The 72,089-nt window shown below is 32.7% G+C and overlaps 5 protein-coding genes across 8 annotated transcripts in view; 2 read left to right on the plus strand and 3 right to left on the minus strand.

The window, feature by feature from the left end:
• Positions 1-2,471, plus strand: part of LOC129801097 (titin-like) — a 74,784-nt gene extending 72,313 nt beyond the window's left edge. The window contains exon 38 of the mRNA XM_055845858.1: positions 2,117-2,471. Within this exon, the coding sequence (XP_055701833.1) occupies positions 2,117-2,334 (218 nt within the window). The 3' untranslated portion in view covers positions 2,335-2,471. The remainder of the gene's footprint in view (positions 1-2,116) is intronic.
• On the minus strand, positions 2,359-7,944 carry LOC129802591 (probable cytochrome P450 4aa1). The gene is made up of 5 exons (XM_055848531.1): positions 7,725-7,944; positions 6,158-6,329; positions 5,601-5,978; positions 5,468-5,531; positions 2,359-3,656 (listed from the first exon to the last, which is right to left on the minus strand). The coding sequence occupies exons 1-5, from the start codon at positions 7,740-7,742 to the stop codon at positions 2,798-2,800; spliced, it is 1,491 nt and encodes a 496-aa protein (XP_055704506.1). The 5' UTR covers positions 7,743-7,944; the 3' UTR covers positions 2,359-2,797.
• A 3,751-nt stretch (positions 7,945-11,695) lies between these two features.
• On the minus strand, positions 11,696-21,003 carry LOC129802590 (probable cytochrome P450 4aa1). 2 transcript variants are annotated; one of them, XM_055848530.1, is made up of 5 exons: positions 20,771-21,003; positions 16,673-16,844; positions 16,114-16,491; positions 15,981-16,044; positions 11,696-12,957 (listed from the first exon to the last, which is right to left on the minus strand). In XM_055848530.1, the coding sequence occupies exons 1-5, from the start codon at positions 20,786-20,788 to the stop codon at positions 12,099-12,101; spliced, it is 1,491 nt and encodes a 496-aa protein (XP_055704505.1). In that variant the 5' UTR covers positions 20,789-21,003; the 3' UTR covers positions 11,696-12,098. The 2 variants fall into 2 exon arrangements, with proteins under 2 accessions (XP_055704505.1, XP_055704504.1); XM_055848529.1 differs by having other exon boundaries at positions 16,673-16,840; positions 20,771-20,992.
• Positions 21,004-30,913: 9,910 nt separating this feature from the next.
• LOC129802592 (putative fatty acyl-CoA reductase CG5065) lies at positions 30,914-59,730 on the minus strand. 3 transcript variants are annotated; one of them, XM_055848535.1, is made up of 7 exons: positions 59,251-59,730; positions 51,130-51,361; positions 48,776-49,280; positions 35,935-36,133; positions 35,617-35,856; positions 31,347-31,604; positions 30,914-31,284 (listed from the first exon to the last, which is right to left on the minus strand). In XM_055848535.1, exons 2-7 carry the CDS (start codon positions 51,340-51,342, stop codon positions 31,149-31,151), a joined length of 1,551 nt encoding a protein of 516 aa, XP_055704510.1. In that variant the 5' UTR covers positions 51,343-51,361; positions 59,251-59,730; the 3' UTR covers positions 30,914-31,148. The 3 variants fall into 3 exon arrangements, with proteins under 3 accessions (XP_055704510.1, XP_055704509.1, XP_055704508.1); XM_055848534.1 differs by having other exon boundaries at positions 51,130-51,347; positions 59,251-59,716; XM_055848533.1 differs by lacking the exon at positions 59,251-59,730 and having other exon boundaries at positions 51,130-51,605.
• Positions 59,731-66,967: 7,237 nt separating this feature from the next.
• LOC129802593 (protein CDV3 homolog) overlaps positions 66,968-72,089 on the plus strand; it is a 6,859-nt gene continuing 1,737 nt past the window's right edge. Inside the window, exons 1-2 of the mRNA XM_055848536.1 lie at positions 66,968-67,254; positions 67,324-67,599. Coding sequence (XP_055704511.1) covers positions 67,081-67,254; positions 67,324-67,599 — 450 coding nt within the window. The 5' untranslated portion in view covers positions 66,968-67,080. The remainder of the gene's footprint in view (positions 67,255-67,323; positions 67,600-72,089) is intronic.

A 72,089-nucleotide genomic window follows, 5' to 3' on the forward strand; every position in this document is an offset into this window, starting at 1 on the left:
TAGCCAGTGTCCTGTGTAAATTCCTATAATAACCCTCAAGTTCCCCCTGTTAAGATTTAACAAGAGTTCAGATCTATTTAAATCTAATCCATCTATTACGGATTTCGCGAAACTACAGCCTTTTACGTTATTCCAAAGTGCTGTATGCTCTATTCCTGTAATATATTGGAAGTAATCTTTCCGTAATTCTTTCTCAACTCCCAAGACTGGTTCAGGGCCTATAAAGTCCTGATATACACCAATCTTCGCGAGTTTATCTGCTATTTCATTTCCTATAATATCGTTATGGCCAGGACACCACAGAAGAATAATATTATTATTCTCTGCTAATCTACAAAGATTAGTCCTGATCTCTTTAACAATTTTAGATGTTATAATACCCTGATATGGCGAAGAAAGTGCCTTTTTGCTATCAGAGATAAAATAAATATTTTTTCCTGTGGGATTTTCGTTCATTAACATATTCGTTGCAATCAGAATAGCTCCTACTTCTGCCAAGAAAACTGTTGCGAACCTTCCCATAGAAAAATAAAATTCATCACCTGTATCTAATCGAAATAAACCTCCTCCAGCTCTCTCCCCTTGCACTGACCCGTCTGTGAAGATTTTAATGTCATCTTCACCTGTTACTGACGACAGTGCAACCTAGTCATTTTTCTTAGTTCCTAAAATCCATCCCCATCAAGACTTTAATTTTTCCCTTATTTTTGTTTATTAAATATTTTTCCTACGATATTTCGTTAAAAATTAATGCAAAACTTTAGAAAATGGAACTTAATTTATTAATCATAGTTAAAAATGAAATTATTAAAAGATATTAACCTAAATTTGGTCAAAAATAAATACCCTAGCGCTCAATTTATTGAGTGGAATTATATTTATTTCCACCCTAAAAAACAAAATTTTATTATATTTCTAAAAATACTTAGAATAAAAAATCAAACTGTCGATTTTTTATGTTCGCATGAAAGAACGTTATGGTCTACGTATGAATTTTTTTCGAGACTTCTTTTTTTGTTAAGTTTCTTTAAGGATTAATGGGTGGAATTATACTTATTTTCACCACTGTAGTTTTTAGTCACACTCAAAAAAAAGGTCAGATTCATTAGAGGAATACGGGAATAATATGAAATGCTTGAATCTTGAAATCATTTCCCCACCTGTTAAAGAAAAAGTTTTAAAACCAAATAAGAAAGCAATCTAAGGATGAGATAATTTAATGTAGGTAAAAGCGTGCTACCTTCGGATGATTTATGTTTCGCACAAATCTTTTTTTTTTTTCAATGTGTTATAAATGAATTTGGCCCAAAATAATATTATATTTTAATAGCTAGTCCAATGCCTCAAATTTTCAGAAAAGAGCTTTGGGTGAAATCCATAAGGAACATAGCGAAGAAATTGAATTGTCCTAAGCTTGAGTCGTTCGAATGCAGCGCGCTTTCCCCTATTGACGAGAAGTGAATTTGATAATCTATTTTCGTTATTTATTAAATTAAATTAAATTAATGAAATTAAATTAATAAGTCAAGTGAACTCTAACCTCGATTATCCTCTCCTAATTTTGAACAATTTCCGGCAACACTTTTAATGATATTTTGTTGGTTCACGAGGAAAACTTTCTTTGGATTCGCGATATATTTCTTTAGTAATTGCCACATTATTCTTTTTAAAAGCCACAATTTGCTATATACAAATAATTTAGAAAGTTTATATGTTTAAATATTTGAAATATTATGTATAACTGTGTGGAATCTAGGTCTGTATACTTAAACAATGTTAATAGAAATGGTATCGGAAATACAGTGTTAAATTTTGACTCAGAAATGAGGAATATTATAAAAGAACTGTAAATGGTGTAACATATTTAGTGAATGGAATATTTTACGCTCGATTTCAATTGAAAATTGATCTACCTCTAAAAAACTTGGCAAAACTTCATGAAAGGTTTAAGTTTAAAGCTATCTTTTTGCAAAATAAAGGATGCACAAAACTTGTAAAATTGTGAAAAATATTTTATTTTTATTTCTTGTTGAAACTTTCAATTACCGCTTCAGATGTTTATAAAGCTCAATCTTTTGCCATTGAGATGAAATAAAAGCTTGAATTTTCCGTGCAGATCTCACAAATCGACTTGCAACAAACACTCCAAGTCCTAGCCGAAAGACGGGTGGGCTAAGTGCCCGCGTGAAGGAAGTAACGGAGCGCCTTTCAGCGCCCAAAAGGACCCCCGAGCAGTCATTTAGACCAAATACGACAAACTCAGTGAGAACGACTAAGAAACTCACCCTCTCGCACGAGAGCTTCAAGAAAGCTTCAGCCTTCTGGAAGTCCTAGTCACACGAATAAGATATTGCAATGTCCTTTTTTCTATGTCCTGTATTTTATTCACCATTTTTTTAAGTGTTACAGTTTCGTTCTTTTGTCTGACAAAAAAATCTAAAAGAGTAAAATATATGATGATTTTTTCTCTACTGAGTGATTCTTTTTTAGGAAGGAAAACCCTTCAACATTCAATGGCACTATAAAATTCCATTCAATCTATCAGTTCCTTAGAGAATCCCCGTCCAAAATTCTGTGCATTTCTTGATTCTTGCTTCTTATCCCTCAGCATATAATTTTTAAATTTAAAATGTAGAGCTTTTGTCGAAACTACACAATAAGTTATAACTGCAAATAAGTTACAGTTCACAAATTATTCATAGTTTGCAAATAAAAACAAACATTTAAAAAAAAATGTGTGAAAATGTTCTTATTGGACTTTTAAGGGGAAGAAATGGAGGTCTCATTTGAAACAGAGTCAGATCTTATCTCGCCTCTCCATTCGGATCCACAGTCCACCAGTAGCTCTGAGAGTTACTCGGAAGGAGGGTTTGATGTCCTGCTTTCCAGCCACAGGATGCAGTGTAAAGTGCCTCAGGATCTTTGAGATGATGGTTTTCATTTCGAGGATGGCAAATTTATGTCCTATACAGTTCCGTGGACCCGCACTGAAGGGCAAGAAAGCGTAGGGATTTCGTTTTTCAACCTCTTCAGGCAGGAATCGATCTGGATCGAATTTCTCGGGATCCGGATAGATGTAGGGAAGCCGATGAATGGCATAGGGAACAATGAAGATGTGACTTCCAGCAATGAGATTGTGCTCTCCAACGCGTACGTCCTCACCAAGTCTCCTGGCCAGAAGCGGTACACTGGGATATAACCTAAGAGTCTCTTTGATACACTGCTCAAGATACCGCATCTCCCTCAAATCTTTCATGGTTGGAGCACGAGTATCCCCATCGAAGATGGTATCAATCTCCTCAATGCATTTCTTCTGGCATTCAGGATTCTGAGCCAGCATGAAGAAAGTGAAAGCGACAGCAGCTCCAACTGAATCCTGACCAGCCAACATGAATGTACAAGCCTCATTGATGATGTCTTCTTCCGTGAATTCTGGTACTTGGTCGGATATATCGATAAGGTAGTCCAGCAAGCACTTCCTTTCACCAAGATTGCCAGTTCGCTTAGCTTCCCTTCGGATCTGGATCATTTTGCGTGTGAAGTTATCCAATTGTTTCTTCTGGTTCAGTTCGGATGCTGCCGTATCTGTCATTTTGTACACCCAATTGAGCAGAAGCCATGGACGGATCACGCGGTATGGCATCACGACTTTTCCTCTGAAATTCAACGAAAATTTTCATCAATTTCAAAATCAATCAAATTTTAATTCAATACAAGTTTATTCCATTATTTTGAATATTTCGAATTTTTCGATACATGATAATTGCCCAAAAATGCCTTATTTAAAGTACTTTGGATTCATTTGAAACTTTTAACCATAATGTTATTAAAGTCACACTCTTGTAGACAAGAAACACCAATGTTAATTTCGTAACTCTTTGTCAACCAATAATCAATATTAAACTAAAAATGTACGGGCACTCCAAGACAAATAGTTGAAAAAAGAATTGTGCGATTTGTTTCTAAGCGCTTTTGATAGAAGAAAAATTTGCATTACAAAAGATATACCAATAACATAAAAAGCTTCAGAATGATTCTTCAACATTTTTGGCTAATTTAGCAGTAACCAACTAAATAAATACCTATGTGTTTTTTCCCGTCCTCTCTTCTTCTTTGGTCAAATTGTATAAATTTCCCATAGAAGCCTTCTTTGCACAAAACAATCCTTAATCAAATAAAGTTCGAGAAAAGAAGTGACTCTTAAAACAATAAATGTCGGAATAATTTTTGTAAAGATAAGAACATCGAAATGAACATCGTATGTACAAACAACTTCATGACAATTAGCACTTCAATTTTCATAATACATATCTTTGCAAAAAATATAATTATTGACCTTTTTTAACATATTTCTGTTTTCTCTGATCAGAACATGCAAATTCATATGTCTTCACCTTGATCTTGAATTTGAAATCTCGAGTTAACTGGAGAATTTGTGACCTTTGCAAGTATTGTACATTGATTTAATTGTTTTACTCGAAATAAATCGAAAAGAAAACATCCGGTAGAGGAAATCACTGGTAAGTGACAATATTCTACGCTTGAAGACTACCCAAAGTCTCTCTAATAGCCAATTTACAATGTTATGCCTTTTTATTCAAGTATAGACTTAACTTAAAAATCTATGAAATTGCCTAAGAGCACTTACCTTCACAGTAAATTGGACTTGATTAGCAACACACAAGTTGTACCATTTGATCTTCTCCCACAAAAAGTTCATTAAGTCAATAGAATCATTGAACTCCTTAAGAAATCTTTCACTTTATATTCCCAGGAGATGCAATAGATGCAAAAGTTCAAGACTAATGCATAATTTACTTTATAAATAATTGACAATTATCGTCAATTAATAGCTCAAACAAATGCTAAATATATTCAGATTCTGTTACATACAGATTTTTAGACACTTTATTATTATTATTTTATTTATATATACATTATTTATAGGTGCCCATAATGACGTGTTCTTTAACATAGAATTCTTAGTATTTATTAGAACTTTTAAAAAGACTTTGATACTTTCATTTCCTGACATGTCGAATATTCTTTAGAAGATGCTAATTAAACAAACAAAAAGTTTTCTTTAAAATATTGTTTTCATAAGAACAATGTTAAGTTCCAATTCAATATCAATGAAGAATATATATATTTTCATTTTTAAATTTTGTTGCCTTTTTTAATAATCAAGTTTTGTACTGATTAAATTCAAAATCTAAGTTATGGTGTAATGATCAGTAATAATTGTCAAATCCGTATGGAAAGATGAAAAAAATTAAGTTTCTCAAATAAAAATTTGAGAATTAAAAATTGAGAACAGTTTACAGCGCCATTAGCGGAATATTTTTTCTCGCTTGTGGCGCTAATGATTTAGAGGAGAAAAATATAGTACAAAATCATTCAGAAATTGAAAAAAATTCTTATCTATTCATCTTAAAATCTTTTCAAAATATGTTATTTTAATACTCACTGTCTAAAAGGGGATTTTTCCATCTCTTTGTCTTCTCGGAACACTGGAACACCAAGTACCGCCTCTACAAAACAACATATAAGTAATAGTGTGAACTATTTGTATTAGCAGACTACCAGAAATGTTAGCTCACCGTTGAGAATATCCAGAACGCAGTTGTTCACAAAATCTGTAATGTTTATCTCACCCTCGGCAGCTTTAAATTTATCCAGTAAACACTGGGAGCTATCGTTGAAGGTTCCAATGAATTTCTCGAGGATGTTGAGATGAAAGCTGGGCTGAATGAGCTTTCTGTGGACACTCCATTTATCTCCGCTACTCGTAATCAGACCATTCCCGAGGAAGTTATGCATGAGCTTGTAGAAAAAACCTTTGTCAGTATGTTTCCGAGAGGAAAGAATTATTTGCAAATCGTGCGGATCCAGTACTACGAAAGCTGGAAATATGCACCCCCAAAGACGGATAAGTGTGCCATATAGGGAGAATGCCTTAGCTGCATCATTGACCATAACTAGAAAAGTGAGAAGAGTCATGCAAAGATACCAAATTAAACATAACACGTTAATTGTAATAATTTCTGCATTGACTATTGACACTACCCTTGTGACGAACTCTAATGAGTGATTGCATAATTTATGTGATTGTCAACAGTGCTTCTCGGAAACATAAATTTCATCATGTGACACTCACCATTCTTGTCGCCGACCATCAAGATGTTGCCGATAAAGGGTACCGCCGGGGGTCCAGGGAGCTTTAGGGCAACAAGCAAAAGCTTCAGGTAGCCAGACAGAGCATAGATGAGGCTGCCGGCAACGATGAGGGACAAGTAGCTGAGTAACTCCAGATTGTAGGCACGATCTAACTGCAGAAGAACAATTAGAAAAAAACAAAAGACTTCAACGTCAAAACAACGAACCCAAACTCATGCTCAAATACTTTGGAGGTGTGAAAGAATGGAGTGAAACTGAAGGTGACCATTGTACGATAATGCCGTGATTTGAATAGATACAAATTCAATACAATAAGATGGCGGTGGACGTAAACCTTATTTGTAATTTGAATTTTAATATCATTCAATCATTTTCAATTGAAAATTATTGAACTTAAAAATTGATTTTCTGAAAAGTTAGCATTTACCACACTCACTTACATAAGCGGCGCTTTAGTATCCCATCACACGTTTCGAGCTTTTAATTGATTTATTTTAAAGAGCTGCCTAATAACTTTTGTCAAAATCACCCTAATAAATTAAGTGTCACGGGTTGTGTTAGAATTTAAAACTTTTAAACTGAAAATTTATTCAATGTCTTTCAAAAACATCGGGCTTTCCACAAAAAATACACTTCACAATAATTTAGCTTTGCTTAGTAGAACAGCTTATCCCTTGGCTTAAGAAGTAATTGGTCACTCTAAGCCTAAGCATGAAAATCTAAAAAATAACAATGTATCTCTTATTAAATCTCAATCACAAATCCAAGATGTTCTTTTCACTCAATTGAAACTTTCGGACAACTTTCGTTAAGTGAACAATTTAATTATTTCCTTCCTGACAATTCACTCTTGGGGGTTTTAATGAAAACGGCAAAAGTTGATAATTCTACATAGAACTTCCAATGAAATAATTGCAAGAAAATAAAGGCAAAATCCGTTCTATTTCGATTCATTTATTTGCGGCAAATTATGAGTGAGGCCAAGGTCCCAGATGAACTATATAGTGCCAATATGTCGACGACACTAAACAAAAGTTTTAATGATATTTTTTTAACACATCTTCGCAGATATTTAATTTTATCAATTTTCCTAGTATACCCCAAAACTTTAATTACTTAATTAATTAATTAAAATATATTTGACACTTATCTTGAGTCACAAGCACAATTGTTCAGGGTAAAGCTTTTTGCGTGCAATTTTCACTAAGATCTCAGAAAGAAAACGTCCACCAAGCTTGAACTATCGAATCGAACTGGCAAGAAGCTCAATTGATTTGCATCAATTTCTATTCAATACGAATTTTCTACCACAAATACTGACTGTAGATGATCAAATTTAGTTGATATTACGATAGCAAATAATATTGCTTAATACATTTTAACAGTGACACTGTCAAGCTCCTTTTGGTTGTGGGTGGTGCAACAGCATTATCTACACTTTGTTCACATTTGAATAGAAATCCAATCGCGCGAGATTAATCAATTTCACTAGAAGAACATTCTTTCACACAATTGATGTCTTCGGAAAATCAGGAACATCTTCTTACCGTTTTATGAACCACCATTGTGATTATTTTTTGAATATTCCTCTTAAAGAAAGCTTTTGCACTCAGGGAAAATCCTTAATCCCTTTCTTCCTTGGTTCAGGCAGAGCCACAATTACTAAAAACACCATTCAAAAATTCAATTGGAAAAATCACTGCAATTTTTTAACACTTTTCCATCGACGTTTCTCTTTGGTGGTTCAGTTAATGAGCAAATGGAAACACAAAAACCAAAGTTCTTCCTTTTATATTATTTCACCTGAGGCAGTAGTAACAACAGGTGGGGCAAGAATTATCATTATGTTTAATATGACAGATCAACAGAATCTTTATGTATTTATTCTAAGATGGTCCATTGATAATCCCCAGCAAATTGACATTCTCACTTTAGAGAAGTTTATGTCCATATTGAAAAGTTATTCCTACACGGGCGTAGGGAATTTGCTTCAATATGTACATAAATTTATTTATTCATTTAGTCACTTGATGAAATTATCCTCCTTCACTGGTAAATTTTTCAACATACCCCATGTACATTATCAACGGGAAAATAATGTTTTTCTTAGCATATTCATACTTCTAACAAAAAAGCGCAACTCTCGACTATTTGCTCGGAGATAATAGAATTCATAAAGAACTTCAAGAAAAAAATACATTTTAATATGTAAATAATTTTACAATTTTCGGAAATTCATCTGACGGTAATTATCTTTTTTCCATAGATTTCTTTGTTTTTAATCTTCGAAAATCTTATGGACTTGGAATTAGATTGCAAGACCTAAAGAAATTAAACTGAATTAACAGGGGATATTGAAGCAATATTGCACACAGGATAATTTTAAACACTGAAATGTCTTTAATTATATTTATGTTAAATTTCAGAGGACGAAACTGACGAAAAGTATACGAATTTATAGATAGTTTAGGGATCCTTGTCGAGTAATATAAATAGTGTTATAAATAAATAGTCGACTTAAGTCTAAGTGTACACATAAAATTCAGTGTTTAAAACTACCCCGTGTTTACTACTGCCCCAGTTTCCCATAAGTTTCAGTTGTTTCGCTCCTAAAATATTTCAGACCACATTTCCTTCAAAAGACATTGCCGATGATAATTATTTTTTTAGAGAAAATACTTTAAAATATATCACATGGATATAGTATTATGCAAGTCTTCCTTGTCTACCATTGAAAGCTAATTTCTGAAATAATTTTTGAAATACTCCTAAATGTGTGCAAATATTTTACGCGATAAATTTGAAATGTACCTAATAGGGTAAGTGTGCCAAATTTCGGCATAGTTGCAAATAAGCACTAAAGATTTAAGTTTGAAATGCAATATTTTTAATTCATATTGATATTTTTTGTTACTTCCTTTTCGGGAGGGTTGTGTGGAACCTTGAAAACTAGTTCATCATCTTTGTTTTCTCTAAATCACTTTCTAAAATATTGAAAAATTAATAAAAATGTGGACATTGGTTTGGGTAGTATTCCGGCCACTTTCAGTGTAATACCGGCCACCTTGTTTGTAACCAACTTTTGTGAAGCAACGGAAAAAAAATTTCAAAACGTGTTATGGAACGAGTTTGATATTTAGTTTAATACGTTTATATGACCCATAAGCCCTGAGATCTTCCGTGTAATTTGTCCTGAAGGCCTGAAAAGTAGCATCTCAAATTTACGCGCAGATTACCGAAGCAATTTGCCGTTTCTGAACTCTTCCAAGGTCTCTTCCACATCATCTTTTTCATAGAAGGGATTGTCTTTTTCTCTGGACATTGTAGAACTCAGAAATTGAAAAAAAAAACATAAAATGAATAAGAAATTTAGGAAAGCAAAAGATGTTGCCGGAATAGGCAACATTACCTCACCGGAGAGACGCTTACAAAGTATCTCGACGCTTACAAACACTCTTACAAAGTAGGTCGAAATTACACTCAAAGTTGCCGAAATTAGAAGCTGACCGAAATTTGGCACACTTACCCTAGAGACCGTTGGATATGAAAAAAATATCCTGAGAAATTTATTAATATTTTGTGTATATCACGGCGCCCTTGTAACTTATTCGAGAGAAATCTCCAGAGCTTATGCAAATTTTCTGTCTATATAAAGCCATTTCGACCAGAAAATGTGCATAAATTCCAGAATCCCATGTAGCGGCATTTAAATGTTGAAGTTTACTTAAATATTAGTAATAATGATCAAAAGGTCAATTTAACCTTTCTCGGTAGGTTTATTGTTACATCACTTATACCCTTATACTGTGATTCCATGAAATACAAATGATGTAGAAAGTCTTAGCACTTTGTGAGAGCTTTCATTTGCGCGCTCACCCGGAAAATTCGATCAAGTAGAATCGGAGATATTACAGTTTGAATTTCATGAACTTTGACCCTTCATATCTCCGGTTCTATTGTAACCACAGCGAACACGCACCATGTTCTGTAAACTTCATAACCTAGACTACAACACTCTAAAGTTTGATTAAAAGTCACAATGGCGTTTTTGAGAAAGACGAACTTGAATTTGATGAGATAAAGTTTTGAACAATCATCTGAATGTATTCATCGAGATGAACCTTCTGACAAAAATTTAGGTAAATATGTTAACTAGAACCTGAGATATAGGCAGATCAATTCTTCAACTTTGACAATATAGTTTGGATCGTGGTTGTACGAGCGATTTAAGTTTCCTTTTGTTTGACAAATGTGAAGTGCAGCTATAACATACTAAAATTTCAGCTCGATCCATGCTACAAGGCCGGAGCTAATTAATTTAGAAAATTTTAAGATGTTGTATATAGAAGTAAATATGGCATTTTACGAGAGCTTCCTAAAACACTCTCATTTTTTTTTAAATTATGACAATTACAACCGGAGTTAGTGTTAGTTTAAGAAAAAAAAATTGACCCCTTCTGAGCATGAGTCATGCTTATCGAGGGCCTTAAACTTCTGTTTTTGGGGCTGATGAACTATTGAGAAAACAAAAAAATAGGATGTAATCCAAAAGGGCAGTAGGGGGGATGGAGGGTTAATGCACGAACTTGCAAATTGCACCCTATACATAACCTTTGCTGGAAACCAGAAGTCAATATCCCTTTTAGTTTAGGAGATATTAAGGTCTAAAAAGCGGCCGGAAGAGTGGACAAGCGGACGGGACAATTTTTAACCACCCACATATTCGTAATCAGGAAGTCTCCAAACATAATTTGCCAAAGTTTGGAGTCGTTCGGAGGACATGAAATTTTGTGATAATTCTGTGAAATTTTTGTTAAAAATCTCAAAAAAAAAATCCCTTCATTGACTGTATGCTTAATGACCGTGAATACGCACGTAGGCCACTTACATGGAAGAATGAGTATGTACACATGGGTATGTTGTGTATAATTGTGCGAGATTAAAATTTGTACAATTAAACAGTAGTGTGATTACAAATGGGATCGGAAATTACAATTTTAGGTTTTGACTCAGAAACAAGGGAAAATTATAAAAGAAATGTAAAAGGTGTAGACTCTTTAGTAAACGAAGTATTTTAGGCTCGATATTGAAAATTGATTTACTTCTATTAAAAGCTTGGCAACATTTTATAAAAATTTAAGAAGTTTAAAGGTAATAAATTGATTTAACGATTTTTATTTCTTGTTGAAACTTTCAATGATCGCTTCAGAATTTTATAAAGCTCAATCTTTTGCCATTGCGATGAAATAAAAGCTTAAATTTTCTGCGTGCAGATCTCACAAATCGACTTGCAACAAACACTCCAAGTCCTGGCCGGAAGACGGGTGGGCTAAGTGCCCGCGTGAAGGAAGTAACGGAGCGCCTTTCAGCGCCCAAAAGGACCCCCGAGCAGTCATTTAGACCAAATACGACAAACTCAGTGAGAACGACTAAGAAACTCACCCTCTCGCACGAGAGCTTCAAGAAAGCTTCAGCCTTCTGGAAGTCCTAGACACATGAATAAGATATCGCAATGTCCTTTTTCTATGTCCTGTATTTTATTCACCATTTTTTTAAGTGTTACTGTTTCGTTCTTTTGTCTGACAAAAAAATCTAAAAGAGTGAAATATAAGACGATTTTTTCTCTACTGAGTGATTCCTTTTCTTCAACATCCAATGGCACTATGTAATTCCTTTCAATCTACCAGTTCCTCAGAGAATCCCCGACCAAAATTCTGTGCTTTTTATCCCTCAGCATATAATTTTTAAATTTAAAATGTAGAAATTTTATCGAAACTACACAATAAGTTATAACAGCAAATAAATTACACTTCACAGTATAATTAATAATTTACAAAAAAAAAATATTTAAAAAAAATTATGTAAAAATGTCCTTATTTGACTTTTAAGGGGAAGAAATGGAGGTTTCATTTGAAATAGAGTCAGATCTTGTCTCGCCTCTCCATTCGGATCCACAGTCCACCAGTAGCTCTGAGAGTTACTCGGAAGGAGGGTTTGATGTCCTGCTTTCCAGCCACAGGATGCAGTGTAAAGTGCCTCAGGATCTTTGAGATGACGGTTTTCATTTCGAGGATGGCAAATTTATGTCCTATACAGTTCCGTGGACCAGCACTGAAGGGCAGGAAAGCATAGGGATTTCGCTTTTCAACCTCTTCAGGCAGGAATCGATCTGGATCGAATTTTTCGGGATCCGGATAGATGTAGGGAAGCCGATGAATGGCATAGGGAACAATGAAGATGTGACTTCCAGCAATGAGATTGTGCTCTCCAACGCGTACGTCCTCACCAAGTCTCCTGGCCAGAAGCGGTACACTGGGATATAACCTAAGAGTCTCTTTGATACACTGCTCAAGATACCGCATCTCCCTCAAATCTTTCATGGTTGGAGCACGAGTATCCCCATCGAAGATGGTATCAATCTCCTCAATGCATTTCTTCTGGCATTCAGGATTCTGAGCCAACATGAAGAAAGTGAAAGCGACAGCAGCTCCAACTGAATCCTGACCAGCCAACATGAATGTACAAGCCTCATTGATGATGTCTTCTTCCGTGAATTCTGGTACTTGGTCGGATATATCGATAAGGTAGTCCAGCAAGCATTTCCTCTCACCAAGATTGCCAGTTCGCTTAGCTTCCCTTCGGATCTGGATCATTTTGCGTGTGAAGTTATCCAATTGTTTCTTCTGGTTCAGTTCGGATGCTGCCGTATCTGTCATTTTGTACACCCAATTGAGCAGAAGCCATGGACGGATCACGCGGTATGGCATCACGACTTTTCCTCTGAAATTCAACGAAAATTGTCATCAATTTCAAAATCAATCAAATTTTAATTCAATCCAAGTTTAATCCATTATTTTGAATATTTCGAATTTTTCGATGCATGATAATTGCCCAAAAATGCCTTATTTAAAGTACTTTGGATTCATTTGAAACTTTTAACCATAAAGTTATTAAAGTCACACTCTTGTAGACAAGAAACACCAATGTTAATTTCGTAACTCTTTGTCAACCAATAATCAATATTAAACTAAAAATGTACGGGCACTCCAAGACAAATAGTTGAAAAAAAGAATTGTGCGATTTGTTTCTAAGCGCTTTTGATAGGAAAAAAATTAAATTTGCATTACAAAAAAATACCAATAACATTAGAGGCTCCAGGATGAATCTTCAACATCTTTGGCTAATTTAGCAATAACAATTTAAGTAAATACCTTTGTGTTTTCGCTTGTCCTCTCTTCTTGTTTAGTCAAATTGTATAAATTTCCCATAGAAGCCTTCTTTGCACAAAACAATCCTTAATCAAATAAAATTCGAGAAAAGAAGTGACTCTTAAAACAACAAATGTCGGAATATTTTTTGTAAAGATATGAACATCGTATGTACAAACAACAACAGTGGAATAGAGGTAACATAATACATAATGCCAATTAACACTTCAATTTGCACAATACATTTTTTTTGCAAAAAAAATAATTATTGACCTTTTTTAACATATTTCTGTTTTCTCCCATCAGAACATGCAAATTCATACGTCTTCACCTTGATCTTGAATTTGAAATCTCGAGTTAACTGGAGAATTTGTGACCTCTGCAAGTATTGTACATTGATTTAATTGTTTTACTCGAAATAACTCGAAAAGAAAACATCCGGTAGAGGAAATCACTGTTAAGTGACAATATTCTACGCTTGAAGACTACCCAAAGTCTCTCTAATAGCCAATTTACAATATTGTGCCTTTTCATGCAAATATTGACTTAAGAATCTATCAAATTGCCTAAGAGGTCTCACCTTCACAGTAAATTGGACTTGATTAGCAACACACAAGTTGTACCATTTGATCTTCTCCCACAAAAAGTTCATTAAGTCAATAGAATCATTGAACTCCTTAAGAAATCTTTCACTTTATATTCCCAGGAGATGCGATAGTATTAAGTTCAAGACTAATGCATAATTCACTTTAATTAATTGACAATTATCATCAATTAATAGCTTAAGTAAGTGTTAAATACATGCAGATTCAGTTACAAACAGATTTTTAGAGACTCTAATTCAATATATTATTTAGGTGCCCATATGACGTGTTCTTTAAAATAGAATTCTTAGTATTTATTAGAACTTTTAAAAAGGCTTTAATATTTTCACTTCCTGAAATGTCGAATATTCTTTAGAAGACGCAAATTAAACAAAGAAACATTTGTCCTTAAAATATTATTATGATAAGAAAAATGTTAAAGTCCAATTCAATTTGAAATGTATGAAAAATATGAATTTTGATTTTCAAATTTTGTTGCCTTTTTTTAATAACTAATTTTTTACTGATTAAATTCAAAATCTAATTTATAGTGCAAAGATATCAGCAGTTACTGTTGAATTCGTAGGGAAAAACGAAAAATAAAATTTTCTTCAGTTAGCCAAGTTTCTCAAATAAACATTTGAGAATTAAAAATTGAGAACAGTTTACAGCGCCATTAGCGGAATTTTTATTTCGCTAGTGGTACTAATGATTCAGTAGAGAAAAAAATATTATCCAATCAATTGTGTTAGCCGATTCCAACCAATTTATCTGTTTTAATTTCGTAATGAAAATATTTTAACACAAAAATTAAATAATTGAGCACTTGAGAAAATTACTTATCTTTTCATCTCAAAAGTGCCTTACATTTTAAAATATTTTCGTGTTAAAATAATATCGTTTTAAAATATTTTCACTTCAAAATGAAAACAAACAAACTTCCCGGAATCCACTAGCACGGCAAACATTTCCTTTAATAGAAACAATATTTAATCAAAATCAACAGATCAACTAGCGGGAAAAAACTTCCACTAGTTGCGCTGTGAACTCAGTGAACCTTGTGCACTGTTCTCAGTTGTCAATTGCTCAGTTTTTAGTCGTTATCAACAATAGGGGAAACCCTATCAACAAACCTTATCAACAAAGAGAAATTCCCAGCAAGATTGAAGACGAAATATAAGATCCAAAATTGTGCCAAATTAATACAAAAATTTGTAAAATACAGTGTAAGAAAAGTGCCCCCATTCCCTTTTATGCCCTGGTGTAATCCTGATCAAAACCCTGAACGAGTCTCAGAGAAAGATTACAAGACTTGACCACTGATGAAGGCTTGGAGACCGAGCCGAAAGCTCTGATGATAGTTGATGTGTTTCCCTGAGTGATTATCTCTTCCCGACGACTTCCGGTTTTCCCTATTGTTGATTGCAATTAACGTCGGCTTATATCCACAATTTTTAGTCGTTAATTACAGCTAGATTATAGAAGACTTATAAAATTTTCAGAATTTATACTTTACGTTATTAAATAAATAATGAACTTAATTTGAAAACTGAACTTAATTAAAAATAAAAACTTTAAACTAAAATTCTTAAATTGTTACTGTGTCCCCAATGCATACAAAACTAAATATTAGCTTCGCTTATCGTAAAAGAAAATGAATATCGAATCTATAGATTTTCTTTTCGCAAATCATAAAATGTGTTGATTCAACAAATTATTTGTCTCAGTATGGGTATCAATTTACAATCCGACTTAAATGTGGAGACTCTATCTCTCAAAAAGCTTCCGCAGACAGAATGTAGCCAACATAAAGTTCCAACAGAAAGAGCTACCGATATTTCACCAGAAGCCAATGCTGATAAAACCGATTTGAGAAAACGAACCACCGAAATATTTGTGACAAATTTGTGTTAATAAAATAAATAAGCAATAAACGACGATCGCCGTCTTTTTCAAACAAATCATGATCTATTTCATTACGAGAGTCAAAATATGTTATTTTAATACTCACTGTCTAAAAGGGGATTTTTCCATCTCTTTGTCTTCTCGGAACACTGGAACACCAAGTACCGCCTCTACAAAACAACATATAAGTAATAGTGTGAACTATTTGTATTAGCAGACTACCAGAAATGTTAGCTCACCGTTGAGAATATCCAGAACGCAGTTGTTCACAAAATCTGTAATGTTTATCTCACCCTCGGCAGCTTTGAATTTATCCAGTAAACACTGAGAGCTGTCGTTGAAGGTTCCAATGAATTTCTCGAGGATGTTGAGATGAAAGCTGGGCTGAATGAGCTTTCTGTGGACACTCCATTTGTCTCCGCTACTCGTAATCAGACCATTCCCGAGGAAGTTATGCAAGAGCTTGTAAAAGAAGGTTTTGTCGGTGTGTTTCCGGGAGGAAAGAATTGTTTGCAAATCCTGTGGATCCAGTACTATGAAAGCTGGAACAATGGTCACCCAGAGACGGATAAGTGTGCCATATAGGGAGAATGCCTTAGCTGCATCATTGACCATAACTAGAAAAGTGAGAAGAGTCATGCAAAGATACCAAATTAAACATAACACGTTAATTGTAATAATTTCTGCATTGACTATTGACACTGCCAGTTGCGAAGATCTCCTAATGAGTGATTGCATAATTTATGTGATTGTCAACAATGCACCTCAGTGACCTAAATTTCATCATGTGACACTCACCATTCTTGTCGCCGATCATCAAGATGTTGCCGATAAAGGGTACCGCCGGGGGTCCAGGGAGCTTTAGGGCAACAAGCAAAAGCTTCAGGTAGCCAGACAGAGCATAGATGAGGCTGCCGGCAACGATGAGGGACAAGTAGCTGAGCAACTCCAGATTGTAGGCACGATCTAACTGCAAGAGAACAGTCAGAAAAAGAAACAAAAGACTTCAACGTCAAAACAACGAACCCAAACTCATGCTCAAATACTTTGGAGGTGTGAAAGAATGGAGTGAAACTGAAGGTGACCATTGTACGATAATGCCGTGATTTGAATAGATACAACGTGATAATTTTCATATAGACTGAAGCAATTGAATCGATAAAAATACACATTGTTTATATATAATGGCAACACGAATTTCCATAAGTTATTCCTATATGTCCCGAAAAAAGGTATAAATTGGTTACTTAAGGGAAAAGAATAAGCACAAGAAGAAAGTGCTAAACAGGTAGGTAAATACATATTTTTTTCTATTTTATTTGCGTATCTTTGTACACCAAAGGGGCAATATGTAATCGGTTTCATTGACACAATAACTCACGCCAGTGGACTTGAAAAATATTTGCAGTAAGGTTTGAGAATTTTTTCAGCACCATTGCATCTGCCGAAAAGTTTAAAGGCAATTGTATTTATTCTACTCATTAAAATTGCAAGCCAATCAAGACAAACTCACCTGAGCGTGTGCACTGGGCACCAAGGGGCGAATGACTCAAAGAACTTTAATGCATTTATCAAGTATTGTATTTAAAATTTCGAAATATTATTTTCATCAACTAAAAAATTGTGCAAAATTTACCCATTACAAAACAAGTATTTTCACGGAACTATTCGTATATCATATTCTGAACATTCTGAAGAATTTTCACACATATCGTAATATTTTAGTCACCAAAAAGATTTGCGTTATTTTTATGAATCACTGAAGAATTCACTGATTGACGCAAAGTCTTTTCGAATTAAATTGAAACAAACTTTGAACTAAACCGTACAACTCAAATAAACAGATTTTTCATTTAAAATTTTAAGCTTCAGCAGAAATTTTTAATTAACCACTATATTTGTATAGATTATTTAGCATCTTAGATTAGCATTTATAATTGACTATACCGACCGACGTTGTCAAATTTCAAAAACTTATCCAATGAATTTTTTAACGGTGATTGAACCAGTGATAAATCATTGCGTCACAAGTAAAAAGTATGCAAAATTCTATTCAAAATCTTCTATAGATTTTTCTATCACTTTTACACACTTTTCATTCACTCTTTGCTTAGAAATTTCCGTTGAAAATTGTCATACGACATCAAAATGTAATGAGAAGTTCTTGAAAAAAAATACACTGAGAAAAAACGGGGGTGCGATTAACTTTTTTTCCTCATAACTTTAACACTTTTTAGGTGTAAAAATATAGCAACATTTTTTAATATTACGTTTGCACCTTATTAAGGGTAGAAATAACATGAAAAGGGGTAACTCTAACCCCTAATACATCTAAAAAGCATAATATTTACACCGATTTCGGATCAATACTGCAGAGTAAAATTAACATTTCTGGAATGTTATTTTAACTTTTTCGGATTTCTCTCAATGTAATAAAAGCCACGAAACTACATATATAAATTACAGCATTTAGTGTTTCACCTCTTTTTATAAAATAAGATAAACAAATTTATTAAAAATCTTTATTCCTCTATTTAAAAATACGTACTTTACCATTTTTCATTGTACTCTTAATTTTTTAGTACTGCTGAAAATGTTCTGCTCTTGATTCTTCCAGAAGTTGCAAGCTTGGTGTCAAAGAAAGTTTTAATTGTGAGTCCAGTGTCAGAAACTACTAAAAATGTTCTTACTATAAAAACACTAATTTCATAAAAAATCCTTTTGGATTTTTTTATTGCAAAATTTTTAGATATTTATTATAATCTTAAAGCGTAACTAACTATATATTGAGTAGGGGGAGGTGGGGCTACATTGAGCTGTGGGGCTAGATTGTTATACGACTTTATCGCCTATTTCTAAATGAAGCTGGTCCTTACAATTATTTTATTTAGATCCACAATTATTTTGTGTAAATGAATTACATCATGTCAAAACCCAGTTTTCTTTAGAAATATGCGAAAAAATCGTATAACAATGTAGCCCCACAGCTCAAAGTAGCCCCACTTCCCCCTACCTTTTTTTATATTGATTTTAAAACCAAAAGTAAGGTTAATATTTCGTTTTATATCAGAAATTAAACATTTCTTCTCTGTACTTTTTTGTAATAGAATTGCCAACTGTCGTCGTAGTATTTCTAATCTTTTTATTTAAATTCTAAAAAAGAGAAATGAACTGCATTGTGAATAAATAACATATGCAGAGCATATACTAAAAGTTTTCCCATCGTTTTGCTTAAGAAGTTGGTAACTAACCCTAAGATAGCGGTGAGCGTAAAACTTATTTAAAATTTAAATTTTATTATCACTCAAATATTTTCACTTCAAAATTGGTTTAAAAATGGCAAAAAACAAACTAGCAGTAAAAAATTCAAAATGGGCAGTAAAAAATTATAAATGAGCAGCAAAATATCTAATTATGGTCAGTAAAAAAATTAAATCTTTACAAAAATGGGTCTAATTTATATATTAAACATTTAAAATTGTTGCAGATAGAATGAAAAGCCCTTTATTTTCCCTCTGCCAAAATTTAGACGATAATAACACGGTTTCAAATTTTTTTGTTACTGCTCAATTTTAACTTTTTACTGCTCATTTATACAATGCCTTTAAAAATTGGTTTTCTGAAAAGTTGGCAATTAACACACTTGCTAATATAAGTTTTGAGCTTTTAATTGCTTTTTTTTTTAAATCGCTACCTAATAAATTTTGTCACAAAAACCGTAAATAAGTGTCTCGGGGCTTTAATAGAATTTTGAACTTTTAATTTGAAAATTTATTCAATGATTTGCTAAAAAAAACTTGTAAGTATTTTTTTTTCTAGAAAAAAATACACTCTCCTTAGCACTTCACAATAATTTGGCTTAGCAATTTATGTCGAACTGCTTACCCCTCGGCTTAAGAAGTAATTGGTCACCTTAAGCACGAAAATCTAAAAAGAACAATGTATCTCTTATTAAATCTCAATCACAAATGCAGAATATTCTTCGCACTCGATTGAAACTTTCAGAGAGCTTTCGTGATCAAGTGAACAATTTAATTATCTCCTCACTGCCAAGTCACTCTACTGAGGGTTTTAATGAAAACGGCAGAAGGTAAACATTCTGCATAGAACCTCTAATGTAATAATTGCAAGAAAATAGAGGCAACATCCGATCAATTATGATTTTTTTGAGAGTGAGTGAATGGTATTTGGGAGGCTTTTTAGCATCAATGTACTAATTAATGTGATTTACGTTGGTTTCTGCAAGAGCTGCATATACTCCAAGACTAACACTATGAGTAATTTTTCCCGAGCTTTCCATCATCTGATCGTGATTTTTTAATTAAAATTGGCCATTCAATGTAGTGAACTGACCTCTCCAACAAATTAGGCGAATTTACACTAAACACAGCTTTTAATGACAATTTCCTAATACACCTTCACAGATATAGTATCATTTTTTCTAATGCCTCACTATTTAACTTTAATTTAATTAAAAATAAATATTTTTGACACTTTTCTTGAGTCACAAGCACAATTGTTCAGGGTAAAGCTTTTTTGCGTGTAATTTTCACTGAGATCTCAGAAAGAAAACGTCCACCAAGCTTGAACTATCGAATCGAACTGGCAAGAAGCTCAATTGATTTGCTTCAATTTCTATTCAATACGAATTTTCTACCACAAATACTGACTGTAGATGATCAAATTTAGTTGATATTACGATAGCAAATAATATTGCTTAATACATTTTAACAGTGACACTGTCAATCTCCTTTTGGTTGTGGGTGGTTCAACAGCATTATCTACACTTGGTTCACATTTGAATAGAAATCCAATCGCGCGAGATTAATCAATTTCACTACAAGGACATTCTTTCACACAATTGATGTCTTCGGAAGATCAGCAACATCTTCTTACCGTTTGATGAGCCACCATTGTGATCCTTTTTGAATAATCCTCTAGAAATTATCCTTAAAGAATGCTTGAGCATTCAGGGAAAATTCTTAATCCCTTTCTTCCTTGCTTCTTGCAGAGCCACAAATATAAAAAAACACCTTTCAAAAATTCAAATGAAAAAATCACTGCAATTTTCAACACTTTTCCATCCACGTTTCTCTTTGGTGGTTCAGTTGATGAGCAAGTGGAGACGCAAAAGCGCAAGTTCTTCCTTTTATATTATTTCACCTGAGGCAGCAGTGACGACAGGTGGGGCGAGAATTATCGTTATGTTTAATAAGACAGATCAACAGAATCTTTATGTATTTATTCTAAGATGGTCCATTGGTATTACCCCAGCAAATTGACACTCTCACTTAGACATTAGCTGAAAGTATCCTTCTCCGCTGATTAATTTTTTAACCTACCCCATGTACGTCATCAACAGGAAAACAATGCCTTTTTGCGCAAATTCATGCTTCTCGCAAAAAAGCGCAACTATCGACTATTTGTCCGGAGATGACAGAATTCGTAAAGAACTTCACACAGTTTTTAAACAATTCACTCTTTGGGTATGTCGTATTGCTCATTTATGAACGTGATGCAAAAGTGATAAAAGAACCCGATCCGGCTGTTTGGTTGAGATTTTTCGCATTCACTTCTAACGAATTTAAAAATGTTGTTTTAAAAAAAAGTACACTATCCACGTAAGTAATTTTCTTAATTTTTAGACTTAGCTTTTTTAAATTTAAATTTAATTCCGGAATCAGGAAAATAATTTTTGTTTTCGAAAAATTCAAAATTAAGCCTAAAATACTCTAAATTATTATTATTAAATTTTATTTTCAATGCATTTAAGGGAATACTGCGTTATCCCAAATCCTAAGAGTTCAGTTCAAAATTATTCAAAATCTTTTACTAAGCAATTTTCTTTAAGAGGCTAATTAATAATAATATTTTGATAAATTTTAAACTTAGAATTTAAAATGCAATATTTCGGATCTTTATGAATAATTATAAATTAATTGTTTCAAATATTTTTGTAATAGGGTAACTGTGCCAAATTTCGGCATAGTTGCTTGCAAGCGCCAAGGTCTCAAGTTTTAAATGCAATATTATTAATACAAATTGAATATTTTTATTACTTCTCTTTAAGGAGTGTTGCTTGGAAACTTGTAGACTGTTTATCGTCTTTATTTACTCTAAAATCATTCTTAATACATTTTAAAATAAATAAAAATGGTGACATAGCTTTGGTGCCCTATTTCGGCCACCTTTATTCTCATAGTTCTTTGCCCATCGGGAATTCTTCAAATGTCTTTTTGCATCATCTTGTTTGTGGAATCTGCATTTTTTATTATTCTTTTGCACTATATAATCTAGAGTATGTAAAATCCAAAAAATCATGAAAATTCGAGAAACAAAAAATATGGCCGCAATTGCAAGCTGGCCGGAATTTGGCACACTTACCCTAGTACTTACGAATTTAAGAATGTGTAATAATATATTTTATAACTTTTCTATAAATTGGCTGATTTACGTCCTCACACATAATAAATGATGCCTAAATAACACAGTAACATAAAATTTTATTAACAGCAAAATTTCATTAGCTTCTAATACGTTTAGTGGTTTGAAAGAACACCGCATAAGTGAACAGTATAACCTGAAATTTTGTTAGCAAAAAAAACAAATTAGTCAGCAGATATTCAATTTAATTTGCAGAAGATTAGTAAGTATTTTTTTGCAAAAATGGCAAGTAAAATTGAAAATTGGTAAGTAGTGAAATATTATTGACAAAAAGAAAATCAAGAAGTTATGGCTCTGTCATGTAATCGAAATACACATCCCTGTCTTTCTCAAATATTTTGCACATATCTATCCCAGTCTTTTGGACTCTTCTTCTTTTGAACTTGACACTAAATTAAATTTAGTTTAACAGAATTTTGTGACAAAGAATGAAACATCTAAGGGAAGAGTACCCCGGATCGGAATGTTAAGAGACATGCTCCATATTTAGTTGAAAATATAATCCACAAAACATTATTTGGTATTTTTATGTACGCTAATTGATACATTAGTGGTCCCTTTAACTATGTCTGTGCTTTTGAATTTTTAATTTTTACAATAAATTAATAAAAAATATATGTAATTTCAAACTTGCACTCTGTACCTCGGATCGTCAGGAATTTAATCAAGTGTTTTAGGGAAAATTGGTTTTATAAATTAAATCTGAGTTAATGCACTGTATTCTTGTGAGAGTTAAATGGTAAAAAGTAGCTAATAATTTTTAAAATATCATTTAATTTGGAGAAACAATGTGGTATTAACCTGACGATCCGAGGAACACTGCCGATCGGTGGTACTCTTCCCTTGTATGCAAAATATTTGAGAAATAAAGGGTAGTGAATATCGATCACATGAAATTTTACCGATCTAAAAGGTGTGCCCGAGCCATTATAAATCAAATCCCTAATTTACTAACCAAAATGGATATTTTACTTAACAAAATTGAATTTTTTACTAACCACTTTTCATTTTTCGCTTACCAAATTTAATTCTTTACTGCTCATTTCTTTATTTTTTTATTTCTATCTGCTATTTTAAACAGAAACTATAAAAAGAGCAAAATGTAATTCCAACCCCTTATTAAAATATCAATGGAAATATTACAATAATTTTAAACATATTTTTAACCTCCTAATAGCATTTATTTCTAAATCACATGATATTATTTTTTTTTGTAATAACATTCTGCCTGTTTAACCGGTTTAACCCTTTAAGAACGAGTGAGATACCGGTGCCCAAAAACAAAAACAATTTTTATGACTATAGAAAGTTATTTTGTCCTCTAAATAGTCAGAGAAATTATTTTTAATTTTTGGGATACTGCTGTCCCATCCATCCCTTAAGGGTTAACTGCCTAAAGGTTAAAGATAAAATGTCAAAGTATAAACATCTGTACTAAAAAGTTCCAGAGAACTAATCCTAAAATCTTTCGTACGCAATCTAAAATTTTGTCGATATGAAATCTCATAAAAATTAACGTATTTGAATGAGAAAAACAATTTAATGTATTTTCACATTAAATTTATAAGTACATTACAATACTCAACTCAACAACATAAAAGAGTAAGCAAAGAGTTAAATATTTTCAAAGTCAAAAACAGTTGTTTTTCTTAATCTTAATCAAACATTTGCGATTTTTTGCGAACTTTCTTGGAATTGAAATCAGTGAGTATTTAGCATAAACATATTTGATCAATAAATTTGTATTGGTCAATTAAAAAAATCTTTTATTCGGTAAAAAAAATTATAAATCGGGAATTTCCATTTTAATGTAAATGATTTAAATATTTTCGAAAATTAATATGAAGGTTAATATTTTCCTGGTTATCCTAATACTATAGTACTTTATTGTTTTTAAGCTTCGAAAATTGTATGGACTTTGAGTTAAATTGCAAAACCTGAATTAACAATTAAAGATAAGTAAGTTTAAGTTGCTTCACATCCAAAATATTTCGGATCACACTTCTTTCAAAAGGTATTGTCCAATATATTCGATTTTTTGATTTAAACCAAAATCTCAATTGTATCCCCTAAAGACATTTCTTCGAATGAAGATTGAAGCTTTTGAAATGAAAGCTTAAAGAATTAAGACATTCAGAGAGTAATAATTTCTACAAAAAGATTAGAAAAAACTGAAAAGCTTTTATTTTATGGAGTCTCAATATTTTTGCGTATTCCATAATGAAGTTAGTCACTAAGTCTTTTCGCAAAAACATTATTCCAATGCCTTTGAAATAAATCAACAAGTAAGATTTCAAGTTTACAAGTGAAAATAAATTTCCTATGCCTAAACTTTTATTGTGCATTATAAAAACTAAGACGCAAAAGTTCTTCTGGAATTAAAGAATTTATTGTTGATTTTATTAATTATTTTAGAGTTCGAGGTCCTCAATCAAAATGCCAAATCATTCACAAGTCTTTAGAATTATCCCTCTTGTACTTTCTAGGAGATTTCAAGAGATTCGTGAGATATCTGGCCTTTGCTAATTTATACCTTATCTTACCTATCCAACAATCAACTTCATTGTGAAAAGTGTCATTTGCAATTTTGCATCTCAATCATTGCGTAAATTTGCATAGTCAATTCCTAAATAAATAGTGCAAGAGACTCTGTTGTGTAGTGTTTTATTTGGCAAATAATACTCGCGTTTGGAGTGGTTGGACTTTGAAGTAAAGTCAAATGTTTCCAACAGTTACAAAAAGGAAGTTCATAGTAATTCTTTTCAGTATTTTCAAGAAAGGAAAAGTTTTCAATTAAGGTGACGATTGAGAATATTAAAAGACACTTGACTTTGGAAGAAGACGTAAACTTCAGTCTTTTCACCAATCATTGTGAATAGATGTGAAAAAAATTTCAATCAAAAGAATAATGGTAGAAGAAGACTCTTAAGAGATAATGATTAAAAAAAGACCACGAACAAAGGTTCAGTTTCTATTGAAATTATTTTCTTGGAGATGATTCTCTTAGAAATGTTCAACTATGAAAAGTTGTTTTTACGTCCTACTACCATCTCTTTTTGCTTAGTGATCACGTGAAGGTAGATAAAATAAGAGCTCCAAAATAAAGCCAAGAAGGGCGATAAACTCAAAATGAAAAGAGTCTCCCACTCACGTCTAAGTCACTCATTGGCTCAATATCAAGTACAAGAACAAGCCGTTGCAAAAGCACACAGAAATGACATTGAATTGCTAAACCTAAATATTTCAAATAGGAAAAATTCATACAAAACGAATATATTTACATTTCCTCCGTTGTTATAAACTCACTCAGTGCGATTTTTCGCACTTAGTTGCTATCCTCATTGATAAAAAAACGATCGACTGTGATCATATAATGCTTAAAATATTCGGGAAATACAACTAAAATGTGAAATTCCTCAAAAATCAACTTTCCTCCAATACTAAATAGAAAAGTAATTGAAATGCAACTGCCTAGAACATTGTTCGTTTCTTTGTCCTAAATTTTTCACCAAAAGAACTATTTAGAGCACAGACGTATGGAATATGGATGTCAATCACAAAGGGAAATGCCTGTTTAGGTATGAATTAAGGTCGTGATTGCCTATATTAAACATAATAATTGACAATCACTTAACAAATTGCGAAATGTCGTAATACGATAAAATGAAATTTTTATGCAAATATTCATTGAATGGCAATTTTTGTAGTTGAACAAAAAAAGAGGAATTTTTTTGTCATTGCTTGGTCAATTGTTCAATACAAATTTGCAAAAAATTTCATATAAGTTGAAAAGGAGAGTTCTTTTTTTTATTTTTTATTCGAAAAATTCACTTTCATTTGGATTCTTAATGCACCAAGAATCAACTGAAGTTGAATGTCTACTGGAGTGTTTACACTTCAAAATACAAGATATTTTGGGACTTAAAATATGCTAAAATATCTTATTGAAGAAATTAGCGTTTATTTAGAGATCTCAATAGTTTCAAAAACACAATACACATAAGAAAATTATATTCAAGAAAGAGCTAAGATAATAATAATTAAGTTGCGAAGTTCAAAAGAAATTAGTGCAATAATTAATTCATTTGAGAATCCTTAGTATCCTGGACAAGTCTGAATCAGTTTCAAATGGTTTAGGTGCGACCGGGGCAGCATTAGTCGGGGGTAGAAATGGACAGTGGGGTGTTATAGTTTTCCTTGGAAGGAAATTCGAGCAGACTACTGTTTATGCAGAGTATTTATATTTCTCCCTATTCATTTAAATATTTATCAGTTTGATTCAAACATGTTTTCCACAATTTAAAGACAAAAAAAATCATTTGCTGGCTAAATCTGCCCCAGTCTCCCCTAAAACCTTCTTTTGGACGTAGTGGACTGAATAACAGACTTTTTGTCAGCCCTACATATGGGAGCTGATCACTAAATAATAATTAGTCATTCTATATGTTAGTTCTCTGAATGTTGAAAAATTGTGATAAAGTCCAGTGCGCAGTGTTGCAAAAAATGTCCCCACCAGTTTCGTCCAAATCTAGAGTAAAGATGTATAAAATTTTTATCATTTTTATTGTAAAACTTACCAAAGCATTCTAATATTGTCAAAAATTCTTTGTAAAACTGAACAAGAGAACATTAACCCTCGAAGCGATCGTGAAGAATTAGAGGGCAAAAGTTAAGAAAGGCCTATTATACCATCTACTGCAAGACCGACAACTCATTCAAAACTGCCTTAATACGATACTTCGACTTATTTATAAATTGTTATAAATCTATTGTAAATAATCGATAAGACAATTTGGGACAAATCTTTACTGCAAAATTTTACAGACTAAAAATATTCTCGAGGATCAGTCTTCGTCTATTTGAATTCTTACTGTGTAGCAAAGTATAATGCAAAATCGATTTTAGAGCCCTATGAATTCGAGCACTCCGCAAAACTGGCACGCTTTTCCATCACTGTTTCATATACTAAGTCTTCCACTAAATTCTCATCCCTCGCATTAGGCATTAGTGAAGCATGTAATCGGCATACGTGGCTCGATTTGTATTTATTTTAAAGGTTAGTCATCTCTTAACAATATCCAATTACAATACCGATAGATATCGCAACTCAAGAAAAAAAATCTAACAAAGAGAGATGTTGAGTTTTATGTCATAAAATTGCATTTGCAGGAAGTCCTACTTCATTGCATTAACTTAAAAAAAAGAAGTCAAGCATATCGTTTACTTAAATAAACAGCGAACATAAACCATCGAGAATAACCTGTGAAAATTGGTTTAAATGCTTCAGAATTGTCGATTTCGACGCAAAGGACAAAAAGACCAAAAGCAATTGATGTCGCCTATCTGGAAGAGTTGCGGGACGAAGATGATAACATTTTCATTCGGAGGCAATAAACGTAACTCAGTCAGGTATTTTCAAGCACTCACATGCGTTAAAAAAAAACTAGTGTTGGCTGAAAGAGAGACAAAAATTCAAAAATGCACGTTTCTGGTATGAAATAAAGAGTTTTCAACATGGAACTGGTACAGATGATATGAAATAAATATGGTTCTGATGTCTGGAACACAAAATGGTCATAACTTTCATCCGACGAAGCATCAACATCGACAGAACGACCAAATCGCTTAGAGAAGAAGATAATGCTTTGGTTTGGTAAGACTAATGGAGAATCATGTATTACCAGCTACTAAAAACAAGCCAAACTGTTGATGGGTATCGCGAAGAACTACAACCAATCAATTTGCGCCCTGAAAATACAGGGTGGCTGAAAAAAAATGCAACAACTTTCAGAACGCATAGCTGTCAAACCGCTGGAGGCAGCGGTTTCATATCTTGCATAGTGGTAGTTCATTTTATTGGCTGAAAGCCTACAAAAGCATTTTTGATTATATTTTGTAAAACTTTTTTAAATCGTAATGGAACACAAATGTGACAATTAAATGTCGTTACTTTTTGCAGGAAATGCAGAAGGAACTATCGTTAGGGCTCTTCAAAACCCTGAATGTAACTAAACTTTCCGTTTTTCGAAACATAACTTGGTACAGGGATACTAATAACATTTTAAAATACTTTGGTGGAGGTCAAAAAAAATTGCTTCATCGCTAGTCATCGTCCTCAAACGATCTCTGAGCATAGATCGCGAATAACCGTGAAATAAATATTGTTAAAGGACCTCTATATGGTGCCTTAAAAATCCTGAAAAGGACGAGATTACATCGATCCTCAAAAAGAAGTTATGCTCGATCGACGAAGGAGTAAATTCGCTTGCACGTTCCTGGTCAGTTCCAGAATGTCATTTTTTCTTAGAAGAAAAATTTTCAATTGAGCAATAGATGTGGAAACAAAATGATTGTGTCTATCTGAAGGAAAGATCATACGATAATTTAGACGTTCGAATGACCACCGGAAGTGAAGGACCACCTTATTTGAAGGTCTGGCATTCCTTGAAGACAAATTATTGCTTTCCACTAAGGTTTTTAGGCTATACCGTCAAAATGAATGCCAATGTGTTTCTGGAAATTGTCCTGGAAGGAGTGTTGGAGTCGTGGACAAACAAAAATTAGTAAGAAGTAATGGAAGTTCGATCAAGCCTCGACAACGTCGCAGAAATCACGAGCCGAACAAGATTTGGCTAAAAAAAATGTTTCGCAGTTCATTTTGGGAAAACAATGACCTCAACGATTTTAGGATGCAAGATCGTTTGACTCCTCCAAAAGCAGAATTTTGTTGGTCAAGGTTGGGACTAAAAAGTAGCAAAATGTCGATGAGCTGAAGGCAGCCCTTCCTCGTGAATAGCAGGACATTCAGAAGGCTGCATTCGTGCAAACCAAGATAGCGCTTCCGATAAACTTAAGGCTATAATTAAGTCAAAATAAGATCGTATTGAACAAAACCGATAATATTCTAAAATTTTGATGTATTTACTACTATTTTTTCTTTATTTCAAAAAAGTTGAACAGAAAATGAAGATAATATAGCGCTTTAGTTTGTTGCACTTTTTTTCAGCCACCCTGTATGTCCAGAATGGGAAAGAAAACTTAGTGGAGGACCTAGTACAGTTTTTTTAAATAATACGGAAAAACAGATATGATTATCAAATAAACAAACATAATATATAAAATTATGTTTGTTCCATATGTATATAACATTAAAAAAAATAAACAAAGCACATATACGACACTTCGGAGAGCAAGCAACAGTGTAGTCGTTATGTACAAAGACATGAATGAATAAACAAAAATGATATATCTAACATTGTCAGTTTAGTAATAAACACCGGATGCCAAAATCATTTAACCTTCTATAACCTATGAGTAGTGTCATTTGTAATTAAAATTTTCCTATATTTTAAATGAGTGATGGGAGATAATGACAATTTGATAACTCTATCACCTTCTATCACTTTTTACCATATCTCCATTATCTTTAAAATAAATGAAATTTTCTTAAACGTTTTAGAATTTCCAAATAACTTCTTTGAGTCTCATATTGTGAAAATGTTTACTAACATACAGCAGTTCACAGATTTAAAGATCAAATAATTGATCTTTTTGATTTATTATGCAGCATCAAAACTACCATATTTATATATATAATACTCTGATAACTCAAATCTTCACCATAATAATTCTACTACAAAGTAGGTATGCTTAAAAATTTAAATATGAAATTTATAAAAATAAATACTTTAATATGTTTATATGGCGAGTCGAGGAGTTGCTTCTTCAAATTGAAAGATCACAACTTCGATGGTATGAACATATTCAGCGCATGAATAGAAACAAATACCCATAAAAGCTCTGAAAGCTATTATGAGGAGGCGTCGACCTCGAGCAGACCTAGGACAAGGTGGCTGAATCAAATTCAGAATCTTTTCTTGGAGCATCTTGAACGAAATCGAACATCATCCTGAAGTGGCGAGGGATCGACAGGCGTAGGCTGCTAAACAGAATGTCATGGACCCTCGACCCCAATAAGGATAAGCAGTTGAAAATGATGATGATGTTTATAGGGACAATGATTAATAGTTTTCAAAAAGGTTAAAGGTTTGAAAGGTCCTTTGGCACTTGCTTTAAAACCAAAAAAAAACTTAAGAAGTCTGTCAAAGAACTGAAGAAGAATACAAGACAAATGCCGATTTACAGTACATTTAAATCAAAGCCCATGCGAGGGTACCTCTCGTAAGCTTTGAGGTATTTACGTTACAAATGTTATTATTATTATTATTCATTAATGCAGCGGCAACTTGCCATTATGCATAAGGTTACAAATGAAATATGCTAAAATTCACCAGTTACGTTTGAATTCATCTCTTCGATCTCTTCTATTCAGCGCCAGGTGTGAACTGTGAAAAATCAAAATCCAACTGACTTTCCGATAAAAGCCGCAAGATAGACTAAAAAACAATCTTATCAGTTTACAAAAAATAAGCAAGTTTAAGCAGCAAAAAAGGCCAATAAAGAACCACATAAGTGAATGCAAATTTAAAAAAAAGCACTGGCTTGTGCCAAGCACAAAAATCTCAAATCCTCTGCCAGCATCAATCATCTGATCCAGCTGTATCATTTCCAAAGTGAAGTAACAAAAAATTACTATAACGTACAAAAAGCTTTTATTCAAACTTATTCACAGTATACTGCATGTGCCACAGGACTTGTTATTTTCGCAACTATTTTACATTAAAATTGATAATACCAACAAACAGTAATAAAATAATATAAATTCCTCATTTGCCAATACTTTTTCTAAATTATAAACCACAATTTTTTTTCTTATTTACCTGTTTCGACTCTGTTTTCTTTTATTGCATAATTTTATACTTTTCTATTCTTAATCAGCTAAAATGGAGATTTCTTTCCTCTCAAAGAGACTGAAGAGAGGTTCCTTGAGATTGAATACAGAAAGGAGGTACCAGATGAGTAAACCGCCCAATACGAATTTCGCTGTAACATCCAATACGTACAAACTGAAAGATAGAAAAATGTAAATTAACATCAATCTGCGAAGAAGGATGGATTTTGAACGTACACTTTCAGCTGCATCCTGGCTTTAGGAAGAGTTGTAAGCGGTTCCTTCAAGCAGTACTGCCTTCCGCCTAAGATTACTTTCTTGAGGTATTCCACGTTATCTATAGAAACCGTATCCATTGTAAAAATCTTTTCGTCCACTGAGTTTAATTTTCCGAACAGGCCTTTGAAGTTTTCCGATCGGAAGTCCCATTGTCTCGTTGTGAAGAATTGCAGAACCTCAAGACCATCAGAAATTCGTGTCTGAATTCTCACCATGCTGGAAAAAATAGATACAATACTGTGTAAGAAGTATTTTCACAACAATAAAAAATGACCAGGAATTTTTGTAAGAGATGCTTCAATTAAAAACGTTCTGGTCTAAAGCGCTGTTAATGTCCTGGAAAGGTTTTTCTAAAGCATAAATTTACACATTCTCACTCTTTGTTTATTGAGAAATTATCATTAAGGGAAAATGTAAATTGCAATAAATGTTGGGATAAATGACAAGTGAAATAATTAATTATACTTGCAGTTGATACGATACTGTTGTTATAGATTTAAATATTCGTTGAGAAATCTGAGAATTATCTACATAACAAAATACGTTGTTTAGCTTCAAAGAAAAAAAACATTCCTCAATATTTTAAACCACTTTTCTAAAGATTCGAGCAATAAATTGTTACAACTTAGTGTAAATAAAATATGTTAATATAATTTATACAGATGAAAGAATTCGAGTAAATACAAGTTTTCAAATGTCTTTTACGCTATCTTAATAGTGTTCAAACGAGTCTTTTAGCTTTTAATAAACAATTATATTATTTTACTGTTTAAATGTTAAAGCTATAAAATGGTAAATACTCGATTTTGAAAGGTAAACAGAAAAAAGGCAATGATGAAAATTAGATATTTGGCAATTAGATAAAAAGATATACCCAATGTAAGAAACGAACAATAAATGAAATTTGATAATATCAGTTGGATCATTGGAAGATTGGATTATTCAATCTTTGAACCGTGCTTTTCAAACCTTTTGAATTTGCACAGTTTCGCTATTATACTTTCATTCTATTTACGTTAACCTATCACTCAACTATTTTGATATTAAACTTATTTAAAAATTAGTTTAGTCATTAAAATGGTAATGTTCAGTAAAAAATGGTAGAAAATCGTACCGGTCAGGTAAATATTCTATATTTGCAAATAAATAACGTAAAATTGATCTTGAGATGCAAAGATAATTCATAACTTCTTTATTTTTTTTTATGTCGAGAATACTAATCTATTTCATGGGTTTATGAATTCCATTTTAATTATCAACTTCTCAAATTGAAAATTTAATTGATCATTTATACGAATATACTGGACATCCTTTTGTAATCTGTTTTATTCTTTTTTTAAATTATTTTCTGTTAAAAAAATATTTTTGGCTAATCATGTACTTTATTCTTTCTTAATATTATACGCTTTTAAACTTAAAACTTTATAGCGCCCCCTAAGAACAACTTACTTATATTTCACGGTAATAATTTTTATTTTAAAATTTTAATTTCTTTAGTTTTTCTCATATTTTATGACTAAAGAATCTCATATTTTATGATGAAAAAAAACTATGGTATTATAACTGGAATAAAGTAGGTATATTTTATTATTTGCAATAAAAATAAACTACGTATATTTAAATTTTATTTCGCAATAAAATATGAAATAAAACTAATTTTGTAGAACTTACTTTATTATCTCATCAAACAAAAATTCAAAAAAACATTTGCAGAAATTGAAAAACTATCATTTTCTAATTTTTAACCTTGATGAAACTTTTCTAAATAAATACTTAGTATAGCCTTTTACAAATAAGGATTTAGAAAGCGATTATAGCTAAATAAAATAAATAAATAAATAAAAGTTGAAAAGACTTTTGCGTCATTTGGCAAAAACATATTACTGCTTTCCTAAAATAAAGACTTTTTTAATGTTTCGAAGTATGGTCTCAATTCTAAGTCTAAGGTCAAAATCAAAATCAAGATAATTTCAAGATTTTGGTATTCTGAACCAAAAAAAAACAAGATTCAAGATGTAAAATCCGTCAAATGTTTTGAATTCTTGAAATCCAAGACATAAATCGTGTAGATTTCGAGATTTGCCATTCTTAAACCAATATTTCAAAATTTCAGGACCTCAAATTTTTGTTGTCTTAAGGCGTCTACACATTGGGAGCAATTTTCGTCAAAAATTGCGTTTTTGACAGAAATTTGACGTTTCCCCCTATAACGCTGCAGGGAATTTCCTTCAAAAAAGCAATTTTTGACAAAAATTGCTCCCAATGTGTAGAGGCCATTAAAATAATTCCAAGAACCTCTCGGAGATGCTTGTAACTTTCAAGAATATCTCTATAAAATATGGTACAAAAAGAGATTTTCTTTTAAAAAATAATGCGTTTGATCTTTTAACTTATGGCCTCTACACATTCGGAGTAGTTTTTGTCAAAAATCGCTTTTTTGAAGAAAATTGCCTGGACTGCTGTAGGTAGGTAAAAACCTCAAAATTCTGTCAAAAATTCAATTTTTGACGAAAATTGCACCCAATGTGTAGAAGCCTTTAATCGAAATGGTACATATTTTTAGATATAGGTATTGAAATACAATACGCTGAGAATACCTGCAAAAGAATCACAACTTGCATAAGCTTTTTATGATTTATCACAGGTCACAAGTTTTTTTCACAATTTTAGCTCATATTATTTAATACAGCTGTTAATTTTTCTAATTTATATGATGAAATTTCAAAAAAGTCAGCAGAGAATTAAATGTACTTGTCAGAAGTGATACTTCATTAAGTGTGAAAAATCTTGAAATCTTGGTTCTTAGCTAAAAGATATTTCAAGCTCCATAAATCTATCGCATCAGAAAATAAAATTTTGAACTGGGAAATATTTGGCAGCTTCATTTTTTAATCTTGGTCTTGGTCTCAGAATTGAGGCCTATGTATAAGAAAAACTTATTTTGTGGATTTTATATGATTTACTCGTCTTTAAAGGGTTAAGCACGACCAAGTTCTCATTATTTTCAAAATTGCTTCTTAAGATATCTTAGATCTCAAAACTGATCTTGAGAACTTTATAAATATAAGTAGAAGAAAATTTTACACGAGTTGGTAAAATAAAAGGGTTTAACATTTTCGGAACATTTTAAACAAAACTACACTAAAAATTCTAAATCTCAATTCATCTCTCAATAAAAAAAAACTAGGGGAAACTGGGGCACCATCAAACATGGGTTAGTACCAAACACTAATTTTTATATCTAAACCACTTGGACTATCTCGATCATTTCTTCAGTGGACAAGCATCCCTATAATGCCTAAAATTTCTATAATTCTTGTCCTCTGAAGCCGAATATCCTATTAAAAAATTGCATTTTTTGGTGCAACCCCGTGTTTGGTGGTGCCCCAGTTTCCCCTAACTAAAAATTCTAAATCTCATTCATCTAAAAACTAATAAAATTTGATTTTTTTTCGTTTACAATTAAACAAAAAAAGTTATACGAAATGATGCAGCAAATTATTTCAACGATTTACAGGATCAGGAAGCACTTAAATTCAAAATATTAGTAAATAACAGTAATAAGCTCTTATAATTGATTTCGATTGATAGATAATTACGTCAATTGGCTTGAATGTATCAGCTTAATTTAAAGACATTTTTTTATATTTCTCCAAATGGTTTTGTGTTAAAGATTTTGACAAAAAAAAACATCTGAATTTTTCTCCTTCTGGGTTTATGTAACATTGGTAACATTGGATCAAACTAAGATGATGGAATTATGTTGAAATAGTACATGTCACATAGTATGAATAGAAATCCAAATTATGTTAAAGTTATAGAAGCAAGAAAAGTTTCTACCAAGACTTTGGTCACTTTATGCAAATTAAAAGTAATGACACAAATTTCATTGCATTGAGGGATAAAAAATGTTAGATTATTATGTCCGTGACACTTTTTTCCTCTCATTGTCGAGATTATTGAAAAATCTTTCGCCACAGTCACAAAAAAAAAACAGAAACAATGATACACAAAAAATCTGTGGCAGAGTTTGAAAGTGTTTGAAAGCTATCACACGAACAATTTTGAGTCTTAAGTCGCACGAAATGTTTCATTTCGTTCGTGCTAAATAGAAAATGATTTTGGGCAGTGTTTCTCAATGGCGGTATTAAATGGTACGAATGATGGAAGAGGTAATTTTTTTTCATGATAATTTGAAGATGAAATGGGAAGATGATTTAACACTTACAATCTCTTCTGTCCGAGCAAAAACATGAGGAAATCGATGAAGTATGCAGGAAGCCAATGGCAAAAAATCACGGTAAGTGTATGAACGATTTTATTGGTAGTTATTTCCCCGCCAGGATACCAAATGCCAGCTTCAAAAGGATATTTAAAGCCTAGTTCCTTGCCCTGCTTCAGAACTTCTCCCCAAGTCAATTTCTTTTCTTCTGAGCACGTGATATTGTAAACTGGCACATCTTTGCTCCTGCAACCACAAATTTTATAAATCAATAATATTAATAATTATAATATTTTTATTAATTTCTTCAAAAGTTATACTCACTTGGAGGGATTTATTGAATGAGTGTGGGCAATTGTAATTAGGCCATTGATGGCAATATCTACAGGAATAACTTCAGCCCGATACTCTCCATTGCACAACATAGATCGGATGACTCCTTTTGCTCCTCCTACCATAAGCCCAATTGGACCATTGAGACTGTCCACCCATCCCGGAAGAGGTTCTTCATTAGCTGGAATCACTGATTGAAATATAAACAAACAAATGTTAAAAAAAAAGAAAAGAAGAAAATTCTTTAATATTACTCAATTCAATAAAACATCGCGCATACATAACCAAGTTTCATTTTTACTAACCATTTTTTACCTAAAGACTGCTCTAATTGCTGCAGCCTAAAAAAATTAATTTTATCAGAAAATAATAAACAACACAAAACAACTTTTGCAAAAACGTTCTATATATTTAAATATTTATAAAACAAAAGTAATTATGTGTTGGTGATAATTTTCGAATAGAGACACATATTAGCCATATCGTTATGGATTATGGTTAAAGATTACGACGAATAGTGGAAGCAAAATCAATTGCAAAGAACTTATTAGATTCATAGTCATAAGTATCATAAAAAAAATTCCGAAATTTGACGGGAAAGCACTCATTTTGGATTTGGTTTTTGGTTTTGTTCTAAAATGACCCCTGAATGAATTATTAAAACATATTCAAAACCGGAAGTTTTAACCCTATAAAGCCCATTGAGTCCTCAGGAATACCGTCAGAAAGCACTATGGGCTTTAGAGGGTTAACCCTTTAAGGACGACTGGAACACCGGTGTCCCATAAAGAAAATTATTTTTCCTGACTACCTAAAGTTAGTTTTTCCTTATGTTTGTACGTAATTGCAAAGTAGAAGGTTGAAGGAATCTAGGATATTTTTTGCAAGTCTCTAGCTATTTGCTATACAGTAAATTTTCAAGCTCAGAAATGACGAATTTTTAAATTCTCATCTTGAAATTTAATATTAATTATTATTTTTTATACTTCCAATTTTTTTAAGCAAAACCGTTTTGGAAAAAGAAACTACAATACTTAAACATAATATTTTTCATTAGAGTGAAAATTATCATTCATTGTTATTGTCAGAAAAATTACTTAAATTTTTAGGATATTTTTGTCCCTATCGCTCATAGAGGTAAAAAATACATCGAATCAGACTCTGTTGGATCTTCTAAGGCTAGATGTAAGACTTTTTACTGATTTTGTTTATAGGTTTCATTTTTATGGCTCCGGCACACCTTTTAGATCAGGAAAATTTCATGAAGTCGAAATTCGAATTCCTTTCTTTCTCACATGCTTTGAATATGCCTATCTCATTCTATTGTACTCTTCTTCTTCTTTTAAACATCACTCCAAATTCAATTTAGCTCAATCGAATTTGCTATGCGAAAGAATGAGATAGTCATATGGAACACATGTGAGAAAGAAAGGGATTCGAATTTCGACTTCATGAAATTTTCCTAATCTAAAAGGTGTGCCGGAGTCATTATTGAGTATTTTCGATCTGCGAAAACTGTCTCGTCGTTAAAGGGTTAACGGTAAAAACCGTTCTTGAGATAATTCAAAATAAGATTATGGAAGAGAAGGAAGGAGAGTGGGGAAAAGACTGGAAGAAGTTGTGTCAAAATTGATAATGTCAATATATGAGGTGGTGGTCCCCGAAGACTCAAAGTCGGTATCTCGCTCGGATTGGCTTCTACGCCTCATAATAGACATGTCATTTTTCACATGATTATGATACGAAATATGACTAATTTAAAATATGATAGCTAATTCGGAATAATTCGAATATTTAATATGATTATCTTTTATCTTTAGTAAGCAAAAGTTAAATCCCACTCTGCTTAATATTTTTTAGGAAACTAAAGTCTATTCATTTATATTTACTATAGCGACATTTTCCAAATACTTTGTCCGTTTATCCATCAATTTTCGATAAATTTCCCAATTAAACAAACTAAATACTATAGTGCAAATTTTGCATTTTGCACTTTCATTCCACATTCCGTGAAAATTTTGTAAGATCTTCCATGGAGTAACAGATTTATCTTCTGACTTGCCTTCTGGTTTTCATTTAAACTGCATCTCAGGCATTTCACAATAATTGTATCAAATTTATTTTCATGAAATTTAACGATCATTTTTCTCCAAGAACCTGTATTTGCATGCAATTATTGTTAAATAAAATCTGTTCCTGGTGCAACTATGCAAAGGCGTGTCAGTGCACTTTTATTCTTGCCTTAATCGGCTTAGAGGTGTTTTATGAAGTTTTCGCGGCGAGAAGACCTTTAGGTGCATTGAACATTATCCATTCTTTCAATTATTACCTCTGAAGTTTAGAGATGGCTCGAGGTTTACTAAATAAAATTTATGAAAAATTACTCTATGTTAAACAGACACTTTATACAAGAATAAATAGCAGATTTCTTTGTCTGATAAATTATCTGTGTGATTTTTAAACACCTACAATCTTCTAATTAACACTTAACATCTCTGTGCGGTAGCCATCAATGTCTTTTGCAATGTTGCAAGATTCTTTTAGAGGGTATTTAAATAATCTGCAACATTAACTACAAATATTTGAAGCTGAAGAAACGGGCAATGTAAGAACAAACACCGAAATAAGTTTTTTTTTAATTTATTGACCGTATCTGTATTATGCTAGAGAGTGAAGGGGCCGTTTCAGGTATATCAAACATTTCTTATGCTATTTTAATTAATACGAAATGTATTCAAATAAATTATGTCCTGCTGCTATAATTGTTTTTTTCCTATCTTAAAGATTAAAATTTGTCAATGGATTGGCCTTAAATCTTTATCAGTTCCGCCGTATCCAGTCCACTTATTTAGACTAAATAATACACTTCCCATTCCTCCACTCTACCTTAACGACCAAGACGACCCTCCAGCTCTATATCTTGGTTTCTGTGTACATGAGATACGCACAGTAACGTTTCTATATTGCGACAAAATAGTCTTGGTTGGATCAGTTGCAGTGAATGTTTTATTTCGCTCCTTGGAAATTACAAGGGGCCAACTAATTTTCGGCCATTTTTCAGGACACAGCATGAAAGATTCAACTTTGTGTAAATAAGTATCACAATTTAATGACTGAACAAAAACAATTTATTTTTTTCTGTTTGTATGAGCACTAATATAAACATCGAAACTTTTATATTTTTACCTTTTAAAATATTTTTTTTTAATGAGTTATCTCCTTGTCGTTCTAACTTATGTGCAAATTTTGCTGAGAATGACAAGGGATTAACGTGCTTGAGTTAGTCTCCTGTTTCACAAAAAATTGAACGATGAATATATTTTGCGCCCCTTTACTTCAAACAAAATTATGCAAGTAATCAAAAAGATTAAAATTTTGAAAAACTTTTCTAATAACGAAATTTAATGACTTATATCATTAATTAATTATCATTAATTATTTATTAAATTGTCTTTCTAAGTACATTAGAATCCCAAAATCGCAAAAAAGTGAGTTGACCCCTTGTAATTTCCAAGGAGCGATTTGTATCGACAGATTTCTTCATGCCAGATTCATTTATGTACCACAGCCTCTCTTGTTTATACAGAAAAAGATGTTTCGTAAAAGTTTGTTCTTTTTTCACAAACATTGTTCGAACCATAATCACTTGCAGAATATTGTATGTTTTTTTTACAAATATTTGTTCGTACATTCTTGTTTATATGTCAAAAATTTACGAACAAATGACAAAATTTTACAAACATTTTACGGACAAATGTTTAAATAAGAACAAACAATGCTCGTCAAGTGATCGTGTTACGAACATTGTTGGTGGAAAAGGCACAAATTTCTACGAACTTTTTAGTAGATTATACAATATTAATGAGCATTTTGTAATACTCTTATATACGAATTCACAAACATTTACGAACAATTTTACGAAATATATTTTTTCTACATTGTATCATAATAAAGTCCAGTTTCTTTTATAAAATAGGAAAGAAGCCATGTTTAAGAGATAGGGAAAACTGCGGTAGAATTTGCCACCAAATGAAATTTTTCATTGCGTATAATTTGTACAAAAATGTTTCTATGAAGCTGATAAATATTTCAATGAAGAGTAAGGGAAGTATATAGGGTGGTGACATTACTTGTGGCCTCTGTCTTTACTTATGGCCTCCCCACAAAATACTTTACAATGTCACAAAATGATTTTGAAAAACTTAAAAATTATAAATTTTGTGTGTTTCAACAGCATATTGCATGTTTTTTGGTTTTCGGAATCATTTTCTGACAAAAAATGCGATGTGGCCGTAAGTAAAAACAGAACACAAGTAATGCTGTCACCCTATTTAGAATAAAGAGTGATTTCCTTAATATTTCATTGCAGGTAAACTATAAGATACCACTATCTAATATTATACGTGGCTAATTCTGCCCCGGTCTCCTCTACCCCAATTCAAAGGTACCCTGCTTCCCCCGATCTAAATCAAGATCTTGGTCATTTCAGTTAAGGCTTCTATATTGGGAGCAATTTTCGTCAAAAATTGTTTTTTTTTTTTTTGAAGGAAATTGACTGAAATTGTGTAGAGGCCTTTACTGAAAAAAATCTTTAACGTATTTTAGCAATAATTAATACGGAGTTAATTTATAATGAAAAAATCTTTATGCTACTCTACACACTGAGAAAAAAAGGGGTGCGATTAACTTTTTTTCCTCATAAATTTAACACTTTTTAGGTGAAAAAATATATCAACATTTTTTAATGTTAATTTTACACCTTTTAAGGGTAAAATCAACATGAAAGAAGGGTAACTTTAACTCCCAATGCACCTAAAAAGCATAATATTTACACCGATTTCGAATCAATACTGCAGGGTAAAATTAACATTTCCTGAATGTTATTTTAACTTTTTCGGATTTCTCTCAGTGCATACATGAAAATACCCCGCTTTTCCCTAAACAATTTGCATGATTGCATCAAATTAATTAAATGTTAATTTATAATAAATTCGAAGCACGGAGGTAGTTGACATACCATATGTTCATGTTATTTATCCGGATTGTACAAAATAAATTTCCCATCTTAACCATTTCCATAATAAATTTTGAGTAAGAAGAGTGGTTGTTTTTCAAAAGTTTGCACAATAACACGATCTAACATTATAAAAAATATATTCTTAGCCGCCAGTTACTTTTAATATTTGAATGTTGGCATCAAAACTGGGTAGACCAAGTCTTGAGTAATCTACCTTTTTGTGGGCTCTGGTGCAATTTTATATTAAAGAGTCAGTGTATACGTCTGCACATAAATAAAGGTAACATGTTTTTCTCTTGTATTTATGTTCATTCTCAAAACAACTTATAAGAGTGAACGAGATAGCATAATAACTAATAATGGCTATATCTTCTTGTACTTGAAGAAAATTCAATAAAATAGCATTCTTTGCCGTGCAATTTACTTCTCCCTCTAATTTTCCTGCATTTTCATGTGCATGTAGTTTAACCCATACTGAGCTAAACCAGGTCTGGTAAAGAAGACTAAACAACGGCCGGAGTATTGCTAAAAGACACAGCAAAGGCTTCAATGTTTGAGGTGGATCAGAAGAAGAAACAATTTCTTGAGTGGGTTCAATGAATTTTAACTTAAAATAGTTTTGTTAGGAAAACATGATCATTACGCGCCTTAGTGAATTGTATTTGAATGGTGTTTGTTGGTATTTACCTCAAAGAAAGTTGAAATTTTGTAATACCACCGCCTAATGTCTTAGCCGAGTAATTTAATTCTCTTTTATGCTTCTCACCAGTATATTTAATTGCTACTCTGGTGGCATTATTGTTATTAAAATGATATTAAACATTCTTTTTTTTTTGTATTTTAATCCACCGACTCAAAGTTAAACTTCCACAATATTGTCTAGTAATGCATCTAATGATGAGGAAACTCTTGAACGTTTCAACGAGCTTTTTACTATGTCTTGTTTTTTGTCGTCATCAAGACATTTTTGCTTTAACTTATCACAAAATTGGCCTCTTTGGAGGATATAAAAACTTCTTAGCATGAAAAACTTGTAATTTTTTATAGCCAATAAAATAATAAAAATACAGAAGCCGTCAAGGTTATTTCTAGAATTTTTCGTTTAATTCTAATCCAGGCTTTACTGTACAATAATAATATATAAAAAGATGCAACAAAAAAAAATAAAAGCAAGGCAGTAAAATACTTTTATAAGAGTTTATTTAGGGGACTAATATGTCAGATCTTATCCGCATTCGTATTTGAAAATTTGTGCTTCTCCTCTTACGAATGAATGATGAACCTTGAGAGGAGAACCTGGGGCAAAATATGGCAAAAAATGTCCAAACACAGCTTTAAATTTAGCCATAAATAGTGTAGGCTGTAACCTTCTTAGATATTCAAAATTATAAAATGCAAGAGTAAGGAAAATTTAAAAAAAAACAAAAGCAGGACAAAAATAAATTTTTAATTTTCAGACATCTTTTTAAACACATTTCTAAAAACCCCTACACATATTTGAATTTTGACGTTTTCATCTAGGGGGAGGTGGGGCTACTTTGAGCAGTGTGGCTACATTGTTATAAGATTTTTTCGCATATTTCTAAAGGAAACTGGGTTTAAAATTATGTAATTTGGATAGACAAAATAATTGTGTATCTAAATAAAATAATTGTAAGGACCAGCTTCATTTAGAAATAGACGAAAAAGTTGTATAACAATCTAGCCCCACAGCTCAAAGTAGCCCCACCTCCCCCTACAACAGTGTAGAGGCATTAACAGGAGATACTCTCAGGAGATAATAATTAGACAAATTCTTCCAAAATTGGTGACTGTTTCTAGAACAGTTTTTCCTCTCCCATTCTTAGGAATTACTCTAAATATAATAAGTTAAAGCACACTATTATGCGAGAATTTTGAAATTGTGTCTAAAGTTCGCCTTTTTTGGCGTTGTTTTTAAGCTTATGAAGAGACTTTCCATGACGAAAACAGTTTTTGATAAAAATTTCTTAAATAGTATTTTTGTGATAAGGATAAAGAAAATGGTCTTCGAAAAATTTCCCTGGTAACTTGTAAGAAATAAAACATCTGATTTCTGACTTATTTGACCCACATTCACCTATAATTTATTATTTTTCTTGAAGGTCAAGATAAGGCTTCTTTTTAATTACTTGTAAATGTAATTATCCAAGTATTTTTTATTTATTTACTCTTCTCTTTTAGACTCCATGTGCTAAACTTTACGTCTCCAGGTAATTCTGTTGAGTAATGATGCTATTCCGAGATTAACCTGAGAATCTGCCTAGAAATCTAATCGCCATAAAGGTTGTTCTATTTAAAAATTAATAGGGTACAATTTTAAATTCTGGATAACACGAGATTCCGAATGAATTAACCAATTTAAAATTTCTCGACCAATTCTAGAGTACTTTGAAAATTATTTTTTTTTAAAGATTTTACTGCTCGAACTCCACAGTATTACAATCCTTTGATTCTTTCACCCCCCCCCCCCCAAATTTACAAATTTCAACTGCTGAGGACCCCTTTTCTCAACAAATCTTCGCGTTGCAGACGACTTCTACGAAACTATGACACAATGTTTGTCTGTCTGTACGTCCGACTGTCATCATCTCTAAGGACCGAACGTTAAGAGATAGCGAAGTGGGACCTTCATGGGCCTCCCATAAATCGACCAAAGGGTTCTTAACATCCCCCTCATCAACAAAACCCATGTTTTTTTTTTGGATTTCTCGATAACGAAATGTTTTAAAGATTATCCAGACGGCTATATCGTCCATATACGAAAAGACCATTGAATCATTTCTAATAACAGTTTTTCAAGTTTTCCAAGGTCAAAAGTTACAAAAGCTCTAGAGAGAGTATTTCTCGTCCGAGTTGTATCATATTTGAGCTCGTCAGAAAGGTCTTGGAATTTTCAATGAAACTAAACCAGCTCTCATCGATACTAAACCGGTAATGAACCGGTTCATAATCGATAACTAATTTTTATCTGGAAAATCAACTATATTACTCCTAAGGTATTATGGGAAATGTTTTGAGTAATTTATAAATCAGTTCTAAACTGGTAATGAACCGGTTATGAACCGAAAATCAATTCTATTACGCTTAAAACTATTTTGGGGATATTTTGAGTGATTTATGAATCGGTTTAAATCGGTTGACAACCTGTAAGCAGTGAATGATGTGAAAGTACTTTTGAGGTGTAAGATCTAAATCACAAGCTCGAGCAGTTCGAAAGCCTACGATCTTTGTCATCCCCTTTTTATCAAGTTTTAAGGGAGTTGTTTGAACACTTAATAGTTAATCCGGAATTACAAATTTTACCCTACCCCCTTGAATTTGCAGTAAATTCAACCCCATTAAAAATCTACTTTACTAATATATGTCGTTGTCTCAAAATATGAATTTTAATTAAACGAAGCATAATTTATTTGATGAAATACTCACACGCAGTAACACTGAAATGCTGCATAAATATTTAGCACCATTCAACATCTGTATTATATTTTTAAGCTTAGAAAACGAGGAAAAACAGCATGACTTAAAATGTAATTTTTGGTATGGAATAAGACATTTCGCAGTGTCTTGAGCAAGTTTTCTGCATATGTTTTGACCCATTTATTCATCAGTATAGGTATCTTCTGTTTATATTCACTGGCGGCTCATCGAGATCCGCACTCTGATGCAATTCATTTTCCATGGTGTCATTGACTTGCACAACATTCATTGAATTTCCTGTTTATAGGCCCATCTACAAGAACCGCATGATTGCGAGAAAACGCACGTTTTCGCTTCAAAATAAACAGATTCACTTTTAGCAATTGGCAACACCGATGTATTTATTACACTAGTTAGGCACAGTGGCAAATATTGGCACTTAGGTGCAAGATTATTTTATTTTAGGCAGCCTTATGTACAACAACCTGAAAGATAAGATTGTTGCATAAGCATAAAAGTTTTTATGAAACATAAAAGTTCTTCGCGTGCTATTCCTGCGAGAGTCCAATAAAAGAAAAAATGGTAAATAAAAAATAACTATTGTCTTAATTGAAAAATTCACAACAAAAAATGCAGAAATTTAGCACCTTCAGATAGATTTAATTTATAAAATGTGCATTGTATCCGCAACTATTTCTCTTCCCACTTATAAACGTTATTTTGCAATATTGTACATGAAACTCGTGGGAACAAATGTTAACATTTTAAGAGGATTTAAAGAAAGAGCCCAAAAAGTAATCGGTTTTTGATGAAATTCAACGATTAATACTGAATTCATATTACTGATCTAACTGCAAAGAGATCTTCTTTTTGCCGTGACACAAAATACGCTAGTTTTATTGATTTATGTTTAAATCCGTATTGCGACTTTGCACAAAAAACAATATTGACTAAGAAATTAAATGCAGCTCTGAAAAAAACCAACCACACACAAGAACAAAAAAACTAACAAATTACAAGCGAATTTGCTTTAGGTGAAAATTTGCATAAAAGTGTCAATAGAAATCCCTGAATAATATTTGCAAGACAAAATACCCAGAAAATAAACCCAAGTTCTCTGATTATTGCGAAAAAATCACGTCGTGATCAATTAATTAAATAAATCTTGTAATTGATGAACTTTTTCTCAGGGTCAACACTTCAAAGGAAGTCCTAATGCAATTTTAATCATGCCAATCGCCCTCACGTTTAAGATATTGACACAAAATTGTAAACGCATGCCGAAGTGTATTTTCTTAAAAAAAAAAACACAATGCTTCATTTATACGTGTCAGCCGCAGATATACTAATAAAGAATATTTACTTAATTTATTATCATCGTAGAACAAAAGGATGGAAAGTTTCGTCTTCAAAAGTCAGAGGAAATTTTGCGATGTTTCAGTGACGAAAAAAATGCAAAATCATTATGAACTTTTCAGGGAATTGTATGCCATTTAAGGCACGAACTTTTGTGAAAGCCATCCATACTCAACATTTAACACTTACTTAATACATAATGTAGAAGAAATTTATACGATTTATTGACACGTGTGTTGATATTCAATTGAAAAAAACATTCATTGAGAGTTTTTTGAGTTAAACATTGTAGCCAATGTGTTTTTTTCTAGACGGAAGATTAAATTAAAGAAAAAAATTATTGAAAAATCTAAGTAAAAATAAATGTATATAATAGTTTTATGTACAAATCTATAAAACCCAATAAACTCAAATTTAATATTAGAAAAAAAAACAAAATAAACTTAAAATAGATGAAATGAGATTCTTTAAAAAGCTATTCATACATAGGAGAAACCCGGGCAGATTAGCCAGCAATTGAAATTTTTCATTGTGTATAATTTGTAAAAAATATATTTGTATCATGCTGCTAAATATTTAAATAAAAAGGAAAGGAGATGTTTACTTCAAGTACTAGTCGTGGGTAAATCTACCCCAGTTTCCCCTAACAAGTTTTCCAATTATAATCTTGTATTAATTTTAGTACAAAAATCCTTGATAAAACCGATAAATTCTTCACAAGATTTATTTGATTATGACTACAGTTCACTTTCACAGCCACTTATAAAATTTTACTGCTAAATAAAAAACCACAGAGAGACCAATATAATCCCTCGATTTTGTCCCCAAAATATCCACCTTTTACCCCTCGGAGACCACTTCAATATATCTTCGCGTTTCACATGATTTCTGAGAAATGACATCACTCTGTTTTTATGTCCGTCCGTTCATTACCACGCCTGGAAGCCAAACAGTTTGAGATAGAGTTTTCGGACTTGCAGGGAACCCCCCATAAGTCGACCCTCATGTCCTTTATTTTCCCTTCAATACCACGTTTTTAAGATCGCTGGAAAACGCGATCGTACAATTTTATTTATTTTTGGATGTGTTCTAGAAGTTACCTAGGCGAACTTCTTCGTTAATATTCAAAAACACCGTTGAATTGATCATTCCTAAAAGCGGTTTTTTCAAGGCCAAGTGTTTAAAAGGCTCTAAACAGGGTATTTCTCAACAGAATGGAGTCACGCTTAAGCTTGTTGAAAATGTCTTGGAATTTCTCGAAATTCCGAATGGGTAATGAACCAGTTATGAACTGACAGGTAATTTTTATGTAAAAATCAATTGTATTGCTCCTAAATATTTTAGGCGGTCTTTAAAGTGATTCTCAAAATCGTTTCAAATCGTTTGCGAACTATCAAACGGTAAATGACACGACAATTAGGTATAACATCTAATTAGATGCTTTTCCACCGCTTTGTTATACAGTCGTTGCGAAAAAAAGAAGTGTTCTCTCAAACGAATTTCCCAGTCTTGACCACCTGCTTTTGACTTAGACTTATCTAAATAGGGGAGACTGGGGCAAAACTTGTCAAAACGCATATTTAATTCTTTCACGAGCTATGAGAAAACTTAAACGTTTTACAATGAGCATATTCTTATAGGAAATTTTCTGCTCTATAACATTGCAGAAGACTATTTTCCTCTATCTGGAAAGAAATATGATTTTTAAATCATTTTGTAAGAGTCGATTTTTTGGAGATTCTCAAAATTTCTGGGGAAAATTTTGTCAGTCTTCGGATAAATTTGTGACGTTTTACTCTTGCAAACGTTAAAAATATAAAATAGACATATTTTTATAGGAAATTTATTCATCTACAACTTTGTCGAATATAATTTTTCTCTATCTTAACGAGAAATGTGCTTAAATTGAGCTAATCAGTATTGATATTGTCTGTAAGCTAAATATTCCAAAAATAGGGCTCAAAATTTCATTATTTTTTATTTTACATAATCCTTCCTCGAAGGCTATTTATAATAAAAATTTCAAGCCTTAATCACGTTTATTTTAGAAAATAGTGAATATTGAAATTTTCGTTTTGACAAATTTTGCCCCAGTCTCCCCTACAAAAGACGAAATATTTTTCAAAATCTTGAATTTCCATTAAACCATTTTATTGTTACTCATTTATTTTGATCTACCGGACTGTAGGCTAAACGTGCGTTATTTTTTACTTTCTTTCATTTAAAAATAGGGGAAACTGGGGCACCACCAAACATGGGGTAGCACCAAACACTACGATTTTTTAATCAGATATTCGACTTCTGAAGACAAGACCTATAGGCATTTAAAGCAGAGGTGTGCAAGAAACCGTTGAAACCGAATTAACGTCAAATGAAACATGTACGTCAATGGTCAAAACGCTACTACAACAAACTTTTTTTGACGTTAATTCGGTTTCAACGGTTTCTTGCACACCTCTGATTTAAAGGCACTATAAAGATGCTTGTCTACTGAAAAAATGGTTGGGATACTCCAAATAGTTTAACAATGAAAATTAGTGTTTGGTGCTACCCCGTGTATGGTGGTGCCCCAGTTTTCCCTATTCACTGACTTCAAGCCAAATTTAGCGATAATTTTAATATCATTGAACTTAAAGCATGAGACCTCTCGTACATAAATCACTTTTGCATAGTGTTATATTAGTGTTAGTTAAACAAACTGAGTGTTTGTTTCAATCGTTCTAATCACGTTCTTATATAACCAATCACGTATGTGTTTCATCTAATATTAAAAACCTATTTTGATATAGATTTTTTAAAATTTGATATGGGATTTTTATTAGCATTACACAGCCCATAATGTTGTATTGTGATGGCCAACAATAAATCCCGTGACAAAAGTCGTATACCAATCAATGCCTTAATCTTAAATCATTCATCTATGATATTCACAACTCTGTTCACAATAAAAATTGCAATTCATTGATTCACACTGATATTTTGGCATGGAAAAGAGATTCTTAAAATTAATAATAAACTTACCAATACTCGGTCTGGCGATGACGACGGGTAAATTTGGGTATTCATTGCGAACGAGGATCTCAGCAAGGCGCTTCGAATAGGTGTAAGTGTTGGGATGAGGTGCAATAAGATTAGCTGTGATATTGTCCAATGTCTTCTCGTCCATCCATTCAGCGCACCTTATAAGATCATGCGGATTGTGAGGACATTCGTAGACTTTTTCATGGAGGACCTCCTTATCGCAATAGCAAAAAGCTGTTGAGAGGTGAATAAGTACTTTGAGATTGGGCATTTTCCTACAGACATCGAGAACCCTCCTCGTTCCCGTGGTATTCATATCGATGGCATCTTTTAGCTTTGCCTCCAGACGCAGAGTGGCAGCCATGTGAAAAACAATGGAAGTACTCTTGAGGACTCTATCGAGGGTTTCTCCACTGAGACCCAGTCCATCGAATGTGACATCACCCTGAACGGGTACCAGCTTCTTCAGCACTTCTGGTTTCTCTTCGCGAATTCGCTGAAACATCTAAACCGCCAAAAAAAGGTGCAAATTAGTCAAGAGATTTCCCAACAAATTTCCGGTAATTTGCTATTTTTTCCGCTGATCTTTTATGGTGGGATAGCTTTACAAAAAATTACATTTTATGTTCATGAACTAAGCAGTGAAAGCTCTAATTTCGAGTGTTTTGTACTTTTTGCAAAAACAACACCCAAAATCAAAGCAAAAATATATTGCAATTGAATGATGTAATTTCTTAAGAGACGTATTTCACCATCATCTCAAGTTCCAGTTTAAACAGTAAAGGTTTTTTGTGTATCCAAATTTTCGACGTTGAACAACTTTGGTCAATTTTTTTTTACATAATTCTAGAGTACATGAAGTACATGTTTGAGTATAAATTTATTGATATTTCATGAAAGAAATTTAAAGAGACGAGCATTCAACGACAGAGCAAAGAGGAACTCGTAGTGCAAACTTGAGAAATCTCTCAAAATTTCCCTGCATAGTTTTAATCGATTGAATTGATAAACAAATACCTCAACATTTCAGTGATCCAACTAACTACTCTTTACGTTTATTTGTAGAGAGTCTCACTTCTTGTGATTTTTTTTCGGTAATTCGAAATGTTAAGAAACCTTCACAAATTCTGTATTTTTAACCCAAGATATTATTAGTTGTGCTTGCTGCAATTTAAGGTGAAGGCGTTACTTATGAACACTTTCACTAAAAATAACCGTACTATATAGAAAATAATAATGAGATCTACATTTTTACTTTCAAAATTGTATATTTAATTGTGAAAATGTTTTACAGGTGATTTTTGTTTTCTTTTTCTTCGTTTTATTTGAGTGATCTGTGTAATTCAAATAATCAGAATACCAAAGGGTCTTTGAAAATGTTAAAATCAATCAACTATTATTTTGAGTTCAAATATTATCTCTGCAGACGTTCTATTAACCGCGGTCTAAACTTAAAAGTAATTAGAATATATTGAGTTCCGTTAAAAAGAACATGAAATTCTCATGAATTGGGGCAGCTTTGAATTTGGATTTGTTCTCCAATTTTTAAATTAAATTGAGCGTTATTATGTGTAATTTAGTTTCACAATTGGTTCGTTGAGCTAACTTATATCATAATAAGGTTCAGTTTCATTTAAAAATAAAAGAAAAAACCCAATTTTAAAGTTGCCCCAATTCAAAGGTGCCCTACTTCCCCCTATACAGGTCCTAGGAAAATTCATTTTGTTTATTAGGGGCTCAATTCTAACCGCAATTTTATTTCAAATACACAAAATTTCAGATAATATATAGAAAGAGTAAAAAATGGGGTTCATTTAGATGGGGGCACCTTTGAAAACAGGGCTCCTACTCATTTTCAAATACTCAACAGTGTATACTCAACAGATATCTGAAAAAGTTAAAATAACATTCCTGAAATGTTTATTTTACCGTGCAATATTGATCCGAAATCGGTGTAAATATTATGCTTTTTAGGTGTATTAGGGGTTAAAGTTACCCTTCTTTTATGTTGATTTTACCCTTAAAAAGGTGTAAAATTAACATTAAAAAATATTGATATATTTTTACATATGAAAAGTGTTAAATTTATTAGCAAAAAGAGTTAATCGCACCCCCGTTTTTTTTCTCAGTGTAGAAATGAGCCTAATCATAATATAATTTAGCGTCAGGTTAGGTTAAGTTTGTTGTTACAACAGGTTTTGCTACACGGACGGACGCATTTTTCGTTAAATTGTAGTTAATAAACCTCGTTAACTTCTCTTTGAATATTTTGGGACCAGGCCCTTGCCATATGCAGTCAATCCCACCTCATTACTAGTAATTCCTTCAAAATAAAAAAGTAATAAAGAACTTACAGGTAACTTAAACATGTCCTCCAATCGAGATTCTGGAACACGTCCCCGTTTTGGACGCATGAGGATGAAAATCTCCTTGACATCAGAACAGGAGTACAGAAGTTTTTCTACCAGAACCTTGCCCATAAATCCAGAACCACCCGTAATGAAGATACTTTGCCCCTTGTAGAACTCACTGATCTCGGATTTAGCCGGCATCTTGCCTGAATCCATTAATTCTACAATAAAAAACCTAAAAAAAAAAATAAATTCAATTAAGCAAAACCTGATCCACATTTGACTTAGCAAAAATACTCTTGGGTATATAAAAACAATGAACGATAATTTACATATAGCATTATTGCGAGTTATTTTCAATGTCAGACATTCTCAAGACTTGTCCTCCTCCGCAAAAAATTGTCAAAAAAAATTAAATCCGTCAAATCTGTCTGGTATCAATGATTAGGGAGATATAAAATTTTTAAATGTACAAAAAACTTTAGGAATTGTGCAACTCATAGTCATAGAAGAAGTGAAATTAATAACTCGACATGGTTATTTGAATGATACTGGAAAAGAATTGGTGTCTTATGGTTTTGATTTTTTCCTCGTTTCACCTCCAATTTGTGCAAGACAAGAAAGCTTTTGGAGATTGATGAAAAAGTGAAATGAACCAATAAATCATTTCAAAAATTAACGAAAATATTATTTCATAGAACAATAAGCATCACTGGACCTTAAAATTTATGATGCATAGTGAAAAATTTCATCAATATCTGAATCAATGAACAGAAACATGCAATTTTGAAGATCTTAATTGAAAAATGGGTGGTATAACTTTACTGATAGGGTAAGTGTGTCAAATTTCGGCATAGTTGCATTCAAGCGTCAAAGTCTCAAGTTTGAAATGTAATATTTTAAATACAAATTGATTTTTTTTTATTCTTTCTTCTGAGAGAGTGTTACTTGGAACCTTGTAAAGAGTTTACCGTTTTTATTTACTCTAAAATCATTCTTAATACATTTTAAAATGAATAAAAATACAGACATAGCTTTAGTATCCTATTTCGGCCACCTTCATTCTCATAGTTCCTTGCTCTTCGGGAATTCTTCCAATATCTTTTTCACGTCATCTCGTTTGTCGAAATTCGAGGAACAAAAAAGGTGGCCGAAATTGCAAGATGGCCGGAATTTGGCACACTTACCCTAGTTATTTGTTTAGCGATCCGACATTCTTGGGACAGGTTACAGTAATACGGATTTACAGGTGATTTAAATCGATTCGGTCACTTCAAAATTTTTCCAAAAATTATATCAGTAATAGCTTAATTTGGATTCACTTCTGGTTCATAACTAATTTAGACCTAGGGGATAGTGGCCTACCTTTATGCCAGCCTTTGAATATTTCAAGTTTTTTTTATTTACCAATACAAAAAATTAATTTTATTAATCGATGTTACTAAAAAACAGTTAATAGTATTAACTGTTTTTTTTTGCTTAGTTTTATTTTACAATAAGTAATTCTAGGACAATAAGAGATATTTGGGGATATTCGAAAGCTGGCGTATTTAAAGCCAGACCACTTTCCCCACCAGGTTTTGCTAGACCTTTCGAACTATCTCAAACTCATCCAAATCGGTTTAGAAATAAGCTCTCTAGAATTTTCTTTTTATTGACCTTGAAAACCTGTTATGAAGAAGAGTGATTCAAGGGTATTTTCTTATAACTCGAATTATCCAACAAGGCAAACTCTTTAACAAAATAAATTTTAACTGTAATTTTGTAACCTCTTCCCCTTGTCTTCTCCAATAACCCGAATACCTCATCAATCTAATAAAAAATTGTGAAAAGGTATGAATAGTCTTTTTTCAAATTTCAATTTTTAAAGTTTTTCATTTCGGATTGTTGCGGAAATATTTAATAAAATAAGATGTATGATGTTGAATACACATGTAAAAGGTGTTGGAGAAAAGCAATTTAAGATGATACTCAACTATTGAAAAGAAATATTTAGGGGCCTTTCGAAATCATATTGTTGTGATCTCAATGCTCATCATAAATCTAGACAAAGTTATACAATCTGATAGATACTTTTCCTAATTCAATAACGCATTCTCCTCTAAAAAGTGTAAAGTCACTAAAACTTTTCATAGTCTCTGAGAAGCTCTTTGTTACCATCGTAATTAAGAAGAGTCATTTGCAAGAATTGAAAAAAAAACTTTCTATTTCAGATTAGTTTTGGCAACGCTCGAAGGAATATCACAGCATATCCATTGTCGCCAAAAAAAATAACATCAATTTTATGATATTTCAAAGACTTCAAACACGTTTCTTATGGAACAACCATTTTAATGTTTCGAAGTAGCCATTAAATTCCGGATTCTTTGCAAAATTACAACTCTCATTTTATATCAAATGATTTATGGTGTTATCCAGGCAACCTTTTGAGAAAATCCAATACACTAAATAATAAAAAACAGTCTAGTACTAAATGATTGGCATGTTCTTGCTAAAACTAAGAAGACATTCCTAATCATAGTTCCTGAGGAGTTGTTTGATAGATACAGCATTAAGACAAAAAAGAAACAAGTTCTTGATTACTTCTCTTTACAAAATTATTCTTTAAAATCAAGATGTATGTACTGAAGTACGAGTAATAATGTATATAAACGTGCTCAACATCAACACTTGAGTTCAAGGTTAATAATCATTTATGTGTGAGTAATTATTACACCATCAATTTCTTCTATATAATTCATTGGGAAAATGAGGGACGATGGACAAAGTTCCGCGGGAAAATAATAGATTTTTTTTTTAATTTTTCACACAATAAGTTTTATGATTTAATAAGATTCAATTTTATACATCTATTTCTTGTTAAATCATCGTACGGTACTTAGCGTACAAATTTAAATTATCTACAAGAAATTCATACCTTTAATAGATGACAAACCATAAAATTTAATCGAATGCACTCTAAAGAGTTTTGTTGCAGAAATGTTTGAGTGCCACAGAGACACTTGACATTGCCTGTTCATCGCGTGAAGTACAAATGATTCAATGATCAACAGGTGCCAATTTAATCATCATTTGGGTACCCAACACTTTCTTGTTGGCAATTTGCACCGTAATGATGGACACAGTTGGTTTATTGATGATTATTCTATTATGTCTCCTATACAAAAAGCATCAGTCGCTCATGCAATCGATCTTTAGACGGTATTAAATAACAAAATATACAAACTATAAAACGGATTAGTGAATACGTAAGAGTTTAATCTAGATCAATCGAAAGGCTAATCACTAGTTATGTATATGTACAATAATTGTTATTCGAGGACAACGTCTTGTAGTCAAACTAGGCTCTTTATACCGAATACGGTCATAACCGAAACTTCTACTCAACCATCCCTTGATTTTTTTACCAGTAAAAATTTTCACTTTTCTCCCCTGAAGACTCATTTTCTTATCATATTTTCGCAAATCAGACAGTTTCTAAAAAATTACTTCACACTGTTTAACAGTTCATCCATCCGTCTAATCGATCAGACTAAACAAAACAATTAAGATCAGTGAATTGGGGTTGTTGGAGTACACTCCTTCCATAAGTCGACTCAAAAAAATCATTAGCTTTAATAATTTTTTCCTCACTTTACCCCTATACCCCGATTTAAACTAGGTTTTTGCAAAGTCTCCAAAAAAATCAAATCAAGAATACCTGGATATTACATAAATAATTCATATTTTATTAAAAATCTATTGACGGTTTATTATTAATTGGTTACCAAATTTCATGTCCTTCAAATTATTTAAAATTAATTGAGACATCAAAACTCTACAGTTACGTAATTTTTAACCTTGAAACTCGTAAGCAAGAATAACTAGAGGTCATTTACATTTATAGAAAAAAATATGACAGAATTATCTCTAAAAACACATCAAAAAGAAAAGTTAAACTTATCTAAAGTTATACCAGACAAAGTATAATTGAATCTAAAAACTATATTTTAATATAGAAGATAGTTTCAATACTTTCGAAAACCGTGAAATATTTCTAGATTTTTTTGTTACTATTGCATTGAGTTCATTGCATGGTGGTTATTTTCTCCTGGTAGGGGAAAGTGGGGCTACTTTGAGCGGTCGGGCTAATTGATATTCTATTTTTTTGCATATTTCTAAAGGAAGATAACTTTAACGTAATGTATTTTAGATCTACAAAACAATAACGGAACTTAATAAAATATTTGCAAAGCCCAGATAACTTTAGAAATATGTGAAAAAAATCGAATATTAATGTAGCCCCACAACTCAAAGTAGCACCACCTCCCCCTACCTGAGAGTAACACTACGGAGAGGACGTTTGAATAAAAAATCTGTTCCAGTTTTCATGTAAAATAATTTTCCTCAAACTGAATAAAATGAGTGTACCTGGCATTGATTCCTTGGACGATGTACGCATTTTTATAATGAATTCAATTACTTAACGCTATTTTTAATTGATAGCTCATTATCAAATTGATGTCCAATTGCGTGGTGTCCACCAAAAATCGGAAAAGATATTCTCTTCCTTTTGTGGAACAACATTTTTTTATAGCAGCCCTTGCTGGTTGGGCATCTAAAAAGAAAGTTCAAGATTTACTCACTAAATGAAGCCCTCAGATTCGAGCTTTTGACTGTTCATGGAAATTTATTTTTTCCACTCCCTAGTACTATATTTCATCACTAAACACTATTTACTCCAGTTTTTGGACAAAAAAGTCATCCCATCCTTAAGAATTGTTCACCAAATTTTATTTCCTCTCTGAAGAACAAATAAAAATCTCATGCATTGAGGGCACTCGATTACATTTAAATTTTTGAGGTCGTTTCACTTTCTCCTTAAAAAACGTTCTAGCACGTCCTATCCGTAGTATTACTCTGAGCCTGGTACTAAAAACTGTGTAAATACTTTTTGCGGAGTTATAAAATGTTAATAAATTAACTCAAAGCTTCAAAAAGTTATCGTTTGGCTACTAAAATCGAAGTTTTGAATAAAAAAAATACCATTACCCATACTTCATTAATAATTATTACCGATTGATAATGATAGGCAAAGAACAGACATGCATATATTGGTACATAAAACTTAATTATATTGTATTGTTAATTCCGGTCAATTCAACAATTCGTAACGGATAATTTTAATTCGATTTGGATCCATGCAGTCGTTTTGAAATTTTGAGAACTTTAAATTTGACCAAAATGGGTTAGGAATTGAACGGAATGTACTGCTTTAGCTTAGGGAGAAGTGGGGCAGCTTTAAGATTGGGCTTTATTCATTTATTCTTCATTTATTCATTTATTCTTTAAATGGCATTGAGCTTATTCATATTGTTAGCCTCACAATTGGTTTGTAGAAGTTCAAATTATAGGATCAAATTATATCATTGAAAGGTTCAGTTTCTCCTAAAAATAGAAAAAGGAAACTCTAGCTGCCTCAGTGCAAAAATTTCCACTTTTCCCTAACCTTGAACAAACGATGCTGTAAATTGTTCTGTCTTATAGTCGAAATGCGCAATAGAGCTGCATTCAAAATTTATCCGAAAATAAAAAAAGCGTCGTTAAAGCCTATTTTTGAAAAAATACGCAAAATATGATTTTGAAAAGGAAGAAAGAAATTAGGGGACGTGAAACATCTTAAGGAAATTTTTATTTTTTGAAAAGTGTCACAGAAAACCATAAATCAGTATCTCTAAATATTTGGCGCTTAGACCGGTAAAAAAAAAACAGAACAATAGATTAAATAAATTGCTTTAAGGCCAAACTATAAATCGAATGAATTCCGCAGAATCTAATATTTTATTATTATTAGAATTAATATTTATCAAATTGAAATACTAAGTATTTAAAAATGCTTAATGATAATATAATAGGTCCGGATCAAAATCCAAAAAGCCAAAATCCTAAATTAGTAAGAATATCACAGCTACTCTCGCGATTCCACATCTTCTGTGTTTTAAGAAAGTATTCCACACATTATCCTCCAAGTGATTTCAACCATTTCAGAATGTTTTAGTATTCAGGATTAGAGCCTTTTCTAGATTTTGGCTTTGGGGATTTTGGCTGTCATCGTAATATAACACATAGATACAGAGTAAAGACAATTTTCAATTAATCTAACTAACCTCACTTATCAATAATTACGTTACAAACAAAATTTATGACCACGTGAATCTCATAATTTATTTTGATTTGTTTTCTAAAAAGATTTAGTATCTTCAGAATTTTTTTGTAATTTAATAATCACTTACATGACTGTTCTACTCTTCCGTAGCGATAAATCATATTACTCTAGGGAAAATTAAGCTAATTCAAAACCTGCTCCAAATGCAAATTTTTCTCTATTCCAAATGGAAACGTCATTATTTTCATGATAAATACAGTACTAAATTATTATATCTATATATTTTCTATACCTCAGTTTCATTATTTAGTTAATTTTGCTCCAAATAAATCGAAAATCCATACATATTCACAAATTTTAATTTGTTAATTTCTCAGAAAAATTAAAAGTGTACCTTTTCACCATCGAATTTTTGAACATGGTCATCGATCGACCATGTTTTCCAATGAAAAACACACTGAAGTGACTGTTGTTTATTCGTTTTGTTCAATATTTATGTCATATTTCTGGCTAATTTTAGTTAAATTAAATGCTAATCTTTATAGTTTACGGTACGTGAAGTTTTCAAATGAAATAATTACCTATTTCGTGAACAAAAAGGGTTTTACTGAAATGTCTGCAAATGATTCAATAGGAAACCCTGGAAATATGATTTTTTTTTTTGAAAAATTGTCTTATTGTTTTAGATGGGAAAGGAGAAGAGACCAGGAATAAGAACAAATCCTGCACTCAAGAGCAACTCAACAAGGTTTTGGATACACCGTGTTTTGGTACACTGTTTGTCTCCAATTAGAAAATTTCCCTTGTCTCCATTTGGACTAATTTGTTTCCAATAGAAGCATTTTGCACTCGTGTATTTTTCTTGTATTTAAGAAGTTTTTAAATTATATCTAAAAAATTTTTACTAAACAGTAACATTCTAGAAGAGTCACGGAGTAAATTTATGTAATTCTCTTCAGAAAAAAAATTGAACTTAATGTGTTGAATCTTCTATCAAAGTTAAAGCGTCTGAAAATGGTTTTGAATTAGAACATTTACCCTATGTAGGATTATATTAAAATCTCTTAAATTCTGCAATTTCAAATTTTCCTATGATAAAGCTGTTTATACTGTGATAGAAATTTAATGTCGCTATGTTTTCTCAGTCATTCACTAATATGTTTGAGAAGCAGTTTTATAATGCAATCATTTTAATTTGAAAGTTGTACACCTAAACTGATAAAAATCTGTGAAAAAAAGCACTTTTAAGTAAGAGAAACAATAAAATTACTGCATCTTTATAACTTTTTTCCTTTTGATTGATGCGTTTGTTACCTAAGAAACGAATTTTAGTGAGAGTTTTGTGTTTTTATGAGACAGTTACAATAAAATTACAACTGCTTGCCCCCTTTTGCGCAAAACCTTCTCAAAAATAATCCACCAATCTTTTGCCCAATTCTTATTTTCTTTTCCTCAATGAAATAGCCGCTAGATTTGTTTACTCTTTATCTGCTTTTTTTTTGCACAACATTGGAGCACAGAAAATTATGAGCAACTAATATAAAAGTGAAACTCTTTTTGCTGCGAAATGCGAGAGGTGTATAAAGAAGGTAAAAACTGTAACTCATGCCATAATGGATAAATTTGTCTCTATCAAAACACTTATCCGTTTCATTGAACAACCTTTCGTGAAGCTACTCTTTTCCTTAAAAAACTTGTGCAATTTTCACGTAGAATTTTCATGCAATAAGGAACAGTTAAAGTTGGCATAAACCGATTAAATCAAGGGCAATTATTTAGTTAAACCTGTCTAGACTAATTGGCACAATTCTTCGATTTTCTTTCACAAAGTGTGGAGAAAAATGCTTCCCAGCTGAGATTCAGATAAATTAAATGGAATATTATGTGAAAAAGTCAAGATTTTTAAGGTTGGGCAAAGAAATAGGCAAATCTAAGAGATTGTAATGATTGTAACAAACAATATGCACTATTCAAATTACCTTGGAGCGTTTTCAAGATTTCTTCCAACTATTTAAGAATGCTTCCCCTTGAAAAACAGCAACTTTGTTGTAAATCTGCACAAAAAATCACAAACTTAAATCTCTTGGCAAATTTCTAAGCAACTTTGACACCACTTTATTGGAAATCAAGAGCAAATGATATGTAAGATGTTGCAAAAATGTAATAACTATTTGAACTCAGAAATTCTGGACAAAATCTACCGACAAGAGAAAATCTTTTGAGGAAAGACGCGAGCTCAGAGTCACAGAGACGACTGCTTTGGAGCTCTATGTACCAGCGAATAAATACTAATGAAATTGAAACTGAATTTTCCTTCTCGGACTCCACGACATCAATCGGCTTCAGGTGGAGGGAATTCTCGACGTATGGTCTCTCAAAAGACTGGAAATTCCGCACATGGAACCTCAGCACTTTGCTCTTTTTTTTCTGACACTCACCACGGCATTAGGAGAAAAAGCCACATTCTTCTCTCAGACTCTGTGCTGACTTTTGTGCTTAGCCATCGAGGTGGATCTCTTACGGTGATTGCACCAATAAATTGCTCTCCCAACTAGTTCCGCTCAATGAAGAGATCTTGTGCGAAGCCCTTCGCGAAAAATGCTGCACGTGTTGAAAGACAGATTCCTCAAACATTACACTGAGAAAAACAATTTATACCAGGTCGTTTCGATTACTATGTAAAAAACTTTAAAATATTTTTAGTAAATTAAAAAAAAACAGGTCGTGCATTAAATTTAGAAAAAATCGCACAACCTTAATTAATCCTGATTAATCCCACTTTTTTACAAGATTAATTTTCCGAACAAAGAAAAGATCTTTTAAGCTAATTACACCAAATTACTCTACGAACATCAAATACTAAAACTTAAGGGGACAAAAGATTTTTTAATAAATTCTAGAAAAAAACAGATAGTGCATTAAATTAATCTTAAACAAAAATCGCAGAATCCTAATTAATCCCACTTTTTTACAAAATTAATTCGCAAAACAAAGAAGATATTTTAAACTAATTACATCAAGTCACTCTACGATCATCAAATACTGAAAGTTCAGGAGATAAAAGATTTTTATTAAATTCCTACTTTGAATCCTACTTTTTGCAAGATAAGTTACTGAACAAAAAAGATTCTAGAAGCTATAATTACATAACGAACATAAAACACAGCCTGTATTCTTAGAAAAAGGGTTTTTATTTATGTTTAAAACGTAAGAAAAACTATCTTAGAATACAACCATAAAAAAATTCACAAGCCAAATCCATTTTTTTTTTTTTTTGAAGATACAGAGACGAAAGCAAAAAGGCACCGAGCAAACTTGCGAACGCTCAGGCGGACTTCCAAAATTTTAAAACGCATTTTTTTACAACTTTGTAGAACTTGCGGGAAAGATAGAAAAAACTCATAGGGGAGACGGGGCTGATTAGCCACGTATAGTATTAGATAGTGGTATCTTATAGTTTGCCTGCGAAGGAATATTGAAGACATTATTCTTTATTCTAAATATACACTTCCCTTACTATTCATTGAAATATTTATCAGCCTCATACAAATATTTTTTGTACAAATTCTACGCAATTTAAAATTGCATTTAGTAGCTAATTCTACTCCGGTCTCCCCTACTCCGATTGAAATTAATAAAGGCTTATTCTGGATTATTTTCTTCAGAATAAAGTTCCGATCATCTCTGGTCAGCATCGCTAGATCCTACCAGACTGGGTCAGGTTAAATTTTTTTTTTCTCTGTTCTAATTTTCTAATTTTGTATTTTCTTCTATCTTTCTTATTGTAACAGAGGTGGCTCCTATTGGTATGGATTTAAATAATAATAATAATAATAATAATAATAATAATAATATTAATAATAATGATTATAATTATTATACTAATAAAAGTTCCCTTCTAAAGTTGAACCTAAATAATCTTTGATTTTTTTCTCTATTTCTTAATAAAAAGTCAATGTTTCATCCTGAAATATGCATTTAAAAATGCATATTTAAAAATGGTTTAATTTGGTATATTGTAGTCTTCGAAGATCTTTTGTATTTTATTAAAACATAACGTATGTCACTACAGTAGACTCTCTCTCAATTCGGCATTTGGGACAAGATGTCATCCGGTTTATCGATAGATTTGGGCGTCAAAGCCTATGTAAATTCTACATAAAGCGCTTAATTATAAAGAATTCCGAGAATCACGATAAAATAGAAAGAGCTACAGCGAATTTGAGCAAATTAGCTTAATAATTAAGCGTGAAAATTCATAATTAAGCGAGCCGATTGAGCGAGAGTCTACTGTATTTCAAAATGACAAACGAATTAGTAATTTTCCCCATGAGACGGCATAAAAGATTCCGGGGCAATCATCTACCAGATGGACCACTAATGAAATAAAAAATAAATAAATAAAATAAATAAATAAAAAATTCAAATTGTTGCACTGTCTATGCAAAAATCGTGTATTTCGTAGGTTCCATTTCATGCAATTCTAAGTTGACGTACCACCCCGACAGATATGATATCATCGGTTTGGTCAGCAACTATTCTATTTGTATTAGGTGAGATTCTTAACAATCTCACCTACTATAATCCTAACAAAATTTCATGTCGTCCGATCGACCTCAAACTTGGCCAAAATGTGTTTCGCCACTTCCTGATCACGAATATATATGTGGCTATTTTACGTTCCCGGCCGGCCGGCCGGCCGGCCGGCCGGCCGCTCTTTGGAGCTTAATAGCTCCTAAACTAAAAAAGATATCGACTTGCGGTTTTCGGCAAAGGTTACATATCGGGTGAAAATTGCAACTTGGTGCATAGACCCCCCACCCCCCACCCCTCCTTCCGCCATTTTGAAGACCCCCCTTTTTTTGTTTTCTCAATAGCTCCGCCCCTATGGCATCGAGCGGGCTCAAATTTTAGTATGTTATAGCTGGGCCTTAGAGCTTTCCATCAGTACCAAACTTAAGGTCCCCCGACCCCCCTGACCCGAGCTATAAGGGTCCAAAAAAAATTTCTTAAAATGGCCATAACTCCGGTTCTAATTGTCAGAATTTAAAAAGTGAGGGCTTTTTGGAAAGCTCTCGTGAAATGCCACTTCCCCTTCTAACATCGCAAGTTCATAAAACCACCGCTAGGGGCGCTATTATTAAAAAGAAAATTTTTAAATCTTAAAAGTTAAATAACTCAAAAATTCCATTGTGCATCGGGCTGAAATTTTAGTATGTTGTAGCCGTTGATTATACCTATCAAACAAAAAAAACCTTAAGTCGATCCATAACCCCTGACCCGAGCTATAAGGGGTCAAAGTTCGAACATTGACCGGCCTCTATCTCCGGTTCTAATTAACATAGCGACCTAAATTTTACCTTTTTGGTTTCGTCTCGATGAGCACTTTCAGATGGAAGTTCAAAAAGTCACCATAGGTGGCGCTGTGATAGCGTCAAAATTCATCGAAATTCAAAGTCACTTTTCTCAAAAACGGCATTGTGCAAGTTAATGAAATTTTAGTATGTTGTAGTCCAGTCTAGGACGTTTCCAAAATGGTGCGTATGTGCGCTGTGGTTTCAATAGAACCGGAGATATGAGGGGTCAAAGTTCACGAAATTCAAAAAATCATATCTCCGGTTCTATGTGACCGATTTTGATGAATGAGGGCTTAAACGAAAGATCTCACCAAATGCTACAACTTTCTAGAACATTTGAACTTCGTGGGACCAACACCAGGGGCGCCACAGTCGAAAAACCAATTTCAATATCACATAACCTCAATTATCTCGACTGTCGCTTAACCGATTTTGATGATTACTTCGACATAATTGTAGAACACATTTGTCTCTACATTTCGTCCATACATCATTTTCCGCTCAGACTACGCTATCACTTCGATTTTGCCGTTTAAGTGTGAAAAAAATGATTTTTCTCATAATAACGCTTTGAAATCACTTAGATGCCAATTTGACTGCCTCTACTCCACCAAGACACTTAAAATAGGGTTTTAAATGGAAAGTCCCACAAAATACAACAATTCTTTGAAATAGTTGAAGCTCAACAAATGACTACTTGGGGCACTCTGGATGAAAAAACGAGTTAAGAAACAAAAAACCTCGATTATCTTGGCTTCTGAGTAATCGATGAGATCATGTTCTATGGGAAAATTATAGAGAACATTCTGGTCTACATTTCACCCATATATCACTTTCCTGTCAGTTCATCCAAATCCTTGATATTTTGGTTTAAATACAAAATTTGTATAATTTCACGAATTTGATTCAAGATAACTGAATGGCGTCTCCCAACTTCAGCTCTAAATCGAATTTGCATGCACTCCGAGTTAGCTCACGTTAAGAATCTCACCTACATAAGCCGGTTAGGATTATCTGTCCCTTTTCTTTGTATCAGTATTTATTATAAACGATGCGACGCGTCCTTTGTAAATGTTTAAAAATAAGTCTGAAAATAAGAGTGCAACAGCTGTTGTAATTTAAAGCTAAAAGCAATTATAAATTCTTAAATTTTGTCGAGAGAGAGTGAGCTATATTCTCTAGGGAGGGATATACGCTTTGTCCAGAGTAGGGGAATTCTGTAACGATACGACAATGTCATATGACAAATTTTCATAGTAAATTCAGGAGCAAGATAACATAAAATCCCAATGAGCATCGAATGGTTGAAGCTCTCAGTAACTGATATGGATCTGATTTTTAGTTAATTTATCCGAATTTACCGCATAAAAATTTTAAAATTTATTTATGATATTGTCATAACGTTATAGAATTCCCCTAAGGTCTTAATTTGTGAAACTCTTGGAGACGTGCTTTCTACAACCTTAATAATGTTAAATCAAACACATAAGCTACTATGCAAAGTTATATCATCATCGTCATTATTTTCAGCCGCTTATCCTTATTGGAGTCGCGGGTCCATGGCATCCAGATTAGCAGCCCACGCTTGTTGATCCTCCGTCATTTCAAGATGATGTTCGGGTTCGATCCCAAGGCGCTCCAAGGCAAGATCCTGTCCTGAATTTGATCCAGCCACCTTGTCGTAGGTCTGCCGTGAGGTCGAGGTCTCCTCCCAATGGCTTGCATAGTTTTTCTGGGGAATTCTGACAACTCGAAGAAGCAACTCTTCGACTTTTAACCCTCTAAGGATGATTTTGGGTCACCCGTGACCCAAAAACGAAATTTTTCTACGACCTTCTAAAGCTGATGTACTTTGCTCGAAAAAGTTAGAAAAAATTATTTTTTCTGACCCTCGATTATTGACCTCGATTTTTTGGTTAACTCCTCACGAATGGGTTACGTTCCTCACTCGATCTTGATCTCAGCCAGTGATTCACTTAACCGTCCGGAAGTACCTCATCTTTGCAACTTGTACTCACGATCCTATACTTTCGGTCATTACCTAAATCTCATGACCGTGACCATAGGTGAGACTAAAAATGAACACAGCTTTCAACAGCTAAAATCGATAATTTAGCCGAACGACTAAGCTCAGCTTACCTTACCACGCTTCTTTTGACAAGCTCTGAAAAATAATAGGAAAAATTGTTTTTCAAATTTTTACTTTTGCAAATGAGTTGTCTATAATATATAGATCTAGGTAGATAGAACAATTTTAGATATAAATTATTCTATAGCTAGGTCGAACTTCCTTTAGATATAAACTGAAAAATACTGTTTTTAATACAGCCTCAACTCAGTGTAGCCCCACCTCCACATAACAATTTTTTATTAAAAATTTAATTGCAATATTTTGGGAGATCTTCTGAGTGATTCATAAAATCGGTTCAGATTGGTTTTGAAGCAGTAACTTAAAAAAAATTGAACAGTAAATAGAATTTTGCGAAAAGATCAAACTCATGAGTATAATGCTTTCTCAGTGGTTGCACGCGTCACCGTTTTCCTAATTAACAACTTTCATAAGAAATAACTTTGAGTAGTTTAAGTATGTTATTAAATACGTATTCTAACATTTAGAAAACACCTCTATCTTTTTAACTCCTGTATTCTTATTTTTAATTTTAAATTAGTACACTTTATTTTATGAGCTTCTGATTTTGGTATCAAGGCAAATAATTAAATAAAGCAATAAAATTAAGTCAAATAAAATACTAATTGCATTGTCCCAATCTGAATCTACTTTCAGTAATTTAAGATTTAAAAGTGGAACAAAAAAAGATGCAGGTGGAAATGCGTCCCAGCTTTGCAGAGTGCTCGAACTCACGATTAAATTGTTTGAAAAATAAAAAAAAACCATTCCCAAACAAGAAATTGCTTAAGAAAAGTAGGTTTTACAATATTTTAGCATGAGAAACAATCATACGAGCAAATAAAAAAGTAAATCCAAGAAAGGTAAATTATTTACGAATATATACCTATTCACTACCGCTTAAGTTCGATGCATTCGGGTTGGATTATTTCAAGATCTTTCAAAAACATCCAAATTTAAGCGATTAAGTTGAAAAATAGGCCTTCCCCAGAGTGGCTAAACTTTGATCTTAGAAAATTTGATATCGAAATATTTTTTGAACATAGGTGTTCAATATTTATAGAAAATTTACCGCTCTACAACTTTGTGAAAGTAATTTTCCTCTATTTTGTAAGGAAATACGTATATTTTTGTTACTTTTTGCTCTATACCTTTTGTTACTTTTTACCCCAAGTGGCCATTTTTAATAAAAGGATTTCTGGAGAAAAGAACTTTTGTGAAATTCTAAAATAGATAGCGGATTCGTTAGGAAAATATTTCAAAAATAGGGCTAAAAATTTCAATATTTTTTATTTTCCAAATTCCTTGTTCGAATTCTAGGAAACTTACGACATTGAAGAAGGTCTATGGAGGCTATCTATAGAAAAAATTTGAGCGGCTATCTTTTTTACTTTGGAAGATATTGAATTTTAAATTTTTCGATTTGTGACTTTTTGCCCCAGTCTCCCCTACCCCCCAAATGTTCAAATTTGAGGAACTGTACTGTATCTCTAAAACATATTCGGAAAATAAAAAAAAAGTTTGGAGGGAAGGGAGAGGGTAGGGAGGAAAGAAAAAAAGCTGTCCTAGATAATGTTGACTTATGGGGGAGGGGGCGTCAAAGACCGGTAGTCAATATCTCTTACCGTTTGGCCTTTAGCCGTGTAACAAGTTGAAAAAAGTGGATTATATAACTGCTGTTTCTTTGAGTTCGAGCAGTAAAATTTGTAAAAAAAAAAATCGTCTGTTCATCATTTATTAGCAGAGACTGAAATACAATGACCAAAAAGTCAATAAAGTTCTTTACTTCGTGATCTGTATTTAAACTAAACTGTCATAAATTTTTTTTTACAAACTTTCAGATTTGCACAACATCTCCGTAACTATTATTTCGCAAATTTTTTGTAATAAAAATATTAATTGGATTCATGAAAAATCCCAAAAAAAGTGGCAGTATAAATCTGCATTATCCTTCTACTCTGCATCTGCACGATATTGACTTTCAAGGAAGTTACACAACATTGATTCATGATTTTTTTTTAATAATTAATCTAAGTATCTCAATTTTGTTCAGCATGCGTAATATTTTTTTCTTTGTTTAATTTTCAAACGCACACATATTTAAATAACAAATTATCGTTACTTTCTATAAAATTCAAATTTTTATAGCATGTGTAGAGATGTCGCTTTTAAGTTTTTCTGTCGAGCCACTAGGGGTGCTTGCAACAATCTCACCGATTTCTCAGCGATTTGTCATTGTGACATCGAAACGGCAGGCTCTCGGTTGGATTTTTCGCCAAATTTCCTGGAAATTTTGCATTTTGTGTGGCCAAAAGTGTGCTGAAATGGCTGATTTAGACGATTTCTTTGCCAAGAAGGATAAAAAGAAATCCAAAGTGAAGAAATTTACCACAGCGGATGACCTCGTGAAGAAGCTCGAAGACACGTCAAAGAAGTCGGACTCAAAGGGTAAAACTCGTGGGGCCGGCAATGAAGAGGAGTACCACAATCAAGAGCATGTAAGTTTGAGTGCATTTCGTCCCCTAGATAAGATTTCTAACAGTCTGGGTTGTTTTGTTTTGGGAAAGGAGGATGAATGGAAGGACTTTGAGGAGGAGCGCAAGGATTACTCAGGATTGAAGATTGGCCAGTTGACGCTCAATGAAGAGGACCACCATACAGATGGGGATCAAGGCTCTGAAGCCCAGAGTGACACAGAAGGCAATGCCGAGGCAGGAGAACGCAAAACAGGGCCATGGAAGGCCGTTCCGGAAGCAGCTCCACAGCAGCCACCTCAGCCTCCGGCTCAGCCATCGCAGCCTGCTGAGCCCAAAATCTACAGACCACCGGCTCTCCAGAGTCAGGTAAGGCCCACAAGTTTTCCATTTGTTTGGTTATTTTTCAAGAAATCAATGTTTTCAATCGAAAAATCGTGTTAACCCTTCCGTATTATGATTCATTTTTTTTTTTGTGAAATTTCCATGAAAATTTCTTATACTTCATTAAGGACAAAATCGAAAAATAAATGTGCGATAGTCGGTAGGAGATTGTGTAAAAAAAATCAAGAAAATACATACATTAAATGCAAACCCAAAAAAAAATCGTGTCGAATTGTTTTAGCATGCATAGCCTATCCCCAAAAACTTGTTAAAAAAATCCTCGTGGCCACAAGATAAAATTTTAATAATTAAGTAAAGTAAAATTCACAATAACTTTAATCATACGAGATTAGAAATTGATTATTTGAAATATTTATTTTAATTAACGAGATTTACCAAAAATCCACTCAATCTACTGTCGTAGTACAAGATCAATTTTTTTATTTCTGAATACAGTAGACTCTCACAAATTCGGGCATATGGGACCGAAATGTCAGCCGAATTAGAGGACAATTTCGGGACAAATTACATCAAAACTAAGACAAACCATGCCAAATTTGAGCATATTTGATTCATTTGATATTCATAATAAAATTTGAAAAATGACAACAAACTTTTTTTCAAATGTAACTGCTGCCCGAATTAAAAAGTAGCCCGATCTTAAAAGAGCCAAATTAGCGAGAGTCTACTGTACTATTAAATTTCTCTACGTTATTTAAGTGAAAAACTACGTAGAACACGTTTTTTTTTCAGGCAAATACGTAAAATCTTTTAGAGTATCTCTTTAATTGACTTTTAATTACCGTAATCCACCAGAGAAGATGAATTAAGTCGTCTCATTTTAAACATTAAAAATTGATTTTCATTGTCTTGAAGTATAATCCCTCAAATTATTATCCTTTACCATTATTTTTCCCGGCATAATGAAGTAAAATTATGCTTTACAATTTAGTTATGCCAATTTTTATCTCATTATACAGCTGAAGTTTGTCTTAGGCACAATTATTCAAAATTTTAATAACTCCTCTTCTTTTTAAAAGAAAATTTACAAAAAAATAGGAAAGAGAGTAAAGATACAGAGAAAGATGAAAGAGAAAAAAAACTGAAATTTTGCCTAAAATAAATTGTTTCTCTTATTCGTTCGCCGCCGTCTTAGTCACCAGATTTTACAGAAAACCTATAAATAAGAAGTTGATAAGAGTAATTTGTTGAAAAGACCTTTATTCAATTCGTGGCCATGATATGACACATCATACTGTAGTCGGACTTTTGCCCTGAAAGATTCTTCAGGGAGACCAAGTCTTATCGCGACCAATTGCCCGACAGTGACCCGGCTCTGTGCCTCCATCTGAACACTTCCTGACAGTACTATACCGCTATAGTAAAAGGTCTTGCTTGGAGCGAAGAGCGGGAAATATGGATTCCCCGCAAACAGGGAAGGGAATCCACCAGCCGAATTCTATTTCGCTATCTGTGGAAAATCTCTACATAAATACGCAAATTTTGGATAATTTATTTCTGTGCAAATGATAGAGTAAATTGCTTAAAGTCGGACACACCAAAATTCCGGAATATGCAAGCCAGTTTCAGCACACAAATTTATATAAACTTCCATTCTCTCTTAAATGGTCCCATTTCCAAATTTTACCCTAAAGAATTTTTGTTTTCTTTAGTCCTTATTGACGTCAAGCAGGGGAATGTAGGCAGCCTTCGCACATTTTTTCGTGGTTCATATTCAAGACTTTTTTCTGACTAAACTGTAAAATGGGCAGTGAATTGCACTACACCAAAAAGTTCTCTGATCTTTTTGGTTTCTTTGCATGCCTAGTCCACTATCACAGAATTGTTGGGTTTCCCTGGACAGGAAAATGAAAAAAATATGACGATTTGTGCGATTCTTGGCCCCGGGGGCAGCGTTCACACGATGGGGGTTTGGGTTCGTCATTGCTTTTTTTCTCGAAATAAATTTTATCTACAATTAAAAATTATTTTCCGATTGTTATACTGTAGGGGAAGTTAGGCATGGTTCGCACGTTTTCTCGAAGTCCATTTTCAAGATTTTTTTCTGACTAAACTGTGAAATGGACAGTAAATTACGCTACATCAAAAAATCTCTGGTCTTTTGGGTTTCTATATGTGCCTGATTCATTACCACAAAATCTATGATTTTTCCTGGACAGGTAATTTTTCCTGCCTGTGGAGCCAAGGTTCAACCTATAGGTGGTACAGGTTCTTTATTGCATTTTTCCTGGAATAGCTCTTTCTCCCAATTAAATATTTTTTACCGATTGCAAGATTAAAGAGTCATGAATGCGTGAAAACTATCATATCACTAAAATAATGCCCCTTAAGCATTTTTTTTCCATTTATCTGAAGCACTGTTTTTCTTGCATTTTAATGTCGACAAATCGACTAAAATGTGAGGATTTCTAATGCGACAACATAAAAAATTTATCATCTCAATTTTCTTGGTCTCTCTGAACCCTTTCTTCATCTCTTCTTCCCTTTATTTTCCTCAGTGAGGTTAGGTTCTGATTTTCAAGCTGCTAGAGTTGCCTAATGGGTTGCCGTACCTAAACATTTTCAGCGGTTGAACCACTACGCAGTGTAGTATTTTCGAGTTTTTCGCCAGTAGGGAAAAAACTTCCTCCGATGCAAAACATTATTACGCAAATATCAACCCACATTAACCCTTTATCCATTGGTGTAAGTGGTTTTGTCTGAAAATTAACTTAGCTGTAAGAAATCACACGAAATATGTGCCATCAAAATTACCAATTTTGGGCCAATTTTCTATTTATGATCCTAGATCCTAGGAAAGAAGAGTTAGACCGTCTATTTCTGTTCTAAAGATGAGTTTCATAATTACCTGTATTATGGCTAAGAAATTAGAATTCATCTTTTTCCTAATAAAGAGAAAATTCGGATTGTTCGAAGGCTCGCGCGTGCGAAGCACGCCAAACTTCTCCTACCCCCGTGAACCCGCGCAAACTATCACTGCATTAAAAGATCTTTAAAACACGTTTTTCATATTTTCTGGAGCACTATTTTTTCTTCCAAATGAATATCAAAAAATCGACTATGAACATGTTCACACGGTTCACACTGTCAATAACCGTCGGTCGTCTCATAAAGATGGGAAGGAGACTATACGCCTATGGAAGAGGAAATGACCACGAATGACTCACTGTGGCTTATGAGGCTTTAGTGAGGCTATGATTTTCAAGCTGGAGTTGTCTGATATGGATGTGCGAACGCTCACATATTCAGTGTTTGAAACCACACACAGTGTAGTACCTGCGAATTTTCCGCCACCGTGAAAATAATTTCCCTCCGATGCAAAAAATTATTATGTAAATATCATCTCAAGTATACTCTTCATCTACTGTGCAAGTGATCTTTCTTAGAAATGAGTTTAACTGTGAGAAATCAAATGAAATGTGCGCCATCAAAGTTACCCATTTTGGGCCAATTTTCTATTTGTGATCCTAGCACCTAGGAAAGAAGGGCTTGGCTGCCTATTTTTACAATGCAGATAAGGTTCATAAATACTTAACTTATGGCTAATAAATGCGGAACCAACTCTTTGGAAATAAAGAGAAAATTCGCATCTTTCGAAAGCTCACACGTGCGAAGCCTGCCTATATTCCCCTAAATAAATAAATCAAACTATTATTAAACTATTCCTCTCCTTGATTTTACGAATTAAGTTCCCATCTTTTTGCCAAAATCACGCACGGAAAGATTGAGTTGATTCTCGAAAAACTCTAGCATTGTCTTTTTCATCCTTTTGTCCTGAATGCCAGGCTTTCGTGCACTTCCTCATGGCTTTTGAGCAACAATCTTGAGTTCTATGAACCGAATTATAAAGCGGAACACTTCCCGGTCAATTTCGCGATCTCAGTATAACTCGCATTTGGATTCTTAAGATTTTTGTATACTATTAGTCTTCGCATGCTCTCCATCTTTTTGCAATTACTCCAAAAGAAAGCTGGGGTTAAGTGATAACTCTCTCTAATTGTCCAATCGCTAGTGTCGAGTGTAGATTATGGGCGATCGAGATGATAACTTGCATTGTTTGTCGCTAGTGTCGATAATAAATTATCGCCACTAATTTATCGACAGCTCTGATGCTGTCGATTTGTACTCTCAAAGTGAAATTCATTGAAAGTTTAAGGTTTTTTTCGGCAATTAAAATCTTTTTTACAATCTTTTAATTTATGTTTATAAATATTATTTATTCTGTGCCCATCGTAAAACACGGTGTAACATTGAAATAATATTGGCCAAATTGGATGCGAAATATTTTATTCTATTAATTATATTCAATTACAAAAATATCTTTACACTACACGGGAAATGCTTATGAGTGGAAGCAGCTACTAAGTGATTGAAGTTGCATTGTTTGAGAGACTAAAATCATTGGAAAAACTTTATTTTGCAAATCAAAATGCAACTAGTGAGGTTATGTTGCA

This window comes from Phlebotomus papatasi, chromosome 2 (assembly GCF_024763615.1).
Source record: "Phlebotomus papatasi isolate M1 chromosome 2, Ppap_2.1, whole genome shotgun sequence".
In the NCBI taxonomy this organism is placed as follows: Eukaryota; Metazoa; Arthropoda; class Insecta; order Diptera; family Psychodidae; genus Phlebotomus; species Phlebotomus papatasi.

Coding starts and splice junctions, on each gene's coding strand:
- LOC129802591 (XM_055848531.1), bottom strand. Junction 5,532..5,600: donor CGTTCTGGATATTCTCAACG/GTGAGCTAACAT, acceptor GTTGTTTTGTAG/AGGCGGTACTTGGTGTTCCA. Junction 3,657..5,467: donor GAAAAATCCCCTTTTAGACA/GTGAGTATTAAA, acceptor GTTGAATTTCAG/AGGAAAAGTCGTGATGCCAT.
- LOC129802590 (XM_055848529.1), bottom strand. CDS start 20,843: ATGCTCAAGCATTCTTTAAGGATAATTTCTAGAGGATTATTCAAAAAG. Junction 16,841..20,770: donor CAATGGTGGCTCATCAAACG/GTAAGAAGATGT, acceptor TCTTGCAGTTAG/ATCGTGCCTACAATCTGGAG. Junction 16,492..16,672: donor GATGATCGGCGACAAGAATG/GTGAGTGTCACA, acceptor TCACTTTTCTAG/TTATGGTCAATGATGCAGCT.
- LOC129802592 (XM_055848533.1), bottom strand. CDS start 51,405: ATGTGGATCAGGTTTTGCTTAATTGAATTTATTTTTTTTTTTAGGTTT. Junction 35,857..35,934: donor CATTCAATAAATCCCTCCAA/GTGAGTATAACT, acceptor TTGTGGTTGCAG/GAGCAAAGATGTGCCAGTTT. Junction 31,285..31,346: donor GCCAGGATGCAGCTGAAAGT/GTACGTTCAAAA, acceptor TCTATCTTTCAG/TTTGTACGTATTGGATGTTA.